This window comes from Grus americana, chromosome 2, assembly GCF_028858705.1.
Source record: "Grus americana isolate bGruAme1 chromosome 2, bGruAme1.mat, whole genome shotgun sequence".
NCBI classification, from domain to species: domain Eukaryota; kingdom Metazoa; phylum Chordata; class Aves; order Gruiformes; family Gruidae; genus Grus; species Grus americana.
Window position 1 is genome coordinate 25,885,501 of NC_072853.1, and position 71,543 is coordinate 25,957,043.

The 71,543-nt window shown below is 43.7% G+C and overlaps 2 protein-coding genes and 1 non-coding gene across 6 annotated transcripts in view; 2 read left to right on the forward strand and 1 right to left on the reverse strand.

The window, feature by feature from the left end:
• Positions 1 to 20,911: 20,911 nt before the first annotated feature.
• TRNAS-AGA (transfer RNA serine (anticodon AGA)) lies at positions 20,912 to 20,993 on the forward strand. The gene has a single exon. It is a non-coding gene; the product is annotated as a tRNA-Ser (tRNA).
• Positions 20,994 to 21,097: 104 nt separating this feature from the next.
• Positions 21,098 to 39,799, forward strand: CFAP418 (cilia and flagella associated protein 418). 3 transcript variants are annotated; one of them, XM_054817749.1, is made up of 7 exons: positions 21,098 to 21,346; positions 22,817 to 22,916; positions 25,258 to 25,328; positions 25,839 to 25,904; positions 26,706 to 26,801; positions 28,761 to 28,892; positions 39,603 to 39,799. In XM_054817749.1, the coding sequence occupies exons 1-7, from the start codon at positions 21,219 to 21,221 to the stop codon at positions 39,655 to 39,657; spliced, it is 648 nt and encodes a 215-aa protein (XP_054673724.1). In that variant the 5' UTR covers positions 21,098 to 21,218; the 3' UTR covers positions 39,658 to 39,799. The 3 variants fall into 3 exon arrangements, with proteins under 3 accessions (XP_054673724.1, XP_054673725.1, XP_054673726.1); XM_054817750.1 differs by lacking the exon at positions 39,603 to 39,799 and having other exon boundaries at positions 28,761 to 34,878; XM_054817751.1 differs by lacking the exons at positions 28,761 to 28,892; positions 39,603 to 39,799 and adding an exon at positions 27,034 to 28,753.
• A 22,590-nt stretch (positions 39,800 to 62,389) lies between these two features.
• PLEKHF2 (pleckstrin homology and FYVE domain containing 2) overlaps positions 62,390 to 71,543 on the reverse strand; it is a 22,767-nt gene continuing 13,613 nt past the window's right edge. For both annotated transcript variants that reach the window (XM_054817752.1, XM_054817753.1), the window contains exon 2: positions 62,390 to 65,877. In XM_054817752.1, the coding sequence (XP_054673727.1) occupies positions 65,114 to 65,863 (750 nt within the window). In that variant the 5' untranslated portion in view covers positions 65,864 to 65,877 and the 3' untranslated portion in view covers positions 62,390 to 65,113. The remainder of the gene's footprint in view (positions 65,878 to 71,543) is intronic.

Below are 71,543 nucleotides of genomic sequence, written 5' to 3' on the forward strand. Positions count from 1 at the left end.
GTACCATAAAGTATTACCATTCCCTTGAACATGCCTGCAACATGAATAAATGGAAGAGGCAGAAACACAAGATGCAAGCTGAAACAAAAAGGATTCTGATTTCTTGACTCCTAACATGTATTTACCCTCCCCTGCCCTCAGCTGTTCTCCAGAGGCAGAGTCAGTGGGCTTAGACAAGGCTTGTGAAAAGGCTGTTGAAAAAAGACCCCAAGGAAATCTGCAGTTGGAGGAACCCTAGGTCATATTACTTCAGCTAGACGTAGAAAATAGCTGCCTCAAGTTGTGTTGTTACCAGGTCTAAGTAAATGCGGACTTGTTGGTTCCATCCTGCCTTTCCCTTTGCCTTATTCACAGACCTCAACTGAATGAGCTATTTGTTTTATGGATAAGAAGCCATTTCTTTTGGTCATCTGTGATCTTCCTGCTCTTGACAAAAATGAACAATCAAGACCTTATTTCAGTGTAACTCCGGCAAGTTATGAAAAATTTGCAAGTCCTTTTTGCATCAACAGCATGCTGCCTCTAAAGGCTTCCACATGGATAAAACCTAAGCCAGCAGAACCCACTTGCCACCAGCCCAGCTGGGACAAGTTGCCCACACACTCAAATGCTGCTTACCCTGAAGTCATAAAAACCTTAGGGAAGCAGAAGCTGCAGCCCTAGTTCAGGAACAAGTATTTCCAACCAGCAGGACACAAAAATATGTAGGATCTAGAAACTCAGAAGAGTGTCTTGAAAATTCAAAACTGTCTCAGAGAGAAAGAATTGCATTCATTTTTTGAGATTTTTTTTCTCCTTTTTTGAAGCTAAATAGAGTGTGCTCCAACTTTGTGCATATGGACAGCATAAATTGAACATGTAACCTTAAAAACATGCAAAAGGTGGGATTTCCAGCTGTACTTAGGGCTCACTTTATTGTGTTCCCAGTGAAGTCACAGGAGTTATCTCATGCATTGCAACAGCCTGGATGTAACAGTAGTTACCGTAAGAGTTTTGGAAAATAACATAGAATGGTAGCTTGATTGCCTGGAAAGAAATTTCTCTTACCTGCTCAATAGGGATTCAATACCTGCCTTTTTTTTCCCTCCCAGCCCTCTCTTACTGCTATTACTCTGTCCCTCTTTTACCTTTCTACCCCTTTCCCAGTCATTTTCCTGTTGCACCTACCCACGGGAAAGTCCCAAATTCCCCCCATAATGCCTAGAGGAATTCAGATACCAGAACAAAACAAGGAAAGCATAACTTGCACAGAGATGCCAACAGCATTTTTCAACATATCAATAAGAATGTTGAAACTGTGTTTGGGAGGAGACTTGGTAATGTATTAACTCTACTGGCAGGCCACGCTTCAGGTTTTTAACCATACTTAAATCTTACATTTATTATTTTAATCACACTAAATTGTAAAGATTTAATCTTTTAGTTTCAAAGGACACCTTCAGCAATTCAAAAATATTGCTAATTTTTCATACACATAAATAGATAAGTATGGCCTAACACCACTTAGCTTCTTAATCGTCAAGAAACATACTTCACGTGTCGCCACTGATCCAGCACATGATGGTAGCTGTAGTGAAAAAATAACCAGAGGAAAGAAAGAGACGATAAAGTTTGGATGTTCTGCATATACGCTGGTGGACGGTAGACTTGAGAGTTGGCTAATTTCTTTTCGGATTCATTACATTCGGATCCAATCAGTTTGCAAGGTGCATAGCTTTTGCAAAGAGACAGAGTTCTGTAGAGCTGTTATAAAAATAAATAATTTATTTGCAAAGGGTTGAGGTAATATGTGGACCAGCACATGAAGCTTCACACTCATAGGAAAGACAGAGTAAAAACATGGGATTTCCAATCATAGATGCTATGATCATTCCCAGATGGAGTCAGACAATGTCTGTGCAGTGATACCAAACAAGGAACTGATCACTCTTCCATATATTGAAGAAAGAAATAATATGTGCTCAGAATTAGTATCAAATGAATCTCAAACTTCTCCATGTGTTTGTGCAGTCAGATACATGCCCTTTATGCACACATGGAAGTATATATTGGGAAAAGCTAGGCAGGAGGCGATTTCTTCCAATTATGAAGCTTCCCGTTAAAGAAATCACACCCAACCCTGTGAATATGTTAACAAACAAGTGGGCATGCTCCAGGGAAATGAAAATTTGAATTTACATTCCATGTGGTCTATTCCGGAAGGACCAAGAGAAGAAAAATACTTTTAAGTTACACTTCAAGTGTTTTTGTCAGGAAAACACCTTTGTGCCCCTCAGCCTTGCTGAGGTGAAGGTATCCTATAGCAAACCTGGTGTAACTCAATTTTTAGACAAACAATAAATGTATCAAACAACTGAACTTTGGAAAGAACATAAATTTATAAATGAGTTTTAGTCACATTTGGAAAAATAATTTTGGCTGGGATTAAAAAATGGAGAAATTCTTTTTTATGTTGAAACTTTTCATTTAGCAAAAGAAATATTTGGTTTGGGAAATGTTGAAACATCATTTTTTAATATTCCCAAACAGAAACTCTTCAGCTCTTGCTTTTAAGCTGGTGTTTCTCTTTTTAAGAATTAACTTGTAAGCCTATGTGGGTGACAAAAGGGAGTGGAGGTAAGACCACTTGACTCGCATCCACCAGGAAAAGAATCGTGGTGTGAAGCTATGGCTAGGGAGCCATAAATTGAGATCTGCCCCATAAAGGAGAAAATGTGCTCATTTTGGCCAGAGAGCTCTACAAAGCCTTTCTTTTGGTTTGCACACATGTCCCCAGCTCCAGCCTGGATTCCAAAGGCTCCTTAGATTTCGAATAGTCTCAAAAGTGTGTTAAAAGCTTAACAAAGATGACAAATGTTGCCTTTAAGGTTTTACAGGCCTTAATCACACAATCATTACACAGAAATGGGCCTTTCCATGCTTGTCAGAAGTAGTGCACATTTATGTAGTATTAAGTATAAAAGTGGCCTCAATAATTTCATACCTGTTGGTGAATGTGGGTGAAATTCTTTATCTCTAGGAATGAAGGAGTTCATATCAATTTATCATAATTGGCTTTTTGACATCTATGAATTTCTGATATTTTCCCAGCTACTCCATTTCTGAGTTACAGGTTTTTCACCAAATTGTTCTTCATACACTTTTTTATTATGTGTAGAAGCAGGTAAGAGTGGTCCCGGAGAATGCCACGAAGGCACTCAAAAGGATCACGTTAGTAGGTTAGGTCCCAATCCTGCCATCTCCTTGTAACCCCAGGAGAGCTCCATGTATTTCAGTGGCATTTCTCATGTCTGCCAACATCCTCCTGTGTTACTCAAACTACAGGATCAGGGCCTTGGTCAAAGAAGAGGGGCACAGGTTTTTAAGGGATCTGCACTAAAATTTTTGTCATACTTTTTATGTCTCCAATACAAGTGCAGTTAAATAACCCATGGACTACAGCCACTGAACATTTCACTTAGCTATCCAGGGGTGAATATTACCATTTATTTGGGGACTTGTCAAAGTATTATTTTCATTACACTAATAAATACTGTAAAAGTCAAAATAAAAAATGTTATAAGTTCTGGAACATGTCTTATCTAAATCTATATGATCTGGAAATATTTAGCAAGGGACTTCAGTAATACAAAACAGAAACAGAAGGGGTCCTGGGTAAAGCCTTAGGGAAATGCCAAACTATTAATTACACATTAAGTGGATGGTTTTTATTTTTCTGTTGAAACAGCAACTATTCAAAGTCTATGCTACAAAAATTATTCTCTGGTATAACTTAGCGTAGAAGTCCAAGCTATTTTGATCCCTGGAGTCAAAGTGCTTTAAAAGATGAAATAAAATTGTGTTGGGATTTTTTTAAATTAGGAAATAGGAGAGACAAATTCTGACCCATTAGCACAGAACTTGGCAAATACTAATGATAAATCAAAGCTATGCTCTGCAAATATTTTTGCAAGTTTAACTGTATAGTTGCAAATTCTTTTTCTCACCTAAATGATTTTCCTAACTTGAATTTAATATTGGTAAATATCACCAATCCTGCTGACTGATGAAGTCAAAAGGGCTGCCCTCATGTGTAAGACTGCCCATACACAAGAAGGTTTGCCCAATCAAGCCCAACAGCTGTTAGATGTTGTTGCTTGCACTGCTGGTCATCCCTTTCTATTAATTATAAATAACAAAGATTATCTTAAAAAGGAACACAAAATACTTCACGAGGCATGGACAGAAGCCTGTTCATACTCTGTACAAACAGGAATCTTGCTTTTGTGTGCAAAGCCCCCGCAATACCCAAGTCCTTCTGTATACGCTTGTGTGTGTGTTTACACAAAGGCGCAAGCTGCATCATCAAAATGCAGACACTTCCAGTATGGAGAAGAGCCTCTAATCAGAGTATGGTATGCTCCTTTGCTCTGGGGAAAAGGTTACTTTTTGGTCAGGACATGGGGGTAAATCCTCCCCTAGTATGTAACACACCACGGGATCTTTAATGTCTAGGCTGAGCAGACATGACCTCAGTTTTCTAAGGTCTTCTTAATTCCTCAACTCCCACCTGTGAAAGGTCACAGAGCAGTTCCAGCGTTATTGAATTTGTCCTTTGCTTTGGATTTCTGGGAGGACTGGTTTGGGTTTTAGGGCTGGTTTTTTTCATTTGACCAACCTGCTTCCTCCCCAGATTTGTCTGGTCCTCAGAACCATGAAGTCAGTTCATGTGAGTGCCTTGGATGCAGGGTGGGCGAGGACAGGTAATCTAGAATCTGAATCCAGACAGGACACATCATCCCATGAACGTGTGCTCATCTATGTCCTTTTCAGCTTTAAAAGGAAGCAGCCTGGAAGTTGCAAAGCTACAATAATATAAGCACAGATCAGTTTGGACATTTGGGGAAATGGAGAAGTCAATGCTCACGTTACCCACAAAATCAAGTGAAAATGAAGATACAAAACTCTCTTAGAGCAAAAAGACTTCTTCCACTAACTATACTCCTTCAGGTATCCCGCTGTGAATGAAACCCTGTGTGTTGAACTCAGCCCTGAAGGGAACTCGGGAGCCTCTAAATGACCAAGAAAGTGGATGAGAACTGGGGAGAAATTTATAAAAGAAATCTTCAAAGATTCTTGTTTAGTGGAGACCCTTCTTGTTCTTTCCCACCCAAGAAAGAGGTACCTGTCTCTTTGTTCTGCCAGCTGTTGCAAGTGAGCAACTGCCTTCCTCTAGGTGTGATGCGTAAACTACCTAAGCATCTGGGTCTCTTAGCACTGTCCAAAACTGCTCCACAGAAGATGTATCTAAGATTTGCAAAGGTGTATGAAGTTTATATGACTACAAATTAATAAAGCTTTCATTTCAAAGGACTGCAATTTTCAGGAAAAACCTATGATCCCTTCCCAGTTATATCCTGAAATCCATAAAACTCCTGTGTGTGAAAGAACTGAAAAGCATGAAGTCCTGCTCAGCAGAGAATGCACTGTAATTCATTGACTTGGACTTGGATGCAAGCTAAAGTGACTCTAATGCCCTGCAAGTCTTCCATCAGAAAGTAACACGCTGGTGATGAACACTCCTTCCAAATGCACATTCTTTCTTCTTTGCGGTCTCCCAGGAAACCTGAGAGACGATTTTTACTATCTACCCTCACAAAGTCCTCCCTCCCCACCAGGATATTATCCACTTGACTCACTAGTTAAGGTTAACATAACCTTGAGGAAGTTATCACAGTAAAGCCACGTGCATTTGTCTACAGCAGAAGTAATAGCCCAACACTCAGAAGTAATAGCCCAACACTCAGTAGAAGCAGGCGTTTGCTTTGAGGACCTGAATCAGGTGAGGTCTCATAAAGTGCCAGGGCCAATTTAAACCCACGGCTGATCTGTGTCCACTGACACAGAAGGCTACAAAGGGAAAACAGAGTGGAGGTCATTGCATAATGGTGGAAGGGAGGGACTGTCCATACTAGTTCACCATTCCAGTTTAAAAAGTTGAAATAAGCTTGCCAAAAGATGTTTTAACTTTTTGCACTCTGTCTTATGCTGACTTTCCTCTGTCTGCCTCCTCCTCCTCGTTCCACTGGTTACATCCTTTTCTTATTACACTAAAGTCATAAAATTGCAAAAAAACCTTCGTTTCACCTATTGACCACTCTTAGATCTCATAGTTCATAGCTCCTTTAATGAAGTCCTCAGGCAGTATTTCCCTGTGTCCTTATCTGAGTTTGGTAATAAAGCATATCTTAAGCCGACCTCCTTTTACAATATATGAACTAGAGCTGGGCAAGCTTTTCATAGCAAATGTTTTATTTAGTGGATTAAGCCTTTTGTTCTCTTTGTGAATTATTACAGACAAACTTTGACTTTAATTCATCTGGTTGTTATTCACAATTGTTCAAATAACTGTGTCAGTGAACATATTTCAGCTGTTTAGATTGTTCTCAAGTGATTCACTTCAGTTCTTTCTTTTGCTATTTGTTATATGCTATTTACTATTCAAGGGCTGTATTTGGTTTTACCCACCCCACCTGGTGACAATATTACTTGATCCTTACATCACTGTAAGGTCTATGTAAAAAAGCAAAATCAAAGAGATTTCTTAATGCCCTCTTTCCCTACTGTTCTCTGTTCACAATACACATTTCTTACAAAATTTTGTACAAATATATAATAAGTATCTGTGGTAAGGCCTATTTTCCACGAATAGCCCTTCAGTAAAAGTAATTAGGTATCCCCATGTTAATGGAAACCATCAAAAGGTCTGAGAATACCATCTAGTTGGACTGACTGCTTCAGTCCAATATCTCAGATTCCACCTAGAAGTAACAAAGCAATGAGATACCAGACTTCATTAGTGCTAAACCTCACCGATCTCCTTCTTTTGTTGAAATGAGCATTTCTAAATATTTTTGTACAATATTCACCTGGCTTAAATGTGAACTAAGTAGCATACATATCTTCAGATTATCCAGTATAACCGCAGAAATACATAGTATGTTCCTGCAAGTATAAATCCAGAGACAGAATACATCTCACTAAATCTATTTCAAATTATTTTGATTTTTATACTTCATATAATAATCTATCATGCATATAATAATAGATTATGCATCTCTTTTTTGCATTTAAAGAGATTCCCAGAAACTGTAAAACTTTTATCTAAACCTAGATTTGATGTGTAGCAAAACTAGAGTGTACCAGTTTAGGATTTAGTTCTGGTCCATATAATCTGCATTATGTGCCTCATGGCTCTGACAATACAGTTTCTGCAATGGTTTTCTCCACACATGACCAAACAAACAAAAGCAATACAACTTTGTCAACAAGAAAATAGCCTAAAAGAACTACAATGGGCCATATTCTATCCTGAAGTCAGCACTGGAGCTGCAGGCACTTTTTTGTAGGGATACTTTAGCCTCTCAGTTTTCACATCTCAACAGAATATTTGGTAAACTTTTTCTAGGATTCAAAGCTTTTGTTTTGAATACTAATGAACTGTGATTCAGTGAACCCAGTAGAAATACTTCACCAAAATCTCTTCAGGTGCTGCAAATATTTGAACCTGTCTCCTCTATCAGAAGCTTTCCCTTACTGACTGTGTTATGTGTTCATGTTGTTTTCTTTCAATCCGTTAAAGTTATCAGCCATGAGAATAAGTTCTTCAGATTTCTGATGGAAAAAAAAAAAAAGCTTTAGCTTTTACTGCTTTTTTGCAATTTATCACTCTTTCTACCCTAGTATAGCATGAGCTCCTCAATTTGCTTAAATAAATATTGGCCTCAAATCAAAGAAAGTGCTGTAAGTCCATGGAACACAATTTTAAACTAACTATGGAAAGCATGCCAGGGACAGCCGTGATGTTAAATGTGTTAGGCTCACTAATTTTCCTATGTGGTATATTCTTCCCTGACTATATGCGCACAAAGGGGAAAACACAACCTATGAAATGTTATATTGTCCAGTCCCTACAATGTCTTCAGAAATACTCCATTTTCTTTCAAGGGTCACTACAGCACTATTTAGACAGAGCTGGTAACCTGACTAATGACATTTGTTAATCTTAGTATCACATTTCTGTAATATTTTCTTTAGTTACATTTTTCTCCTCGGTCTGTATTTTCTAGACTTGTACTATAGCTTTGTATTATGCTGCTTCGGTTACCAGGAACTCCAGAAGGGCACCAGAAAAATAGTACTATAAAAGACAATTGGGATCCTGCCTGTGAACTTGTCTGGACTTGCATACATCCACCAAAGGATATTTCCACCAAAGGGTGGCTTGCAACGTGCTAGGCACGAGCTGTGTTTAATTCAGCAGCAGTATGGTCAGGACCCTATTAAGCTCCCTGTGGAGTTACTCTGGATTTATACCACTGTGATTGTGATGAAGACTTAACTCAGACTGTGAGATCTAGCTGTAAAAATTTCTCTCCCTCCAGTTTCCAGTGTCTGTAGAGTTCAGTCTTCTCAAACACTTATCTTCTTTTCCATAAATTGCATGTAAACTACGTGCAGGTATTCCAGAGCATATGAATATGTTTAATGCTCAAGACTCTAGTGTTGTCCTAAAGGAATTGTAATAAATAATGGAAACCCCATGACTTAACAAAAAAAACCCAAACCAAAACAAAAAAAACCCAAACAAACAAACCCAAACCTGTAATAATCCATGATTCACATTTTCCATCAGAACTGTACAAAAATACAGCCTTGCTGCAGGTGCAGTTTTGCAGATATTGTCATTTCTTGCCTGGAAAACAATCACAATTCATCATAACAATTATAAAATGCATGATTAAATAAAACTCCTTTTTACATTCATAGGACAACTTTGCTTTTGCAGCTCAGCTTTCATTGGCTAGTATAGCATGGACATTTGTAAAAACAAGTAATAGAAGCAAATTTAAAATGATACTAAGACTAATAACCTGCCTTCAGAATCATACAGGTGGTTGGTGCTTGGGTGGTAGGCATAGACGACTGCTCACACGTTGGTCTCCAACAAAGAGCAAATCATCCCAGTTTTTCTCATGAAGGAAACTTTCCCCCCTCCCCTTGGTTTATGGATAAATGTAGCCTGTGATAAAGTCAGCAAGCACCAGCAAAAGCCCCCGTCTTCTGCTTCATTGTGAAAGTGTTCCCCTCATTAAGATGTCTGCCTATCTCTGCCACCATCATTCCTCTCCCTTTCCTGCCTGCAAGCACAGCAGCTTCTCCCCCCTCTTCTCTGCCCCTTAACCTCCACTATGTCTTATCTCTAGGAACAAATCTTTCTCCATCTTTCTGCCATAAGAACCCCAAAATACACACCAACGATATGAGGTGGACATCAGTTGGTGCCCTGAGTGGGTGGCAGGGTAGGTGAAGATGATGACCGATGAATAGCCAGTGTGTGCGGGAAGGGGACGGGAGCTCAGCGGTGCCGAGGACCTGCGGGTAAGGCTGTACAGAGCCTTCAGCAGTGGAGTCCTGCAGCCAAAAGGTACAAGGTGAGGACAGGGCAGGCAAGGGCCAGGCCCTGAATTCAGGCCACTGTTGGGCTGGTGGGGTTGCAGGGGACACAAAAAGAAGGAGCAATTCAGTACCTATGGCCAGGAAGGTGCTTAGGAAAAGGGAGAAAAGAAGAAATTGGTGGGGAAGAAAAAAGACAAGTCAGTCAAAATCAAGACCACAGATACACATATCCTAGGAGTATTTTAGCTGCCTGGAAACCACTTGCAAACAAAGGACACAGCTTTTAAACCTGGTCGATGCCCAACTCAGAATGTTTTACCTTTATGAAATTAGTATCTCTTGAGGCAAGTTATTTTCTTCCCTAGACAGCTGTTCAGCTTGTGCTTCAGTGGCTCTGCCCAGCATTTGCCAAAGCGCTGAGTGAAAGATCATTGTTCACCATGTGATCCACACATAGGAGCTGTAGATAAAAACACTTTATTAAACTAATGATCCAATGCCATTCTTTTCCTCAGAATTGGACTACATTGCAGTTATTTATCCCTTTGTTCCTACCATACACTGTGCCAGGGCCAACTGGAAAGGCCTCACAGAAGCCAGGGTGAAGAAGACGGATGCCTGTTTCAGGGTGGACTTCAGCAGTACCCACAGAATGAGTAGATGGTTATACCTGGCAGGTAACCAATAATTACAACCTGGATTGTCTACAAATAAAAATACTATGGAGCTGGATCTTCTCTATGATGTATTCCCCAGATAAATGGTAGAAAGAAAAGAGATTCATTAATCCCAGTGCATAGAGATAGACATGAACAGCTGCATATCTGAATTCTAGTCTTAGACAAGCAAGATTCACTAAGTCAGGCAACTTTGTGGTTCTGACAATACAAGAAGCAAGGACTGAATGCCAAAGGCCACAGTGCCTGAACTGTAGATGCTGAAATAGCAACCAACCCCTCCACAGCTAGGCTTCCTATGTGTGCAGTTCAAGTCAGAAATCCCAGGAAGGGATCCCAACACCCCCAGCACCCAGGGGACATATACCTAGAGCTAGCTAACATGAAACATGGGCAGTAATAGGGTGTCATCAGCCTCCTTTCACCCACAGCTGAAGCTCCTTTCTTTGTGCTGCAGAGTACCCTTCTCCTTGAGATCAAGAGCTCCAGAGTTGCTCCTGAAGCCCTTCTTTCAGAAACTAGCTACAGATCATTATGGTCTTCATAAAGCCAGTGTACAGAGATCCTACCACCAATGTTTTCATACAGTAGCCTACTGTATAGAGCACTTCAGGTCTTTCCTCTGCCTGAAAAGGTTCAAGCTTCCTGCCCTAGCGACAAGACATCTCTCCAGGCTCTCAGGTGAAAATCATGCACGCATGGCTGCACCTCACCTGGAAAAAGTGGGACTCTGTGCTCCAAGAACTACAGAGATGTTTTTGTATCCTTTAATTACTCAATGTGAAAGAAAAAAATATCACTCTAAACACTCTTAGAGAAGTATGTCCCTAAAAATACCTCAAAGATAATTCCATTAAACTAATGAGCATTAAATGGTAGCCTTAGAGTCTTGGTTTCTTTTTTGCACCACACGAGGAACTGAGAACACCTCTTCAAACAAGAGAGACTAAATCCTTTTCCCAAAATGGATGGGGAAAATAGTTCTGGATTTTTCTGAGCAGAGCATGGAACTGAACCTGTATTTTCCGCATCCTCAGTAAGGGTATTAATCTCTAGGCTTTGGGGGCGGGAGGCTGTAAAAGAAGATATAGCAACAACCTGTGAAAGAAAGGAGGCTCTGTTGCATCCTTTTCAGGATTTATTGATGTTGTCCCTGAGAGCTGGGCTCTGAGAACATCTAGAAGATCTTTCCCATTTGAAGACCTCGTTCTACATCCCCGGCTGGTTTTGATGCTAGGACTCAGATGGCTATGATCCTGCCTAGCAGCAGAACTGCAGGCAAGTGAGGAAATATGAGATTAAAAAAAGAATTAGGCACCATTTGCAAATTCCCCAAAACTCCAGCTCTGATGCTGCTGCCTTCCTGAGGTGCTTAAAACCCATCTAAATTTTAGGTACCTAAATCTAACCAGAGTGTGACCTTCAGCTGCAGATGTCCTGATTGTTTATGTTATTAGGAAACAACATTTAGTTGAGTGAAGGCAATGAGCTCTGCCATACTCACAGTAAGATAATTCATGTCAGTGCTCACAGGCGGCTATTATGTAAAGACTGGGTGGGTGACTTTACGCAACAACAGGAAAATACATACTACCTCATCCTAGCTACCAGCAAGTGTTTGGGAGACCTGTCTAGTTTCCATGTTTCATAGAATTATCATTGGGATTGCTCCTACAGATAGATTTATTATGTTTGCAATTCCCTTTAATCAGAAGAGAGAAAATGAGATTAGTTCCATCAGTTCCATTATTTCTCTTCATGCTGCTTTTCTGGGTCATGTTTTAGATGAAATTTCAATAAATTTGTGTTCTTTTTGTCCTGTAGACTTTTTCAGACTACTGGTAAACCCACAGAAGTCAAGAAGAAAAAAGAAAGCCCATAAAAATATATACTCTAGAGAAAATAGAACTATCATCAATAAACAACCAAACAGGAGAAAAATATGAATTCATTTGGAATCAGAATATTCATTTAAAGAGTTTCAAAACAACAGCTTGCTCTCTCCCAGACACAAGCAATTTCCAAAATGTAAAACAGGTTTGGAAGGTGTCATTCACTTTTGGTGGCATTAGACACAGAGAGCAAGGCACAGTGGGGTAAAATCAAAATTGACATAGATCAGGAGCACTTAGAACTTGCTATCTATAGAAATGTGTGCTTTCTTTCCACCACAGATTAATGAAACACCTCGCAAATGTTGTGCATTTGTGGACAGCACGCAGGTCTGTAGGCAGCATACATATTACATAGTGCGCACTACTCCTGTGCATTGCTTTTGAGCATCATCACCAGAGGCTTTTTAAGACTCTGCAGCCATGGAATTAGCTGTGGTATTGCCAGCCAGCTGTGTATCCTCTATGGACTTTAGAACAAGCTATAAAAGTAAAAAGAAAAACATACTTTGCCAGCTCCTCACAAAACAGAGCCAGCACTTTAAAACCAAGTGGGTCCTTTTCCGCCCGGCAAATCTTGAGGTCGGCCTCACAGGTCACCATTCGGGATTACGTCAGGGACCAACCGGTTGGGTTCAGGCAGGCTCGGGTTGGTCTGGCAGGCTGCGTGAAGTGAACAAAAGCCAGACCAAGACAAAAAGTTGAGGGAGTGGTATAGGAGGAAATGAAGAAGACTGTTCCAAAGGCTTTTAAATTACGACGGCCATGTTGTTGCAATACTATTGGAAAATTAAATTAATTGCTCCCCTCCTTACCCCCTCCTGCTGTGGCTATATTTCTTCTAAGGGCCTGAGTCAGTAAAGATGCATCCAACTTCCATGCTCTCCAAACACTTGTAATCACTGCAGAAGCCAGATAGAGATTTCAGTAAACTAAGATTTCATGATAAACAAGGCTGTTCATTAGGTGGCTCTTGGCCTTCAAAGTTTGCAAGACAACAGAACTACTGGGAGAAGGTCACATATCTACCCTAGAAATGGCTGATTTCCACAAAATTCTGCTCACCTATTTTCTTAAAAGCAGAGGACTTTCTTTAAAGAGTTTCTGTTCAGGAACTGAAAAGCTGAGGCACCTTGACTCTACAGTCAATACTGAAAAAAAGTAGACTATCTTTATTATGTTGTAGTTCACAGTTACATTACTGGAAAGCCAAAGGTTTTCTAGGCACTGTAAAACCACATAATAAAAGCAGTGCACATTCTCTGTAGAAGCCAGGGGCTCTGTAACTTCACAATCCATAATACCATTTGCAAGGATGCAGCTACACAGAAACCAACTTTTTTAGTACACCACAGTAAAAATCATCTAAATTTTGCACAACATTTGAGCTTCACCTGGCATAGGTTGCCAGAATCTCATTGGTAGAGTTCCAAGAAAACACTACTCGTTACATAGAAGATCTATCACCCTTTCTTGGGTTGTTCTGTAGCCATTAAACACCCCATGAGTGCAATGACAGCCATGTAACCCAGCAAAGAACTATATTAATAGAAATTGAAATTGCAGAGCATGAGAAGTTGTGAAATTCATGGTGGATTCCCCTTCCCTTTGTTTGCCCTTCTTCTCCCCCTAAACACCCAATGTGTCTGTTTAAAGAGTGAGGGTTGTCTTCTGGTTTGCGTTTTGTTTCCTCTTACTCATGTAATTCATTGCAGACTTCAGGACAGTAACCCCTGTAGAATTTGCTAGTGGCCCACAGAGCTAGCATAAAATAAAAAGTTACAAGTCCACATAACCTTAATTTTATGGTTATAAGCTATATTTATTGCTATATCATAAGTTTGAAAAGACTGCTAAGTGTTCAGTGTGGGAATGCAGGGAATTTCTCTTAAGTTAGTTTTATGAAGAAATGTGTTGTTAAACTGTAGGAAAGGTTACGGTTCTTTCAAGTCCTCCAGAGCAGAATGCCTATTAGGTGTTTTTAGGGTATTTATAAAATACGCAACCACTCCCTCAGTATCATTCATTGAAATTCAAATTCAGGACCTTTGCTCTGTTCAAGTCCCTTTTGTTTTAACACTGTAAACTAACCTGAGTGAGAATGCTATCAAAAATCAAGGTGGGAGAATTTGCTTTTTAACTCTTGCCCACCTGCACTTCTTTAACTTTGCAAGTGTTTCTCACTGCAACACATAAATATGGTACAGCCCAGTGAGTGTACAACCTACTAAGCTGAGACTTCAGCAGCAGAAGAGATGGGAGTGCTCTTCGTACTTCTGTCCTGATTTTACCTAATGAGCCCGGGCAGGATACAACCTCCCATGTACCTCAGTTTCCCCACCTGTAAAACTACAATTATAGTACTGACTTCTGAACATGCTGAATCCCCTTGTGACCTGCCAAAGAACAAATGGGAAAGTAGCGTTGCTCCACACACCTCTTAGCCTCTCCTTCTCCCCTCAGCCCCTCACTCCCCTTTTCCAAGGCGTGTGCCAACTCACTTTGCTAGGTGGCCACACAATAAGCTGGACTAAACACTGCCTTGCAGAGACCTAATGGGATGCTGGTGTTGTGGAGTCAACCTGATCGCACACAGTAATCCACTGTCTCCAGAAAGTGGATTGGCACTGCTGTTATGGGACAGGATTGACCAGGTTGTGGGGACAGGGTCAGAGGACACTTCAACTGCCCTGCATGGCAGCTACAACCCTGTCTGTCCCCTGGATGTGTTCCTGATGCTTAACGTGGGGGGCTGCAGGGCTTGGGGCAGAGATGGCAGGAAAGATAGAAACCTGGCACTGAAGGCTACACACTGCCCATGGGTACCTGGGTACCCTGTAGCCTCTTGGTTTAATACACAGCTCACCCCTGTGTGCAGGTTTTGCCTGGGCGAGAGTGAATTTTCTTCACAGTAGCTGGTATGGGGCTGTGTGTTGCATTTGTGCTGAAAACAGTGTCGATAACATAGAGATTATTTCATTATTGCTGAGCAATGCTTGCACAGAGCCAAGGCCTTTTCTGCTTCTCACTCCACCCCACCAGCAAGAAGGCTGGGGGTGCACAAGGAGTTGGGAGGGGACACAGCTGGGACAGCTGACCCCAACTGACCAAAGGGATATTCCATACCATATGACATCATGCTCAGCGCATAAAGCTGGGGGGAGAAGAAGGAAGAGAGGCACGTTCAGAGTGATGGTGTTTGTCTTCCCAAGTAACCATTACACGTGATGAAGCCCTGCTTTCCTGGAGATGGCTGAACACCTGCCTGCCCATGGGAAGTGGTGAATCAATTCCTTGTTTTGCTTTGCTTGTGTGTGGCTTTTCTTTACCTATTAAACTGTCTTTATCTCAACCCATGAGTTTTCTCGTTTTTACCCTTCTGATTCTCTCCCCTATCCCACTGCAAGGGGAGTAAGCAGCTGCGTGATGCTTAGCTGCCAGCTGGGGTTAAACCACGACACCTTGTCTTTTCAAAAATCTCCTTAAAGCCAATTTTTGAAATTATGTTTGTCATTTGCATCTACTGCAAATGATAAAGTTTCTGTCTTCTCCTCGTTGCTCATATCATTTTTACTTTAATTCTGCATTTCATTTTTATAGGGAACAGTTTATTATTTTTTACAGAATATCAGGAGGATTTCAGCCTGAAACAAGCCTTTGCAATTCAGCCTACTGTGTCATCTAAAACAGGAAAATAAATTGTGTGATAGAGACACTAAAGAACAAATGCTTTCTGGCATTAGTTTTCTCTTTTAGGCATTAGGGTTTTTTAGAGTGCAAGGAAAAATTCCTTTTATCTTACGACCACAGAGTTCGCTAGCAGCATCTTTTGGTTTTAAATGACTGATAATCTACTCTCCCAGTGGAGGTCATTAAAATAAATTTTAGACCGGCCAAACAACCCCTTGAAGTTCAGTTTACATTCTGCCAGCTTGTCCTAAAAAGCAGTAATGTCACCCTACAATGCCCTCTGCTGGGAGACATGACTTGGAGCTCGAAGGAGAGCTACCAGTTGGCGTCCTCAAGCAAGGAACAGGTATTTGCAATGAGATGGTCAGGATTTTCACCTCCTATGTGAAATCCCAACCCCGCTGAAATCAGTGAGGTTCTAGCTTTTAATTTTCTCTTTGCCCTTAATAATTCCTCCTTTCGAAAACTGCACCGTTATTAACTACACGGCGAAAAATAAAAAAACCTGTTTATTTCACAAAGTGCAAATGAAAACCTCATTATTGACTTACAGACATGAAGATCTCCTTTTAGCATTTATTGAGGTTCTAGAGAGAGGTTTTATAAGGAAGCTTTCAGCTGCAAAAGACATTGTTCCTCCTGACATTCTTCTAAGTCACTTTAACTGTAGTCTACACAAAATCACACATGCAAATAGCATTCATGTTAGGTGTGATTCTGCCTAATGTATATTTTCACTGAATGGGATTCTTGTACTGAGAAAAGGAAACCAGGCAAACGCTATGTGATACAACAAAGGACTGTATCTGGAACCTGATGTGTGAGAACACCAACCCTGTCAACTGCCACCTCCCACTCCCTCTGAGGTGCAGCATCCTGGGGCCCGAGGAAGAAAAGCCTGAATTGGCCCTGCTGAGGAGTGGGATATGAGTGTGGAGTTCACACAGTCTTCCCCCTCACGTGCATACTCGCACCGCAACCCCATAACTAGTTACGGGCTAGTTATTCCCAGCTCGCAACTCATCTGGAGAATCATCCCTGAAAAATATTTTCCAGCCTTGGCAAGGGTGATGTAACACTATCACTGCTTTGGTTTCAGCTCCTGTCCCTCAGCTAGGATGATCTTGCGTGTTGTTTGCCTCTCACCGCAGCTGTGCAACGGGCAGCAAGCAGGAAGGATTTTTCCACAATAGCCCCTGGTCCTCTCTGCTGGACGCTTGCTCCTTACTACTCATGTTCCACAGCTTAGGTCCTTCCTGGCAGGCCAATTATTTTATATTTACTACTAATTATTATTTCTATCTTTTAGATGGAAACATTTTTTCCCTGTGATGAGATGTTTCCTCTGCATTAACCTGCTTTATCACCCCGTGCCTCCCTCTGCCCTACTTTACAGGGACAGACACCCTTGGTGCCAGAGAATGCAGGTGCAGCAAAGCCACACAGTGCCTGGCAACACCATTTTTATTTGAAGTTACACATAATTATCATTGATTTGAAAGTGTGACCTCCTTCATACATAGCCTTACAAGCTAACAGGTTTTTTCCAGAAACAACTTTACAATGTTTGTTATGCCCTCACGGAGATCGAAATGTCATGGTTATAAGCAGTTTTCAGGACTCGCCAGATTTGTTAAAAGGCCCCCAGACAAGTATTTTTTACTTCTGCATCCCTTGGTAAGTGCCACGCTGTCACACTCATTTGAAAATGGGCGCATGTGGTTACAAACATCCAAATCTATGTTTACCCCCCGACAGTAAGGGCTCAGATTGTTGCTCTGGACACTTACCTGCTCTTCTCAGGAATATCTTCCTTTGCAAGAGAACCGGGTAGCCCAAGGACCAGGTGGTGGGTGCTCACATACCCTAACCCTGAAATGATTAATTTGAGGGAAGGGTGAAAGTAACTGAAAGTTGTTCCAGTCCTGATGCCAGTCTGGCCCCTCATGGGTGAGGAAGCTGTGCCAGAAAACCGAACTGAAAATCCACCCTCTGAGCTGGCACTTTTGATGGAAGGATTGGCAGTGAAGGCCAAGACTGAATTGGCCTCCAGCTGAAACTGTCCTCTGATCCAAGGCTGTCTCTCAACATCACAAACGAATACCATTCTATGGGGAATCTTGCACACACTGCTATTTTTGCTGCCAAGTGGTCTTTCAAGAAGTTGTCTCCCAATCTGGTATCTTTACACAGAATAATTTCATCCACAGAAATGCTTGCTAGTGGTTAAAATATGGCCAAGAATCTACATTTGGCCTGAATTTGCTCATGTTGATGCATTGTACCACTACTGGAAAATAAGTGTGGTGTCAATCAAAATGGTACTACACTGGAGTGTGACCAGGAACGGCATTAGAGCAATATCCTGTGACTGGGAGCAAGAAGTTGAACTGGTTCTACATTTGCTGGAGGCAGCAGAAGACCTTGGTGAGAGGCAGTCACTGTGCAACCTCCATCCCAGCTTCTGCAGCAAGAGATGGGAAGACAGAAAGGGCTGAAACATGCCGTCACCACATCAAAATGAAGAGTGCCTCCCTGCATTCATTTCCCTCCTGGCTGGCAATGGGTAGCACTAGGAAATGATGGCTTTGGTATTCCCTGGCTCTGCTGACCTCTATCATCACCCAAGCCCTGGAGAGTTCATCATTCAGAGAAGAGGGCTGGGGAAAGCTCTGCTCGACCTCAATTTTCCCAGAGAAAACAGAGGAGGCAAATTAGCATCCTGCCCTAAGAAATTTTTTTTTGTCCTCATCACTGTGGCAGCAAAATCCATTTTTATCAACACTGCTGAGAAGGCTTGCAGTGGCTTGAGGATTAGAGAACATGATGGTTTCCACCCAGGACAGCCTTCCAGCTTTCTGTCCTCTCTTCCTAAGGATACACTGAGAGAGAATTAAAAAAAAGAAAAAAAAAAAAAAGGGAAAAAAAAAAAGCATCATCATCAGACGAAGTGGTCATTCTGTACTTTTCCAGCCCTCAGCAGTCAGTAACCTTCCTGTTTGCACCAATATAAGTCCCAAGCAGTCAGCAGAAGACATGATTTGCACAAGCAAATTCACTCATTTCCTAAGAGAGGGCAAAATTCAGGGCGTGACCTCAACTCCTTTCTCCTGGCCACAGCTCAGCTGAAGGCCCAGTATGTCAGATTCACCTCAGTGTGATTCCAAGGACTGGTCTGGAATCAATTTGACCCAGTAAGTCTCTTTGATTGCATCAGGCCTTTCAGAAGTTTTGAACAACAAGGATCTAAACAGCAGGCAGCAATATGCATGAAAACAATCTTTGCAGTTCAAGGAATTTTTAAAGGTCTGTGCCTTTTTTCTTTTTTTCTTTTTCTTTTTGGTTTCAAATGCTTTCCAACTGAGAAAATGCTGCAGCGGGTTCATGGGAGAAGGCCTTGAGGCATCCCTGACTTTGGCACCGTTATCCCATAGACACTCCATACATTTTTGGCACCTTGCAGCAGACACATTGACAGCCACAGGATTGATGGAAAGGGAAAGAAGCTGTTTTGCAGTCAAAAGAGAATGTACTCGGATTTCTAAGGCCATTTGAAAGAATGCCAGAATGATACCGGATTTTGGCATTCTTAAGCTCCTTTAAGATGATGCAGCAAGTGGTCTTTTCCACATGTGATGATGTATTTCAGGACAAGAGTTTCTTCAAGATTTTCCAAGCCTGTGGGCTCCTGATCCTTTTTCAAATTACAGAGATGATAGCATACCAGGGAGAATTGTGATTAGTTTAAACTCTCCACAGCTGTGAGAGATGAATGTAAAAATTCCACCAAAAAATCCGCGTCTTCTGGATTGAATTTACCTACACGACACCAAGTCCTGACCAAGGGACCACTTAAAAGAACTGGAGCAGCATCAACACTATTTAGTTTCTTCCATCACATCAACCCAGGGAAGGCTCACAACTGTTCTACCCAACACATCTCCCCCAGCAGCGCTGCCATGACACGGGCTGGGGCATTAACGAAGCCCTGATATGCGTGGGGAGGAAAATGGAATGATGAAATAAAAGCTTAAGTACGAGGGAATTCAAACAGGGCTTGCAACTCATTACTTGGAATACCAGGAGGATTGTAAAACACCTTGTAACTGAGAGGCTTTGCTTGGAGCTGTTAAGGACTGCAGCCCCCACTTCATCACGCGCTGACAAATTCTGAACGGTCTTGGCAACAGGGCAGGGGGGGCAAGCACTGAGCTTTGTGTCTCAGCTGACCTGAGGAGACGGCAATGCTTTGTTTTGCTTAACGGGACCTCTCTCTCTAAATTGCTTCCTGAGGTTTCTAATCAAATATAGTAATACACAACATCCAGCTCCATCATTTGTCTCAAAGTGTCGGCATTGACAACACTGGCGGTGTGCCCACCTTGAGACAACTGACCTTCCACCTGTCTTTGAAGACAGAGGAGGCCAGAGCATGTGTTGGAAGATCAGTGACTGACACCTCCCATGTTTGCCTGGATTTATTAACATGGCAATAGACGAGACCCTGTTTTATGGACTTTTCTCAAAAATGCTAAATGAAGCACACACACAAAAAAAAATCCTGCTTGCATAAGTTACCTCTTTGTCAAAGCAAGGGCAGCCTGCAGTACTCTAGCACAAAGCCCTAGAACCCCTATGGCCAGGTGGGAGGTGCTGTGAGGCTGCAGCCGCTTCCCTCAGCGCCCCGGCTGAAACCAGCCGGAACTGGCACCAGCCACCCCCAGCCAGGCCACACCAGAGCCCGCACCAAGTTCCCCTCATGCTGTCAGAGGCCTCTACTTGGGATCGTACCTGGTTTTAAGGGGGTCAGAGCTGTTCTGTGAACACATTTTTCTAATCTATGCAGAAAACAGGCTTCTCCCTTGGGGACTTTGGAAAGTTGGACCCTTTTCTCAGAATCAGAGCAACACATGAAAATCTGATTTTTCTCTAAATGGACTGATATACAACATACTGAACTATATTACAAATACATTAAGCATAAACTCCATTTTATGTCTTTCACTCCACCCTGTGAGGTGGCCCTAAATACCAAACTATAATCTTCACAGTTGTTATCAGGTAACGTTTCCGTGAAACATTCCTGGCGGCGGCCTGGCCGTGCCCGTGCGGCTCGTTCCGAGATGGCTGGACCGGCCCAGCCCAGCTCGGTTCGGCGCGGCGGCAGCCAGAGCCGCTAGACCTAGTGAGGCAGGGAAGAACCACTCAACATGCGTAGTCGTGGCCGAGTGGTTAAGGCGATGGACTAGAAATCCATTGGGGTCTCCCCGCGCAGGTTCGAATCCTGCCGACTACGGCCGCAGCCTTAACGACCGCGGTATTTTTCATTTTCTTTTTTTCCCCTTTCACTCCCGTCTCCTGGGCTGGTAGGGCTGCAGGCAAGGTGGACCGGAGACCCGGCCACGGCTGAACTCCACAGGCGCCCCCCCAGGCACTCCATACACCCCGCCGGCGCGGAGACTCCGCCCCTGCCGGCGCCGGGCGGTGCGGGGCCGCCTTGGCAACAGCTGGCGGCGGCAAGATGGCGGACGACTTGGACCGGTTACTGGATGAAGTGGAGAAGCGGCTTTACCGCCTGCCGGGGCCGAAGGCGGCGGGCCGCCACCGGCACGGCGACAGCGAGGAGGAGGGGGCGGCGGCGGCGGGCAGGTGAGCGGTCCTGCGGCGGTCCCGTCGCCCTCACGCACCTCCCGGTCGAGCGGGCGGCCGCTGGAGTTGCGCGCAGCGCGCCCTGTGGCGCGAGAGGGGGTCGGCGTCCGGCGAGACCCCTCAGGAACCGAAAATACTGAGGTTCCGGAACTGAAATGGCCGGCGGTCAACGAATATTCCTATCGTCCTTATTCTGAAACACTCAAGTCGTGTGCCAGCGAGCTGAGTTACTTCACATAGTCTTTGTCTCTTGGGAGTATCCCAACCTCGGATTAAATATGGCGTTAAAAGCTGCACTAATTTGCTTGTGAGTTGGGATCAGTGGTTACTTAGCTCTATAACTGACCTCGTGATATATAGAAAATATCTATAAATCTTGTGATTTAGAGCAAGAAGAACTTTAGCAATAATATTATCAAACATTTTATTCTGTTGACACTTAAGTCATTTATGTATTCTGTTCATACTTTGTCTATTAATCATATCTTCTACAGTAAGCGCATAACTTACACTCTACGCTTACATATATCCACTTCAAATTTCACAATTTTCAAAATGGTGGTTCTGACTACCAACAATTTCAGTCATGACAGGGTCACTGCTGACAGTACTGCCAAGCAGCCTGCCCTCAGGTTTCCATCCCACCCTCACAGGTATCTTTGCCTGCCCTCAGGTTTCCATCCGACCCTCACAGGTGTCTCATACTCTGTCTGGAAAGTCTGTGGACCAGAGGGGCTTGGCCAGATGTCTCCATAGGTGGGCTGCTGAGCGCTTACCCCACAGACATTTCAGAGTCCCAGGCAAGGATTCTGAAGAGCCAAAGGACTAATGCAAGAACAACAAGCCCACTACCTTTGGCCACATTACTGGACTTCCCTGTTGTTTGCATAATGGTTAGATGAGCACTTCAATTTAGTTGAGCTAATTATGTTTTAAAAAATCATACAGTTTTCTTCTTTCTTAGGAGTAGTTCTTGACTGGTTGATGCAGCAGCACTACAGGCCTCCCTTTCTTTGGCAAAAAGCTAACAAACAGCAGACTTGAGTGACAAGACTCCTCACTTGAGTGAAAGCAAAGTGCAGGTGATCTCTCTAAATGCATATAGTTTGGCAGGAATTCCATCTGAACCCCTGCAGTTATATAGCATGAGGAGAGAATTCCCTCTGACCTTTTTATATTCCTGCTGCTGAAGATTAATGTGAAAAATAGGGCTGTCCAATTTGTTGCTCTGTAAGTGCAGCATGGGTAAGAAGCAAGCAAAAATAAGAACTGTGATAGGACAGTTCAACAGGGACTGAAAGGCGTCATCCTGCAGTTTGCATCTGTCCAGTCATGATTTGGGTGGCCTACCTTAGATATTGCAGAAATATTACAGGAAAAAGGCTGTAACTAATTTTATATTTTAACTTACACTTCTTACAACTGCTCTGGTCATGCTACAAAATGAAGGCTGATTTGTTTGGTTTTTAGATCAGCTAAACTGTTCATGAGTGCTGGCAGCAGTGAAGAAGATATAGATGACATTATTGATGAAATCTGTAATGACAGCAGCTTTGCCAAAACACCTCTGGTGAGTAGGAGTCTTGAGAAATGCAGAATGGATAAGGTTCTGTGATGGGAAGAAAAGCATCATAAACCAAAACTGTCTTAAAGCAAAAAAATGAACTAAAACAAGCTGTAGGATAAACTTGGAATATAAAACAGAAAGGAAAATGTGACAATCTTATAGTGAGGAATAGGAGAGATATAAAGAGATGATCTTACCCAGGCAATATCAGGCAATTGAAGGAAATGCTAGTTCAAGATAGAGCATAGTGTCAAATATCATAGAATCACAGAATGGTTGAGGTTGGAAGAGCGACCTCTGGAAGTCATCTGGTCCAACCACCTGCTCAAGCAGGGCTACCTAGAGCTGGTTGCTCAGGACTATGTACAGATGGGTTTTGAATATCCATGAACATCCAAGGATGGAGACTCTACAGCCTCTTTAAGTAACCTATTCCAGTGTTTGGCTACCCTCACAAGAAATAAAGAAGTTTTTTCATATGTTTAACTGGAATTTCTTGTATTTCAATTTGTGCCCCTTGCCTCTCCTCTTGTCAGTGGGCCCCACTGAGAAGACTCTGGCTATGTCTTCTTTATTCTTTCCCATAATATATTTTTATACATTGATAAGATTCTCCTGACCTTTGCCTTCTCCAGACTAAACAATTCCAGCTCTCTCAGCCTCTACCTGTATGTCAGATGGGCTAAGTTCTTAATCACCATTAGGTCCATGTCTCTTTTATACTGGGCACAGCACTCCAGACATTTCTGTGAGGCCGTATCTGGAGTACTGTGTCCACTCTGGGCTCCCCAGTACAAGAGAAAGATGGAGCTACTGGAGAGACTCCAGCAAAGGGCCGTGGAGATGATTAAAAGACTGGAGTATCTTTCATATGAGGAAAGGCTGAGAGAGCTGGGTCTGTTCAGCCTGGAGAAGAGAAGGCTGAGAGGGGATCTTACCAATGTGTGAAACACCTGATGAGAGGAGTAAAGGGGCCAGACTGTCTTCTGTAGTGCCTAGTGACAGGACAAGAGGCAATGGGCACAAACTGAAACATGAAATTCCATCCGTACACAAGAAAATACTTTTTTACTGTGAGGGTGGTCAAACACTGGGACAGGCTTCCCAGAGAGGTTGTAGAGTGTCTGTGGAGATTTTCAAAACCCAGCTGGGCACAGTCCTGGGCAAGCTGCTGAAGCTGACCGTGCTTTGAGCAGGGGGAGTGGCCTAGATGATCTCAAGAGGTCCCTTCCAACCGAAATGATTCTGTGAATGATTCAGCAGGCACACTGCTGGCTCATGGTCAACTTATCATCAACCAAATTTCCCATGGCCTTCTCTGCAAAGCTGCTTTCCAGCTGGTCAGTCTTCAGTGTGTTCTGGTGCATGAGGGATATTCCTCCCCAGGGGCAGGAGTTTGCATTTTGCCTCAGTTTAACTTCAGGAGATTCCTCTCAGCCCATTTCTGCAGTCTGTTGAGGTCCCTCTGAATGGCAGCGCAGTCATCTGGCATAGCAGCAGCTGCTCCTTGTTTCGTATCATCTGCAAATGACAACTGTCATTGGACAGCAGGAGATGGAGACAAAGCCGCAAATTTACATTGTTAAGACAGTCAGAGTGATAGAAGACATTGAAAATAGATATTCTTTTAGGTATCATCAGTAGAAAATTGTGTTATTTATATTTCATAACCCCCTGTGCCGATTCTCTTATTTTCATGAGTGACGTTGGGTTTGCTTTGTTTGTCTTTGATTTCTTGCAGAGTGGCTAAATTTAAACCAACAAAAAACACTTGTATATGTATGTCTGAGTGAGAGAGAATTATGTCAGCAAATTTGTATAATTTTATCATTTTATATCCCTTGGAGTTCCCATTTAGGATCTAGAATTCTAGTACTCTAGAATTCAAATAACCCATTTTATATACAGCAAATAACAAACTTTCCAAAGACACTTTATCTTTTTGAATAATACAAGTCCTTGTGTTTTCAGTAAAACAAAACCTCAAAAACACTGAGGGAAAAAGTTCCTAAATTAAAACTGTTTTTAAAAGCATAATTACTAAAAAGAGGGCATGAAATACTAAGTCATGATTGTAAAGTCAAAGGGATCATGTGGTGTTGAATTCCTTCAGGCAGAGCTGGGAATTCAGTACAGGAAGAGAAGTCTTGTTCCTCATTTAACTGTTACTTCAGCAGCTTTTGTCTCAAAGAGCCTCACAGAAACCTAAGCAAGAAAATTCCCAAATTCTTAGTCCCCTTCTTCTGTGATTGAGATTTTCTGGCTCTTGCCTATTAAGTAAAACAGAATGTTGTTACCTTGCTGTAATGCTGCCTTTTATTCATTGATTTTTTTTTTTAAATAGAAATTGAAGTCCAACTCTGTAAGTCTCACACCTGAAAGTAATAGTGCTGTTGTACAGGCTCATAGGAAAAGGTAAGTGAAAAATGTTTTGGCTAGTTGAACATAGCTTGATTATAGCTTGTTGTCAGTCTAATAATATTGCTACTGTTTAATCTGTGTTGTCATTAACTAAGAAAGAAACTGAGTATTTAGAGAAGCAGTCTTGTTAAAGAAAAGCAAAGATAAACATAATTTTGAAGAATTACTAATGTGCTTTCATGTGGTCAAAATTCTTTATTATAAATTAATTAATTAAGTTATTGAACACCACCTTCTTTTGCCTTATGGACTTATACATTTATCAAATGCTGCAATATATAGTCCCATATATATTTGGTATAGAAAGTGGTTGTCCTAGAGTTTTTATTTGAACACCTTGGTAATGGAAATTTTCAAATTCTGTAGTTTGTAAGCATTTGGATGCTTTGCTTATATTTAATAAATATTATTTTAGAAATATGATGCTCTTAAACTAGAAGCATTGTACTACTTTCTCCAAAATATTTTTTTATAATTTAATATTTTTTAATGAAATCCATATAGATGCTGTCCAGTGTACCTGGGTGGAAGCTCTTCACCATATGGCATAGGAACAAATATTTCAAAAAGGTAGGAAACATGCAAAAAAAAAAAAAAGTCTACTTGCTTTATCATTACTTTATTCACAACTGTGTTTCTGCAGTGGTACAGACTTCTGTGTTTGAACTGAACAGGACAGCCTTATATTCATCTAAACATGTGGCTGCCTGTAACTGCAGTTGAAGTCGGCCCATCCCTTCCAGTCCTCTGTTGTTGACCACTAGATCTTTTGTTCATTTGAAGAGTTGAAAGATGTGTGCAAATGAGACACGAGTCCAAAACTCAATAACATGTAGTTAAGGAAATTACTGCTGTAGAATACTAGTTTTTTCCCTGCCTCTCTTCGCTTTCTATGTGATGCTGAGTATGTCACTTCAATCAGTGGGCTGCTTTAAATCACCCCCGAGCCTGAACTGAAAACAGCCAGAGTGCTTTGCAACTGCAGCTGAATTTAGTAGGAGAGGTACTCCCGACATCCTGCAGAAGATTATTGCATTTCCATGTGGGATTTTTTTGTAGTAAGTGATTATGCACTTGATGCATATTTGGATGCTGGTCAGGTGATGCCATACCAGTGAGGAGGACCAAAGAGAATAGATCGAGAGGGTATCAGCTTATGTGTTCAGTGAGGTTAAGAACCTGTAAAAATACATAATCATATATTTAAAACACATACCATAATGAATGTACCAGAGATGTAAAAAAATTAAGATTACAGTGTAACCTTGCTTCAGTATTTCTGAGTGAGTGCTGTACTTTAAAACAGTTATGATCCATGTAGCTTCTCTGATTGTAATAACATCTTGGAGTTTTCTGTTCTTTTTTGACCAGAACATGTGATCAACTACGTTGTACTGCTTGCGACTTCCGTGTGTCACTTTTCAATGACTACATCTGGGATCAGTCCTGTGATTATCTTTTTTTCAGGTATGTCTGAGGTGGGTTTGGTATTAGTATTGTGTTACTATGCTTTGGGTCTTGATAGGAATGGGAAAGATGAAAAGTCCTGAGCACTCCTATTACCTAAAAAGGAGAATGTGTGCAACCTGTTTGGTGATCAGGTGGGAAAGTCTGCAGGGAGAGGGGTGCAACATCTCCCATAATCTGTTTTCATGCCTTTCCATTTCTTCTCCCCATCACTCTCCCTCTCTGCTTTTAGAAAGAATTCAAGCTTCATGGATCGAGAAGCAACTTTACTGCTGAATTAAGCAGATAATCCATGTGATGGGTTGGCCTCTGGTGTGCCATTGCAGGATGCCTACAAAATGAATGCAGACTGTTCAGCATGTACTTCTCACCATACCTTCAGTCATACAGACTGTAACTGTTTCAAGTCAGATTTTCTTTTTTCCAGTATCAAGTACTATGCTGTCATTTTCAGTGAAAATCAAATAGTTTGATTTCTTAACAGACTTATTTTTGAAGTGAGGTTTAATTAAATGGAGGGGTGGTACTTTTGTTTTCTTGTTACATTGTGATGTCTTTGACTTTATTATATAAATTTTTTCAAGGACTTAAAATTAAGGAGTTCTTATTTCCAATTTTTCTAAAAGTATATATAATGCCAAGACTTAGTGAAGGGTAGTGTAATAAGCATGCTTCTGATACAGACATCAAATTTGCATTCCTCTTATTTTAGTAAAGTCTTTGTATGTGCCCGTTAACTGATGGAGGTAGTGGATGTGTTCAGAGTGTGTGCTTGGCCACCAGAGGGTGTGACAGCTGGAGCAGAACAGTAATGGATACATATCTCCTTTTCCATTACTTAACATGTTAGGTTTTTCCTGTATTTTCTTTCCAGTTTTGAAATCTGTATTTCTCTTTGGATGCAAGCAAGGAGAATTTTAAAGCAGCTTTAAAAATACAGTACTGCACTAGTCTCCTGAGATGAGTTCGGTAGCTGGAAAGGTTAAATAAAAATATGATCCTTTTATTTACTCAAAGTCTAAATTATTCTGCTTCTGAGATTTCTGCTTCTGAGGTCTTGAATTTTATAAAATAAAAAAAACCCCGAACCATGAAAGGCATTAATATCAGATAGTTGTAACATTGATTAAAATCTGTAATCTTTAGCAAGATATTTAGCTAATTATTTTGGCTAACCTGAATTTTAAAAAGCAAACTTGAAAATTAAATATTTGCCTTCCATGAATAGATGTCTGACCTCTTTTCTTAAAAATTTGTCCTTTGATGTTTGTTTTCAGTTTTCTTTATTTAGCTGGGCTTGTTGATGTTGTTTTTGAGCAATTCAGTGGCCGGTAATTGATGGCTGGGAGGAGGTCATAAGAGCAGGGGTAGTTAAAATGCTAAATTTTCACTCGGTTTTTGAAACAACTTGTTTTTGTAATAGCCATGCTGATTTTTCATTTGTTGTGATTGATGCTTGCACAGGAATTATTTGTGGTTTGATGTACATTCTTCCCTCTTATGGCCATTTCATTTCAGTCGCTTTACCATCCTGAGTAACAGTTCCTGATGAGAAGTTTAACTCTGTCATTCTACCCATTCTGTATAGGGATTTTCACAGCAAGTTTGATAAGATAAATACATTTTTGGCTAATTTCTTAAGATGAGCATTAACTTTATCTGGTTTTCTTCCCGAGTCTTTCTCTGGAGGCTGACACAGTCTCTAAACCTGACAGAGAACATTGCTTATAAAAAACATTAGTCTCCAGTTGATCTGAGAATACAGCAACTACGCACCGAGACAGCTCTCAGGAAAGTATTGTGTTCAAAACAGAATGTAAACATAAGCCTAAATTCATTCATGACAGTGGTACTCAGAAATGTTCTTAAAAGCTTTCAAATTTAAATGGACTCATGAATCTTTTTTCTTAAAAAAACCAAAAAAAGCATGATCCTAAACTGTATTCACTTGATTGACAGGAATAATATGCCTGAGATCAGTAAACTAAGAGTGAAGATGATAAAGAAGAAAGGAGCACGAGCATATGCTTGTCAGTGCAGCTGGAGATCCATTGATGAATTAACTGACCTCCAAACAGACCAGCAGCTTCGGTGGGTTTGTGGTAAACATGCAGAATGAAGTCCTCTTGTGTGTGGTACCTACCTGTGTGGAAACAGGTCATAAACTCAATTTGTTTCCCATGCAGTTTTCTGAAAACAGATGGAAACCTGAATACTTATATCTAGAAATAGATTACAACACCCAGACTTTGACCTGAAAACTTTTTTTTCAATTTAACTGTCTTGCAAACAATATGAGGAGTTGAATTATTAGAAGAAACAATGACTTTGGAGGCTTTCTGGAAGCTAAATGAGGTTAAAGCTCATACTCAGTAGTGTTAAAGAAAGGAAGAGGAAATTGACAGATTTAGGCATGGGGCAAAGCACCTTGAAACTGTTCCTCATATGTAGCAGAGAGCATTCTTTCTGCAAAGTCTTGGACTCAAAATGATGGGTTGGGATGCAGCCATGACACACAAGTGTATCAATTTCTGCACGGAAATTAATACTGCTGCTCTGCTTTGTTCATAGCTGTTAATGAGCAAGTGGTTGTAGATCTCTTAAAAAATTACTGTGAGATCAGCTCTCACCTGGAATGTTTCAGCATACCCCAAAACTTTCTTTTACCCACCAGTAGCCAAAAACTGCAGGTGCTGGAAATTTCCTTCCAGTTCCTACTGCTTTCTTCAAAGCACTTTCTGCTGACTAAAGACTTCTACCACAGTGAATTTCTTGGACTTCCCCTCAGCCTTCACTGCAAGAGGTGAACAAGTTACTGTGCAATTATTAAATATTGTGAAATTTTGAAGAGATTCTGAAGAATTTATGACTCTTCTATCAATATTTTCAGGGGGAAAAAGGCTCAGACTTTTAAGAGTGAGAAAATATATATCCCAACGGACATTCAAATTCGGATTTTTTTCAGTTTCACTTAGCTTTCACTTCAGCTTTACTTCAGTATTTTTACTACATATTCAGAAAGTGTAACTGTCCTGTTTCAACACCCTCCTTTCCCCCAGTAACATCGTAAAACTACTTCCAGTATCATGTTACTTGGTGAATTGTCTTGATTACACTTAATGTCATTACAGTTTATGACCTCTTTCTTTTCATTATGTATGAATAACACAGGAGATGGATTTGGGGCTTGGGCGGGCAGAGAGGAAGGAAAGGATTACCAGTCCTGGCAATTGCTACATTGAAAAGTGTCTCAAAATGGGAAGTCTGTCAGTATTTTTGCTATGCAGTATGTGATACTGTACAGATAAGTTCAAAATTACTTACTTTGTGCAATTCTATACAGAGCCATTTCTTTTTTTGTGAAGTTTTACTCATGGCCCTACTCTGTACACTGTCAATCTGTTCTTTTTCTGAGCTTTTCCAAAACAATTGCATGGTCTTTCTTACAGAAGTCATCTCTCTGATCTGTCACTTTGTCTGTACCCCTCTGAAAGAGCCGATCATAGTAGTGGCCAGAGGCATAAGGTACTCTGCATCCTTCTCACCTTCCCCCTCTGTGAGTGTGTTTTTAGAACCTGCAGAGGACCAGCAGTGTGCCTGGGAGGCCTGGCAGTGCTTACGTACGCAGTGCTTCGGTGCTCTAGACTGTGTGTTCCAGTGCCACGTGTGGCCTTCCTAGAAGGTTCAGAGGTGAATTGGCTTTGGCGAGGTACTACTTGGCGTAATGGTATAGACATATTTAGGGTCATGTATTGTTTTCAATGCAATTGGTGTTTCAGGCTGTAGTTTCAACTGCTGGTGTCTGCAGGTTCAGGAGACAGAGGGAGCCAGAGACAAATTTATTAATGCTCAATCAGCTGCTGGAAGTGGTCTGCTTGCTTTTCTGTCCTTTGTGAAGAGATAACTGCCCTGTGGACTGTAAGCAGTGAGTGTTCCTGGGTTTTCTTCAGGTGGGCCTGAGGAATTTCCATTCCCAGAGAACATCAGTGCTAATAGTAAGAGAAGAACCCAGCAGTAGTGTGTAATTTATTAACAAGCTCTAGAGAGGAAAAAAACCTACTTTCCATTATTCTTCTTCTTGAAGAAGAACGCATTTCAAAAAGTGCTGCATTGCCTTGGCTTGCCTGTTCCAAGGCCATTTCAAGCTGGTGACCAAGTAGACCCACAGGATGCTCTTTTGGCCTGGATTTGCACTGGAATTTGTGCCACAATGTAGGGAACAAGTTGGGCTTGCAACTTGTGAGCAGGAAGCAGGGAAAATCCTAACACCCTTCTCAGTTCGTGAAACCACGTCTTATGTGACTTGGAAAAGGAGCATGTCTCCTGTACCCTGTTTTAAACAAACAAACAGAAATAGTCACCCTCTCTAGAACAGTTTGCACTACCAAGTGTGGGGAGCAGTCATGCAGAAACAAAAATTCAAGACATCCATTCTAGTTATTTTTATGACAAGAAGACCGCCTGCAACACTTGAAAAGGGTAGGAAGGAATTGAGACAAAAGGACTAAGAGTGTAGGGGAAGTAAAAAGGATTAACACTTCTGGGAGGAATACAAAGAAATTGTCTGAGCAGCCAGGGATCAGGTTGGCAAAGCTAAATCCCTGATAGAATTAAATCTGGCCAGGCATGTTAAGGACAACAAGAAAAGCTTCTATAGGTATGTCAGTCATAAAAGGAAGACTAGGGGAAATGTGGACCCTCTCTGGAAGGAAATGGGAGACCTGGTTACCCAGGATATGGAGGAGGCTGAGGTACTCAACAACTTTTTTGCCTCAGTCTTCACCGACAAGGGCTGTAGCCACACCACCCAAGTCGCAGAAGGCAAAGGCAGGGACTGGGAGAATGAAGAACTGCCCATCGTAGGAGAAGATCAGGTTTCAAACCATCTAAGGAACCTGAAGGTGCACAAGTCTGTGGGACCTGATGAGATGCATCCACGAGTCCTGAAGGAACTGGTGGATGAAGTTGCTAAGCCACTATCCATCATATTTGAGAAGTCGTGGCAGTCCGGTGAAGTTCCCACTGGCTAGAAAAGGGGAAACATAACCCCCCGTTTTTAAAAAGGGAAAAAAGGAAGACCTGGGGACTTACAGACTGGTCAGTCTCACCTCTGTGCCTGGCAAGATTACGGAGCAGATCCTCCTCAAACTATGCTCAGGCACATGGAAAGTAAGGAGGTGATTGGTGACAGCCAACATGGCTTCACTAAGGGCAAATCATGCCTGACAAATTTAGGGGCCTTCTGTGATGGGGTTACAGCGTTGGTGGATAAGGGAAGAGCAACTGACAGCATCTACCTGGACTTGTGCATTTGACACTGTCCCACACGACATCCTTGTCTCTAAATTGGAGAGGCATGGATTCGATGGATGGACCACTCAGTGGATAAGGAATTGGCTGGATGGTTGCACTCAGAGAGTTGTGGTCAATGGCTCGACGTCCCGGGGAGACCAGTGACAAGTGGCATTCCTCAGGGGTCAGTATTGGGAGCGGCACTGTTTAATATCTGTTGGCGACATGGACAGTGAGATCGAGTGCACCCTCAGCAAGTTTGCCAACACCACCAAGCTGTGTGGTGTGGTCGACACACTGGAGGGAAGGGATGCCATCCAGAGGGACCTTGACAGGCTGGAGAGGTGGGCCCATGTGAACTGCATGAAGCTCAACAAGGCCAAGTGCAAGGTCCTGCACATGGGTCGGGGCAATCCCAAGCACAACTACAAGCTGGGTGAAAAATGAATTGAGAGCATCCCTGAGGAGAAGGACTTGGGGATGTTGGTGGATGAGAAGCTCAACATGAGCTAGCAGTGTGCACTTGCAGCCCAGGAAGCCAACCGTGTCCCGAGCTGCATCAAAACCAGCGTGACCAGCAGGTCAAGGGAGGTGATTCTGCCCCTCTGCTCCGCTCTTGTGAGACCCCACCTGCAGTACTGCATCCAGCTCTGGGGTCCCCAACACAAAAAGGACATGGACCTGTTGGAGCAAGTCCAGAGGAGGGTCACGAAGATGCTCAGAGGGCTGGAGCACCTCTCCTGTGAGGACAGGCTGAGAGAGTTGGGATTGTTCAGCCTTGAGAAGAGAAGGCTGTGGGGAGACCTTACAGCAGCCTTCCAGTACCTGAAGGGGCCTACAGGAAAGCTGGAGAGGGGCTGTTTACAAGGGCATGGAGTGATAGGACAAGGGGTAATGGCTTTAAGCTGAAGGAGGGGAGATTTAGATTAGATATTAGGAATAAATTCTTCACTGTGAGGCACTGGCACAGGTTGCCCAGAGAGGTTGTGGATGCCCCCTCTCTGGAAGTGTTCAAGGCCAGGTTGGATGGGGCTTTGGGCAACCTGGTCTAGTGGAGGGTGTCCTTGCCCATGGCAGGGGGGTTGGAGCTAGATGCTCTTTGAGGTCCCTTCCAACCCAAACCATTCTATGATTCTATAATATCTGTTGACAACATTAGTCAGCATTTCTGCTAGGTCACTTCATCCCTCGGTCTTCTGTTAGCCTGGAGAGTTGTAGAAATAGAGTTCTCTTTCTGGGTAGAGATTATTGTCAGGTGATTGTATCACTAATGCCATTAAGACTGTACTCCAAGCACTGAAAATGTTAGCAGATAATCTTCATTGGTAAATTTATGTGGAAACGTGAGCATTCCCCTGAAATCATCATGTTTATTCAAGTGTAGTTACTTGTTTCTGGCCTTGATCAGAATGGTGGGATAAGACAGCTCTTTGTCCCGGTGAACTTTTAAACAGGTGCAGAAATAGTGCTTCTTGTATTGGTTTTCATTACAGAATTTAGCATCTTTCTAGATCTGAGAATACTTTCTATGTCATTAAATATAACTATTTTGTTGGAAAGAGAAGTGGTAGGAACTGTTTGACTTCCCTTCCTTTGCTTTCTTCAGTTACATGTTACAAACCACTCCAAAGTTCTCAAATGAAAAGATTGTAAATAAAGGTAAAATTAGAGCTTGAATGTTCATTTGATGAAGATACAGCACAAGATTTTCAAGATGTAGCCCAGCCCCTAAGTGATACTTCCGTGTCAGTTATCTGAGATAGCAGGGATTATGTAAAGAATTTTGTTTAAGAATGCCACTCAGCTGTTGCCAAACGGAAGTACTGGAGAGCAGTTTTGCCAAGTATAAATGTGACCATTGTTTTCCTCCAGTGTTTTGCTTTGGAAGTAATAATACCATTTCTGTTTGTGAAATGGGCAAGGTGAAAACTTGAGACTGTCATTTTGCTTAGGTGATATGCTTGGAAATTTTCTAGCCTGCGGCATTAGTCTGCAGCAGGTCCCTCAACAGAACAAAAGCAATGAAGCATGATTAAATGAGAATCCACGCCAAAGCATTCACTTAGAACTGTAGTCAGTGATTTAATGTCATACCAGCTTTTCTAAATCTGTGTTCCTGCAGCACTTCTAGATAGGAATCCAATTCAGAGGTATGTAGTACATTTTAATAGCTTTTCTTAATCAAATTTTAATGTGCTGTTCTGACTATATCTCCCTTGTTTTCCCTGCAAACTATAGAGGGTGTCCAACCCAGATGCTGAATATAGCTTAGAAGAGGAATTATTAAGGATCTTGCCCTGCCATAAAATTTAACTTACAGAAGCATAATAGCATTACATATTGCAAGCTATGTGCTGTATAAAGTTGAATAAAGATTTTTTTTTTTTTCTGAGCACCCATTTCAGCTTTGTACTGGAGGTATTCTGCAAATGCTAGGCACTGCAAGCTCCCACTTGTTGCAAGACTGCTCGCTTCTCTTGTTTCCTGACATGTGAGTCTTTGGGTCATGTAACCAGCACACGTGGTAGTCACACAATAGGAGAGGGACTGTGTTGGGAGCTGCGTAGGCAAATTTTTTCTTCCTGCCTGGTTCTTTTTGCCCAGGACCTGACCAGTTTTGTCTGTTTTGTGACACCAGATAACGGCAGGCCAACCTGTGGGGGATGGAGTAAAGCAGTGCAGGTGCTGCCTGTTTGTGAGGGCCCATGTGCTGCCTGGCATTTGGCATGTGTGCTTCCAGGAAAGTGCTTTTCAAATGTTGACTCTTCAATAAAATGAAAAGTTGAAACAAATCTGAATTGTGTGTTATGTAAATTCTATTTTGTTGTTCCTATCCAAGAGAAGCCTTGTAAAAATGATGTAGGACCATGTTTTCTCTGTCAGAAGGGTTATGAAATGCCCTTAGTACAAAAACGTCGTGCAGCTCATAAGAAACAGTAAGTACTGGTGTGTTTTCTCACCTCAATGGGGATGCAGCAAATACCTGAGAATTAAATGAGCTTTAACATTCCTTACTAGATAACATGAGGAGAGCACATTAAATTACAGAGAGTTCATAAAGGTGGATGCATTTACCACATTTCTTGGATGTTTACCTAGGATAAAAGGTGGAGCCAGCTGCTGTGGAAGGTGACATACAGATAAATTTCTTGCCGAGTGGGATGCTGGTACCTTTGTGTATCAGTCAAGGCGGGTTATCACTAGCATCATACAGGTCGGTGAAAAGGGGGAGATAATCAAGGAATCACAGTATTTGCTGTGCCCTGGATCTTGCTGTTGAAAACCGTTCTTAGTACCAGGAAGAAGTTGCTCTTCATATGGGAGTTGGAACAAATCTTGTTTCTCTGTGATGAAGAAATGCTGCATGGCATATGTTAGAGTAACAGACATAAATATTTCCTATACTCCATTCTGAATTTGGACTCCAGATGTTGGTGCTATTCAGGCAATAATTACGTCCCAGACTTAGCGGGCAGTGTGGACTCAGAACACAGAAAACACCCACTGCCTCAGGAGTACTCCTGACTTATTTACAACTTGCAGTGTCACAGCGCACTGTTAGACAATAGTGCCCATGCGTGTTTAGTTCACATTGACAACTTTTATTCTGTCGTGTTAGATGTGCTTTAAAAGCATGTAATTTGGGGGTAAAACGTGATTATACAATCTAGTCTGCAGAGGGCAGAGCAGCACCGCTGAGTGTTACAACGCAGGCTTCTGCTTCACTAATACAAGCTCGCTTTTTTTTTTCTGGAATAATGAAGGTTTACATTCAACCGACTGAGGCTTCTTGCATGTGTCTCCCACTAGTGTGATTATAAGTGGGGGAGCCAGATCTGTGGCAACCACTTGATTTTTGTGTGACTTCATCCAAATCATCCTCAAGTGGTCCTTGACCAATACTGAAGCAGATTAACTTTTTTAGCTATCAGCTAAAGAAGTGTAAAAACTGCATCTCTGTGTGTATGTACATATATGTATGTATGTTTATCCTCTAATAACGTCAGTGAAAAAAATAAATTGCCTCAGGATTTACCTTTCACCCTGCCCAAATTAATTTTCCCTGAAAATGTTGTTAAGTAATTGTGGCAAGTAGAGGTTGTGTATGTTAGGATCTTCTAATATCCCAGAAAAAATTTATATAGCACATCACACAAGATGTGAAAAGATGGCAGATTTTAAAAGGGAAATAGTAAAAGGCCAAGATTTAGAAATACCAAAAAATTGTTTCTGCCTATGTGGGAAAGCAACACAGACCAGAGATGCTGCAGAGCAGTCTGAGAAATGGCAGCGAGTATCGTCCGAAGACCTGCATCCTGCAGTTCATCGGCCATTAGCCATGGCTGAGGTTTTGGTAAACTCTCACTCTCTGAACTCTTTTCTGGTTCTTTGGGAATCCAGTAAGTGTGAATGTACAAAGCAGATTTATAGTGGATGGAAGTAAATGTCACCTCTGATAACCGGTGAAGTCTGTCTATTTCTGCAGAAGCAATGAGGTGCTTTTAACTAGAAGCACAAACATAGCTAAACCATGAAACTAGAGTTTGCTTATTTTACTGGTAAAATAGGGAGTATCATCTGAATTTAGCTGAGTTACACCATAGGTGAGTGATCTCTGTAACACTTCATTTTTTTACTTCCTTCCTCCCAATAGGAGAAATAGTTAAACAAAAAGTTAGTAGAGAAAGTAGGAACAAGCAAGGCTGAGTCACACCATGTGAGAGATCGCATATAGAAAAGTTTTGTGGAAACATTTTTTCAGGCAAGAAGTAAGCCATTGTTTTTTGTTTGCATCTAAACTAAAGGAGACACACCTAAGTGAAAGAAACAAAAATAGCATGTTGCAGGGAGAAGTTCAAATGCCCACAATTTGCCAAAAGCAACGACAAAACTTCACATGGGAGGTGTCGTTTCTAGGAGTCTTTTTAGGATCTGCAATTCCAGGGACTGGCCCAGAAGACAAGGGGTGAATCCACCCCCCCCATCCGCTGCCCTTCGGTCACTTCCATCCCGGGAACCTGAGCTGCACAGGGAAGCAAAGTGCAGGAGGGACTTCATCCTCAGAGGGTACCTGCTTGCTTCTACATGAGGATGCTGTGGAACACATGAACTGAGTATGGTTTGTTTGGGTTTGGGGGATTTCCCTCTAAAATCTGTGAGAAGGGTTTCCTGTAGTATTTTGAAACCTGTTTCCTGGTGATAGGTTTTAGATACAAGAGCTAAGATAGTCAGATATTATATTTAGATATAACAGCTAAGATATTCAGGGCTGCTAAAATCCTCTTATCCAGTGGTTTATAACTGTTATTCAAATATAAGCAAATGATCTTGAAGTTTTTCATGTGAGTTTTGTGAAACTGAAACCCTTACAGCCTCAGAGCTTATACTGAAACACTGGGAGGCAGAGAGGAGGAAGACATTTTCATACTAGTCAAACAAATGCATAATATTCTAGCTCCAAGTACCTTAAATATAGCTATTTGAAAATGTGATTGTCTACAGAAGGAAAAAAATGTTAACTAGCTCTTGAAAGGTGGTAGGATATTTATAAAGTATCCATAGAATTTTTCAGTCTCTTTAAAGGGAAGTAATATGGCCTTACTCTAAGACAATGCCATATATGTGATAGTAATTACACACAGTGAGCATACATCTTCCAGCTAACGCAAAGAAGCTTTGGAATACTCAGCAATCTGGCTGTGCTCGGAAGCCCGTGTCCTGACCGTCCTGATGGGAAGCAGCTACCAGAGACAGGAAGGTTGAATTTAGCATCAAACTCCTTATCTAGGCAGAGCGGGCTGCTCAGGATGCTGGTAAGAAAACTTGTACAAATTGCTCCAGCAGACTGTGATAGCTGCCTGGCCCTTCCTGGGAAGACCATTCACATCGATGTCATCAGGGTACAATCTTGTGCGTGCAGATGCGTTTAGGAAGAGATTATATCCTGGGGCCAGTTATCCAAAATAATGTTTACGGTCTCATTCAGTCTTGGTTACCGTCACTTGCAGGAAGAGATTGATCTACATGCTGAAGTAGGAGGGTGTGTGTCTTTTAAAAAGCTTTCTCTGCTTTATCGCAGTAAGAGTTGTTATTATTAGTCTTCCTAGCCCTAAAGAAATATAAGCCTTTCCTGAACCCTAATAGGCACTGCAATATCTGGTTTAATTTTTAGATTATAGGTTTTATATGAGAGCTGACACAGCTCTGGTTCCAACACCTTAGAGAAAAAAGCTGTTGCAGCGTTGTTTTTATGTGCTTCAAATCAGTAAGGCATCTTGTTTGCAAGTGGAAGATAAGTGGCTTCGAAACATTCTCTGCAGTGTAATTGGTTGTTCATTAACATATGACGCCCAGGTTACTTTTGATTCCTGTGTATATCTTGGGAGACCCATCTGCTCTGAGCCTACAGCGCAGCAAGGCACCATTCAATAAATATGTGCTCCTCAGTGGCTGAAATGAAGAGTTAACACAAAATTGTAGCATCCTCTGCATTGATTTTCCTGTGAATGATGACTCTTATTTCCCCCATCTTCCCCAAAGTATACTGCAAAATTATTTCAGGTTTTCTCAAAACTTTATTCAAGCTAAGATTGAGACCTGGAAACACTTTAAAGCAGGCTTTTAGTTGCATCTTCCCACATATGTCTGAAACACCTTTTTTCAATTTTTTTTTTCCATGCTAGATATATATTTAGTTCAATTCCAGTAAGAAAGGCTGGAAACAATTAAACTGTGAAAAAGGAGAGTGGTATAAAAGAGTCTACCCATGTCCTGAACAGCAATAAAATATATCTGCCCCGGGTAATTGCACAGAGAACATTCTGGATTTGAATTGTTAAAACAAGTTAAGCCAAGAAGATACTGGGGTCTGTCTGTTCTGCTAGCTGAAGGTGGGTACCGCACATCACCAATCTCCTGAGCGCAGGAAGATACGGTGACACAGCTGTCAGCAGTCTTAGCACCCGGAGTACCCAGCCAGGTGCTTCACGCCAGGGTTGCTAGTGTAAGCTAAAATCCTTAATCACTCTGTTTTTGCAAAAGATTTTTTTTCCCCTGTGGTATATTGGAAATCCCTCCTAAAACCTGGAGAGCATTACTTCTTTATAAAGAATATGTTTGTAAAGTGGATAATTTCCAGATGTCAAATGGTTTCTCAGACCTTGCAATAACACTTCACTACTTGGGGTTCTCGGCCAGCGCTGGGCATGTGGTTACCTTGGGTATTTTCAGGATCCATCGTAAGGCAAATGACACCTTTAAAGAGGGGAAAAACAAACAGCCTAATAGGCACCTCACGGCAGAGAGCACCTCATCAGGTTTGTCCCAACACATTCTCACGTCATTGTTAGATAAGGTAACAGGCCATAAAAGAAGGAAGCAGCTACTTTCCTTTTCTGTCAGATGTTGCAAGTTACTCACATTTCCTGTTCTGCTATTTAAAGGACTAAGGGCTGAAAATGGGAGTTCATTAACTTGTCTGAAATGAAATATTTTCCTGTCTTTCTACAGCCATGTTCAAATGAATGACATAAACACAGGCCTGGAAGGCATCTCCAAGGAGTAGGTAGTGCCTTCTGCCCTGAGACAGGACTGGAAGCTTGGGCTGAACCCTGGCTGCCACCAGAAATCTCCCTCCAGTCTGCAGGGGAGCTGGATATAGCACGCGTCAAAGAAAGAGAGACCAGGAGTTTCCATGCCGGCTGTGCGGAGGGTGCCAGGAGGGGCAGGAGGAACACCCCTCTCCCTGCTGCCTGATTTTAGCCAAGAGCAGAAGTAGGTGGGAGAACACAGGAGAATTTCAATAAGCTAACACCAGTGGTATTTAGGCACTGAATCCGTCTCTGTATTTTTGACAGTCTCCCCTTAACTGAGCACATTCACACTTCAACCATTTAAAAATAAAGCATTGCTTCCCACACTTTTTTCCTGTCGGCTGTTGTTTTCTTTACAGACTTGAGACTATGCTTATTCATCCTTCAGAAAAAAAATCTTATCTTGGTCTGAACAGCCTGAGAAAAGCTCAGGGCACGCTTGCAATGCAAACTTTGAGGAAGTAAATTTAGTTTCTCAATGAGTCTAACCAATTCAACTGTTGTGTTTGACAACCAGCCTTCTAAACTTGACGGAGGAAGAGCTTGCTGCTCTGGGACTTGCTGCGGGCCCTAATGTAGCTTTGTGCCCCAGGAGGTCACAGGCCACATCTGAGAGGCCCAAGAAGGGTGACTAAGAAAAGCAAGTCTGTTGTCAGCAGCCTTAAATTTGCTGTGCTGGAGTCTGTACTGCTGGGGGAAAAAAAATGTAAGGGTTTGCAGATTGAAAGAAAGGTCTGAGAGCACGGGCGGCAGCAGCTGTTGTGTTTTTCAAGATACGAAGGCAAAGTCTTCCTGAAATGCAAAGACGTTTGCAGGAAAATCTTTTCACTCCAATATATTCTGGTTCAGCACCAGTATGTCAACTATAGACCGTGAACATACTTGTGCACAAACGTCCTCACGTGAGTTCCTGCCATCTGGGTAGGCGTGGGTGAGCACTGAGGAGCCCGCTTACTGGAAAAGCACACCCAAGGAGCTCCCCTCGCTCTGCTAATTATACTCTAGGAAGCCTTGGTGTACAGCACCAACCCATCCTGCCAACTACCGGGCTTCGGTTTTTTCTTCATGCACCTTAAATTCAAATAAAGTGTCTCCCCGCAGGAGCTCCTCGGAGGTTGCTGCCAAAAGAGTAGCAATGGGTTTGAAAGGGGAAGGAGATGGAGGATGCGGGCTGGGAGATGAAAGCCAGCAGAGATCCTCCCACACCTCTGCCTCCCCTGAATCCCACACAGGTAGCAGGGATTTGGGGGTCTACCTTGTAAGAAGAAGGAGCCTGTCAAGCCATGAGTGCGATGAGCCTGGGGAAGGCAGACAACAGCAGCCGGAGAGTGGGGGAAGAGGAGAGGGAGAAGGCAGGCTGCACTTTTGTAAAAGTTTAGGGAGTTCAGACAATGAGTAGTCACCTGCATTACCTACCTTTTAAAATCTGTCCATAAATTAATAGCCATTTAAAAAAAAAGTAATTAAAGATCACACCTCTTAGTGAGGAAAGCAAAAAAAGAAAAAGAATGTGAGAATTAGAATAAGCTACAGCCACAGCCTTAGATCAGTGTAAATAAAATGTGGTCCTGACACAGAGATTTTTACATCTTATAGCATTGAGAAATTATTTTCATTTGATTCATAAAACAAATCAACATGATGCAAACAGCGTCAGCAACTTAATACCTCTGAGAGGAGCTGATGCTAAAATAAGTTACGTGGGCACTGAAACGCCGCCCGGCAGGACGCCCTGACGTGTGGTTGTGTAATGGGGATAAGTACAGTATTTCTTTGGCGCATTAACCTGAATTAAAGGATGAAAGGGGCTGGGTGGCTGGACAGGGATCAAGCGACACTCCTGGTCACGGCTGAGGCCTCGATAAGCATTAGAGAAACTGCAAGGCTGTCATTTAAATACGGAAACTTTCACTGAGGAGCGCAGCAGTTTTCTTGCAAGGGATTTCTTCTCCCAGATCGGCTGTCAGGGCTGCCGCAGCTGGGGAGGAGGGGGTTCACGGAGGGGTTCAGCAACCCCACCCCACCACGTCTGCACCCAGCGCTTGGAGGGCACGGCTCTGGTCTGGCCCTGCTTACCCCGTGGGCTGCGGTGGCTCTCCACAGAGCTGAGCCGTGCTTTCCAGGGACGGCAGCCGGACAAAGCAATCGGGACCAATGCAAAAGCAGTTTATTGTGTCTATTATGCAGCTGTGTCGGGAGTTACATACTTAAATCTCTGTGCATCACAGCGGGGGAACGCTCCCCACGCAATGCTGCTTGTTGTCAGTAATCCTCTCAACTCGCTGCTCAAAATACAGCATGCGGCAGTCGCTGCCGCACCATGGAAAAAAACGTGGTATGCACCAAAGTCACGTAGAGCCTGATCTACATCTGGGGTCAGGCCCTGTAAACCAGGGCGATGCCCGCCGCAGCCGGTCCATCCCGCTGGAGGCATTCCTTCCTATGAGAGCAGAGGCAAGGCCACACACCGACGGGAAGCATCGTTTTAAATCCTGAGCCCTTCAACGGGATTATTCCAGATTTTCCATGGGGAGCTAAAATCTGAATTTAGCCAATAGCACATACACGAATGCCATTTGTTTGAGTTAAACCCACCAGCTTTGCTTTAGTTTGAGGAATATCTCCAAGGAACAAACCTCTTCACGTGCTTTGCAACTTGAAAATGGATTTTAAGATCCTACTGCCCGCGTAGGGCCCGTAACAAACTGTGCCCTTGCAGAACTGCCTTGTGTCTGGCAAACAACGCTGCTGTCATCAGCACAAAGTTAACCCCGTCATCTCCATAATAACATGCTAGATAGGCTCACTGCAAAGGCTGCCCACTGGGGTAGTGTTAGCCTTCAGTAAAGGGAAGACTGGTCCCTGTGTAAGCGTATTTTTAAAGCACATTTTCAATATATAGAAAAAACTACAGTGAAAGGTGTTGCCCGCTAGATGAGGATTTTGAGGGTCCCAAGCATTGGCTCACCCTGTTTCCTCACTGCACCAGCAGCCCCTGATCTGCCAGGTTTCCTCTGCTGCTGACATTAGCGCAAGCTCCACGGTTTTGTTGCGGTGACTTTCATGTTTATAACTTCTTGCTGGGATGAGCAGGGCCGGCACACACATATCCCCTCAACCATCACACTGCTGGCTTCTGGGGGGCTTCTGCTCTCAAAACCAGCTCCCAGAATTGCAACAGAGTAAGGGTCGAGTCAAATGGTGTTAACATGTCATTGCACACTGAAAAAATCTTCCTCTGCCACTGATTGATTAAAGGCAACATGAAGACATTTGGCTGATGTGTTCCCCTAAACTGATCGTGTGTCTGAGCACTAAAACATCCTATAACTAGGCAAGGCAAGCTGGCTCTAGGACAGCTTCCCGCTAGGACTGGTTTAACGTGTGCTGGGGAACAAGTGACGGTCCCTTCGTTTGGGTTAGAGGGTGCTGGTTACTTCACACCAGCTGGGATGACTGTGCATCATCCCTTTCAGCTCTGTCTAGAGTTGGGAAGGCAGAAATAAGAACAGTCATCCAGACTTTGATACTCTCCTAAGAAAACTAGTTTAAGAGTCATACCTCAGGAGCTTATCTAAATGTAGAATTTCATTAATTCAACGGAAACAATTAAACTAATTGAAGCTTTTGCAAACTGCTGTGCACGTACTCCCGCTTGCATTTTAACCAGGTGTCTTTCATACCTGCCTCCACCATTGCTTGCTCCAGTGATTTTTAGTGTGTGCTTCCTCCACCTTCAGACAGGTCACAAAAAATAACTGAGAAAAGCAATTTGGCAACAGGTTTGAATTCCTCTGGGGTAAGCACTGGAGAGTATCTGGGTGAACAACAAATTTTAAAAGAACAAAAAACCTCACGCCTCTTTAGTTAGTTAAATGTACATGTAGCTAAAGCCTGGGGATGAAACCCACTGCTGCCTCGGACGATGACGCCTCAGGAGCCATCTGGCCAGGCGCACTGCAGCACGGAGCAGAGCTGCTGCAGCAGGGCACTTGGTGGAGACCAAATAGCTGCAAAGTGGGATCCCACCTCATCGCTTATTTTCCCCATACTGGGTGCTTTGAAAATAAAAAAATCACAGCCGCTCACTGCCTCACCTCTGCTAAGCCCAGTGCTGCTCAGGTCCACTCTGATTTCCAGAGCATCGCTGGCCAGCTGCAAACCTGGTCCTTGCTCTTGGGCAACCAACGCCCAGCGTACAGAAGGCACTATGTGGCACTGCCCTTCCTGCTGTCCCCTGCCATTAGACGTGCTCCTACACAGAGCTGCAGACATGTCCCTGCACAGCTGCCTTTTGGTGTCACAGGGAACCCTCAGCCCTTCGAGCGGGTGGCAAGTTGAACCGAGCTGGCTCTTCGGGGGAGATGTTGCGTGCGTGATTTCTTGTTCAGTACTTCCCACAGCTAAAATTGAGACTGAAAGGTTTAGACTGTGTCCATGCTGAAATGCACTGATTATTTTATAGAATTATTACTGTATGAAAGCATAAACTTCAGATCCCCTCTAAGGCAAATTCTGGGGTAGGGACACATGGCGGGAAGGAGAAAGGCTCATTGGGGTTTCATGCCTTTTCATTCTTTAAACCACATTTTCAAATTATAGAAATCACATCACACCTCTGATTGGATCCCAGACTGGCAGAACCATTCCCGACAGAGCTGTTCTCCTTAAAAGTGTTTAACCTTGTCCTGGTTTCAGCTGGGATAGAGTTAATTTTCTTCCTAGTAGCTGGTATAGTGCTGTGTTTTGGGTTTAGGATGAGAATAATGTTGGTAACACACTGATGTTTTAGTTGTTGCTAAGTAGTGCTTACACTAAGTCAGGGACTTTTCAACTTCTCATGCCCTGCCAGTGAGAAGGCTGGAGATGCACAAGAAGCTGGGAGGGGGCACAAAAGCTGAACCCAAACTAGCCAAAGGAATATTCCATACCACATGATGTCATGCTGAGCACATAAACTGGGGGGGAGCTGGCCAGGTGGGGGATCACTGCTCGGAGCATCGTTTGGTGGGTGGTGAGCAATTGTTTTTCATTTGCATCACTTGTTTTTCTTGGGGTTTATTTCTTACTCTTTTTGGTATTTTCCTTTTCATTACAATTTTTAATTATTTTTATTTTATTAAACTGTCTTTATCTCAACCCACGAGTTTTCTCACTTTTATCCTTCCAGTTCTCTCCCTCATCCCACCAGGGTGCTAAGTACTGCGTGGTGATAAGTTGCTGGCTGGGTTAAACCACAACAGTCCTTTAGAAATAGAGATACATTATAGATATTTTCTGTCCACTGTCTGTTCACTTACCATACACTCACCACTTTTTCAATTTGTCAGAGGTTTTTTAGGAACTGTTTTTGCAGAGGTAAGAAAGTAGCATAAATAATCAAGCAGACTTTCATTGTCCTTACCTGCTTGTACATTATTGGTGTTTAACTACATGTTTAACAACCATTGCTCCTAAATACATCACTTACAGCTGAATCAATTGATGTGCTTAAGTGTAGCTAGGGAATATGGGAAAAATAGAGGGAAAAGTCTATCAAGAAAGAGAAACTTTGAGATGTTTGTGTGTGTACATGTCCTTTTACCAAACCGGTGTTTAGATATCTCATAAAGGAGAGAGTCTGGAGCAAGGAGTTCACCTATTCCCGCAGTTCTTTAAAATTCATTTAAAGCATTGTGCATTTACAAGGCAAAAGGATCACCTCTACAATGGCAAATATCAACCTGCAGATGTTTCCTCTGGTCAGTGAAAGTGCCTGAAACTCACAATCTTTTCTCTTGCCATCAGAGCAGATGGGCATTAAGACGGGTGAGAGACTGCTGGTTTGACACAGAAATAATCAGTGGCTGTGCTGTCACTGCTACCCCCATTTCACCCGCAGGCACTTGGCAAGGGGAAACGAGATGCTGCAATGAGGAAAGGTGACTTTGAGGAGCACAGAGCATGACTAGTAGCCAAGTAGTAGACAGGAGACTGAATATAACCGATGAAGAAGCTTGAGGAGGTAGCACATAGCAGAGAAGAGCTGAAATGTGCATGGGAAGTGCAGGACCAATCTGCCATTCTAGAGAAACATGGAGGGATGGGGGCAGATATTTGTGCAAAGGAAACCACAAGGGACAGTGATGGACACAGCACAGCAAAAGGTGACATAAATGCCCTCGGAGAGGACCACCAGGCCAGGAGCACTGGCCAGAAGAGGAGCTGCTTCATGTCCATGGTGGCAGCTCAGGAGGAGAGGGTGGAATGCTGAAGCGGTTATCCCTTGGGTGAAGGCTGGCTGCTGCGTGGTAGCTCCACACCATGCTAAGGTCTCCCGGCCCTTGGCCAGCATGTGCCTTCTCTTGTCCTGGGCAGGGCTCTGCATTTATAAGGTTGGGCTTTGACTGTCTTACTACCCTTCCTCTCATTTTTGAACTACCACAATAGAGGGCATCAGCAGTAAGACCTGGAGGACTATCCTGCCTTCACTCTGGAGGGTGAAGAGGAGCCATGAGGACGTGTTTGTATACCGTGCGCTGTTTCATCCTGCATTAGATGGATATTTCTATTTCAGTGGCTATGAGAAAACTGGGAAGGGGTGTTAGCAACTGATAGCGTAGCTGCTCTCCTCCAGCTCCCTGAAAGAACAGGTACAGGAAGGGAAACTAAGGAAAATTAGGCACCAATTTCCAAAGTCCCCCTCGGAGCTCCCTCCCCTCACTCCAGCAGCTGGAGACACACTGTGACCAACGAGCATTACCCCAACACATGTAGGGTTATGCTTTACCAGGGCATTGCACAAATCCGGAGCTGCTTCCCTCCCACGTCCCAGCCACTGGGAGATCTGAGCTACCTCCAGTTGTTGCTTGTGGAGCTGCAGAAAGGCAATGCACCAGCTCTTTCCATCCTGCCAAACATTTCAAGGAAAACATTTCTTTTCCTTGAAAAAACAGTAGGGAGGATGCATTTTTGCTTCCTATAATCTGTGTCAGCTAAGTGCCCTCCTTGTCCTCTTCTCCCTGGGGCCACAAAAGTGATGCTCTTCCTCTTATCTCTTGTGTGCACCTCTCCTGTTCTCAGTCATTGGCTCAACGGTTGTCTCCAAATGGTGACTTCTCCATGAGTCTTATAGCCACATGGCCTGCACAGAGGGGTCCTCACTAAACCTGACCACAAGCAATGGGGCACTCGGAGCGGAAAGTCCCTCTAGGACACAGTGGGATGCATGGCCCGTAAGATGATCTGCCCACCACTGCTTACTTAGATGTTGACACTGCGGCAACTTTGGAAACGGCAACTTTAGGAACAAGCTGGATGAATAATATACAGGTTTAAGCTATTTCTGATTCCCACTGGGAATATTCAGTGTGAAGAAGGAAGGCTCAGGTATTGCAGGAATGCAAAAAGCCAAAACTCCCAAGCAGCTATGGATTTTTGTTCATGACTTTCACATTCTGTGCTGCATGGAGATCCCATCCCTGCTACAAGCAAAAATGGGATGATCAAAAATGTGAGGTGAGTATCCCACTAAAAGAGAAAATAAAAGCCAGAGCCTGGACCTTTAAACCCCACGTGTGCCTCTGCCAGGAATGCCACGGCACTGCCAAACACTGGGAGCAGCAGGTAATACTCTTGTCCGTATAACACTTTCCATTGCTTTTTTTTTTTTTTTTAATATAATCAAAACCTAAGCTCTGTTCTGAAACATCAGACTGCTGAAATACACCCTCTCCTCCCACATGGCATTAACCAGGCAGGTGGGTGTAAAATAGCAGCTGGCACTGTGGGGCCTGAAGTGCCCTTCTCCGGTAGGTGCTGCCCGCCTGCCAGACCGAAACCAGCCCCGGACGAGGTGCCACGGAACTGGGGAAACCTCCTGCTGGGCTGGATCAGGCCCCGCTTCTGGCCGGGGATGCTCATCAATGCGTCTTTCAGAGCAGCAAATTGAGCACGAGACACGTGAGCAAACATCCCCGCATTTCCAGGCTATTTGCATGTCCTGGGATTTCCCGATGTTGCTCCCTTGCTTCCATGGGTGCCCCCAGTTTGGCAGCAGCCCCCTTCACACACCACAGAAATGAGACCCACATCTGTGCCCAAACCCATGTGGTTTTGAAGCAAGTTTAGCCTCATGGGTACTGATTGTGCCAGTCCTTGATGCTTTGGCTGCTCTGTTCTGTTGGTGACACGAGTGCTGCTTGTTTTCATCAGGGAAATGGTTGTAGCAAAAGAAAAATGATCATTCCTTTGGTTTTCTTCCCCTCTCAAGAAGACTTTAAAAAAGCAGAGTTTCTGTGGCTTCAGCACCAAACCCTTCTGAGGCACCTTTCAACCACAGCTTCTGCAATGGCTTGTGTGTGCCATGGGCGTCTGGGAGGGTGGTGGTCACTGGCAGATGACGGGGAATTTGAGGCGCGGCATTTGGATTTCCCTTTTCTGGGTAAGTAAAGACATGGTGAATGAGAGACCTTCCTCTGAGCTTTGTCTCCACCAGTGAGCCCCTCACCCTGTACCCTGAAGCTTTTATAAAGCTCGTGCCTTTGCCAGTTGGGACATCGCTAGTGTAAGTATTAAAAGAGCCGTCTTGGCCCGCTCAGAAGCTCTGTGAAGCATCCCTACAGCAGAGCTCCCATGGCTGGGTTGCTTGGAATTGATTTTTCTTGTGCTGATATGACTTGGAGGGGGTAACGCTGGGGAGGAAATCTACGTGTTTGGAGACGAGTGTAAAATCAGATGTGTCTTTGACACGTGTCCAAAGTGAGGTTGGTCCAGAGAGGCCCAAGCATCCATATGGGCCAAAATGGGGGATCTTATTTCTCCCGCTGGAAAAGTTCATTTGGGAAGGGGCAGGAGGCTGCAGCCAGCCACTGCTCCCCATGCCATCGGTTTAATAACCCAGTTTTCTGTAAGCGCCGTGAAAGACCAAAGACTGAAGATACATGCTTGCCACGCAGTCGCACGGGCATTGCAAGCTCAGAGGGACCAAACTGCATCCTAGCCCGGCTCTCCTGCCCATGGCTCACAGCAGTGCCACCAGCACCATCCCTGTGCCCTGGGGGGGGGGATGGGGGCTGGGAGCTGGCACCAGCGCCGTGCAGCTCCTCACCCCAGCATGCCTGGAGGAGGGTGGCGTGGGCTGGCCCCATGGCACCATGCAACCACCCCGGCTCTCAGCCGGCCCCAGTGTCGCACGTGCCCAGCTCGTGCCACCGCCTTCATGCTGAGACCACAGGATCTTCCCCAACAACCAGCAGTGTCTCCTGCGTTTGTAGGTCTGGCTGAATGCGAGCTCCATGAAGCACGCGCCGTGCCAATTAGTCTAATCACTGTTTACTCCCTGCATCCCTTCCTGTCTGCCCACTTGCAGCAAGTTAAAATAAATGAATAATATTTAAATGAACAGTGCACTTGTGATTCCTAGTAATTTTCCTTGAAGTAGTTATGACGAGCACATTAACTGGTACTAATTCATCATGCTGCTTGTAATTTGGCCAGGATTCAGACAGGAGAACCTGTTTTCATAGCAGCTAATAAACGGTGGTTTATTGCTGCCCTACAAGGTGTCCCGTAGCTGCAGACTCCTTCCCAGCACAGAAGCCATGAACATCTACTTCTCTTGGCACGTGCTTTTGGTTGGAGAGATGATATTTTACAAATAGGCTAGGCTGGTTATGATTCAGCCTTAACCACTATAAACAGTCTTTCTGTTTCATCAAGGAAAAACCAGGTGGAGCAAATATCTACCCATCGGTTCCACCTAATGCCATACAGCTCAGGCACATTAAATAGCACCTGGAGCTCAGGGATGTGTTCATAAGCCTTGCCCTAAAACTCAGTGCAGGCTTAGGAAACCACATTATACCATCACCTTGCTTATGCACCACGCTTGCAGATGTTTCAGGTTATGCTGCTCCTGGGGTTCCCACTGAGACCAGACCTGCGGTGGGGACTGGTCCAGCAGCACTGTGGGCTCTGACCCAGCCCCAGGAGCCGATGGCAAAAGGGGGAGCTGAGGAAGAAGGGCTGCAAGGGGTTGGCAGGATCCCCAGGTCCACACAGGCAGTTGGGCTCTGCACTTACCCTGCCTCAGCAAGGCAGGAATTAAATAAAAACCTGGCTTATGAAGGCTGCGTGGGCTCTGCTGTCTCATGCTGGGGTGGCGGATGAGGGGACTCGCCTTGTTAGCCAGAGAAATGGCAAGGTTGGGAGAGGAACCCGGGCCTGATGTTTCCATCCCGCTCTTGCCAGCACACTCAAATGCTGGAAGGGAACATGCTCGCCTGTGACTGAGCAGGAACCGCTTACAGGGACAGCGGGGGAATTTGCTCATCACTGAGTAAATTGAAAGGGTTTGTCCTGGTGCGGGTGAGGACAGCGGGCATGCACCCCTGGTGGATGTGGGAGAGCTTGCCAAGTCCCTCCTTATGGCTATGCTAAGCTTCTGCTAAAACCATCAGTTAATAATAGCTAATAGCTAACAGGAAAAGAAAAGAAAGAGAATTGGATTTGGTGGTCCCAGCTGAGGCCATATGAAGACCGGATCAGTGGCAGCCCCCGAGCCAGCGATACCCTGGGGTTGCTAGTGGTGTCATGGAAAGCTGCAGTGGGTTTGCTTCGGGTCTGATCATGTCACTGCGCAGCAGCACCTTCCCTGCCCCGCGAGGCACTGGAGCACCCCTATCCTACCCTTCCACTCACAGCGGCCAACTGCACTTCATGCCTCGGTATCGAGCTGCCAGCTGAGGGGAAAGAAGTTCAGACGGGAGCAGCAGGCATCACAAGGTCCTTGGGTTAGGTCTGGCTCTCCTTCCCTGCAGGAACAGTCTCATCGATGTCAAGTGCTTCTGGCTCTCATAAGAAAAAAGCAAGCCCTGGTCCATCTGCTTTTGTTCACTGCTGATGATGCACCACCCATGCCGTGATGGCGAATCTTGTGGGTATCCAGCCACGAGGCTCAAAATTGAAAAAAACTCATGGCTGCATGGACACAGAGGTGAGCCCGACCCTCCCCGTGTGCAGTCGGATGATGAGCCACCACCGCCAGCGGGCAGCACGTGGGGACTGTCCCAGAGGAGACGCTGTTTGCAGCAGCGCCGGTTCCTCGCTCTCCAGCATTTCAGAAGATGCTGTGTGAAAGAAGGTGTAACTTTTTGGATCCAGGCTGGTTTTACTCAGTCAATATGCCTCGTGACTTCAGGAAGATTGCAACCAGGCAGAGGATTGCTGGGGCATTACAACACATGTGTAGGTTTGCCTCATAAAAGGACGGCCGCTCCATAGCCTCAAGCAGTTATTTTGCTTGATATCTCCCTACTTGAAACCTGGGCAAGGAGCTGTGCAAAACAGGCTGCGGACACTCAGAGGGGTGCTGTGAGTTTACGTGGTATTTAGCCAGGCACCAGCTTGCGCTTCATCAGTGATCAGTCACCTTACAACGAGGCTAAGTCAGGACTAGATGTTAGAAACAGGATTTTGATGCCCTACGTGCTTCGCCACACCATCAAACCCCATGTCTTTATTTTTTTAAAAAATGGAAAAGCAAACCACGAACACGACCAGTATGTTTTAAAGTGGTGGAGGTGGTTTATCACACACTAATGTGGACTCAGATTCTTTCTCCAAGATGCAGCTAATTTCACATTAATTATACTTGGGCATTTCCCCCCTTTCCCAGACACAGGCCTCATCTAAAGTCCAATTTTCCCTGTTAGCAACACAGAACAAGGCTAGGGCCGGCCCTATGCTGAGAGGTGAGAAGGGGCATTTTATAGTCTGAAAGGCTACAGAAGCCAAAAGCTTTCTGCATTTTCTATCACATTATCCTGATTTTCTGCTGTAAACTCTGGAGACACCTCACCCCTGCAACCTCCTCTGTAAGCCAACTTTTTGCAGCAGATAGCTCGCTTGGCCAAATGACTAATCGGCATTTTATCCCTGCAGGTAATGGCACGAAGGCAATTCTGTGCCTCTCCAAAGGGTGGGCTGCGTTTGCTTGCCTTTCCAGCACTCTCCATCCCCTGGGCTTGTGCTGTGCCCATCAGTAATTCTGTGCCCACAGCAGCCATGTGTTCTGTAATCTATCTTCCCTTCCTCTTTCTTATCTCACTTCCAGGCCTTTCTCTCCCTTTTTTTCCCTTTGCAGCCCCTTCCCTGGCTGTCCTCCCCTCCTCTTTTACAGCATTGCAGGGAAAACCATCGTCCCCAAACGTGGCTTCTGGTACTTGGCAGCGCAGATGATGGCCTCATGTGTGTCCCCCCCGTAATTCTTACCTTGCAGGCTCAGCAACTGTATTTCAGGCTCACAGCTCTTCCCTGTCTGCATATGAACAGGCAGCAGTTGAAGAAACTTCCTGGACCTTGGCAGGAGCCCACCGACGCCTCCAGCAGCGATCACATCGCCGGTGGCCACCCAAAAGGGAGATGCTGGGTTTGCCCAGGCCAGCCCCAGCCCTCCGCTGCCAGAGCTTCAGCAATGAAAGATGCTCTGAAACTATTAAGCAAGAAGAAGGGCCTGTCTTCCTTAAAGGGTTTGTACTTTTAGGCCATTACGCCATTTGCCACAGAGGCCAAGGGCAGACATTGTCCCTGGGAAGAGAACCAGAAGTGAGGAGAATGGAGATGGGACCAAGGCAGCGGGATCAGACTTTGGAAAGGGCTTCAAAGCCATTAGCTACACTGTGGCTTCACCAGGAAGGATATCAAAGCCACCAAATAAGAGAGAAGATAAAAAGCAGGAGTGGGGTAGCACCTTGCAGGGAGTTGCATCTCAAGAATTCAAAAAGATCACAAGTCAATGCTTAAAAAGCAAGAATTTACATATAATACAGTCGGGCTCATTATTTTGCCTTCAGATTGGGAGCCTTTAGGGTTCTGTTTCAGTTTTCCTCCCAAACCACTTAGTGCATAATGAAACCTGACATTTTGAAACCTTCATGTTACTCCGGGGAGGTGGAGCTTTAGAAAATCACCACATATATCAAGAGCCGGCAGCACCGCTTTCATTGCCCTCTGCAGCCGGCTGCGATGCTAATAGCCAGCACGAGGGTTCCTCTGCTGCGGGCTGCCGGAGCAAATTAACCGTCCTGACTTCTCTGCTGAAGGGAAAAGCAGTGCAATGCTACCAACCCAAAAGAAATGACAAGGAAAACACGAGAAGGGCAGAATCTGGTCAGGAAGGAAATTAATGATCAGCCGTGTCATTTGCTCCCCAGCACTCTGTGGGAAGCGTGGCCGAAGCAGTGCGCCGCCCTCGCACCCCATAACATTACAGCATCATCCTGCCCGCCTGCAGACAGGTGCCCAGCCTTGCTTTGTGTTAGGAAAACACAGCGCCGTATCACTACCCAAAAATGAATGTGTAGCACCGCCGGCAGTCTCTGTACATGTGGCCTCCAGCTTGTCTTCTCCGAGGGCTCTTCTCATTCTTGGTTTCTGATCCAGTTTGTGTTTTGACACTCAGAGGTACAGTTTTAGCCAGGTCTTCTGAGGAAAGCAAGCCTTCTCTCTTACACTACACACACACGTGCCTAAACAGCATTTGAACCTGCTTACCATATTTTAACATAATTTGATAAGGGAAAGAAAAAGTAGATGCCTTGAAGGCTGCAGAAGTCTTGTGAAGACAGAGACAGTGAATAAACATCTTGCGATCACCCTCATGGCAGGACAGGCTGATAAATGAAGCTGGCTTGCAGCAGGCATCAGGGAATCCCATGGCAGAGTGTGCCCCCCAAAACCCACCTCTCCTGGCTCACACAGCTGCCTGTTTACAGCACTTCTGTAAAACTCTTGCTATGGACAGTTAGAGTGTTTCAGAAACACATGCAGCATCTCTCTCATCCTGCATGGCAACAGCTCCGTGTTACAAATGGCGGCTCTGGCACTACGTGTCAGCTACACGGGTACCAAGGGGCTGGAGGGTTCCACAGAGAAAGGCCCCAGAGGATACATTGACTCTGCATGATGATCAGCAGATGCCCTTTGGTCATGGCAATGAGCAGGTTTCTCTGCGTGCAGCACGGTCTCCCTGTGATGTTCTCCGCATCTAGGTGCCTACTCGGTTTGAATCATGAGCCTCCTGTCTGATTTCCTTCCACGATAAGGCTTTTAATAACTAACTGCGTATACAACAAAGTGAATATTCGACCAGCTCAGAGCTAGATTACAGATCAAATATCTTCAAATCTTTCTTCTTTCCCTTTTAAAAGCAAAAACCCACACATGCAGCCTGCAGGGGAAAAGATTGCTCGCTTAGCACTTCCCTCAGCTCATCAGATAAATAAGCAACTACCAGTTTTGTACTTTACAAAAAACAGGCGAGGCAGCTGCTCCGCAGCATACTGTGGTAATGTGATGGTGAAGAGCAGGATGCCTGCCAAAGTCTCACTCCTCTCCTGCGTTTGCTCTTTAGCTCTGTCCTCCAACCCATCGCTCTGGCATGCTGTCACGGGCTGCCCAAGCTGTCTCTGGCCAGGGGAGATGGGTGCCATCTCGTGTGTCCTTCCTCACCGAGTGGTAGGGCTACATTCACACAGACTCTAGACAGACCGTACCTACAAAGCCTGGGTTCAAAACAGAGGGAGGAAAGAGGGAATAGGAGAATGGTTGTGGATCCTGCAGAAGCAGGTGCCAGCCTCAGTGCAGGATGTCCTGCAGAGGACCAGCCAGAAGCCAATGTCCACCCGTTTCGGCAAACCACCGGGGCTCACCAGGAGCACCTTCTGCAGGGCAAGGCAGTGGCTCTAAATGGGGGTAAACTCTCCTTCCCCTATTCCTGGGGTCATTTCACCTAAGGAGGGACACAGTCCCTCGTGTAAAACGCCCACATGGGAAACAGCGGAGAGGGGTTGTGTCCGGCCTCAGCCTGACATTCAACAAGTCACAACTTCATCGGTGTCCCCATCCCGAGCAAAGTGATACCCAACACACTCTGCAAAGCACTTTGGGACCACTGGAAAGTTACTTTATAGGCCCTGTCACCCAAGTGAGGAAACTTTTATCTGTAAGAGTGAGCAAACTGGACCTGTGAATGGCACATGTTTGGGGCTGAGCAGCGGCGCTTGAATTGGAGCCGTGCTTTGTTATGCAAGCAGCAAATCCAAAATGGGAACAAAGTCTTAAAGCTTCTCATCTCTGAAGAGTCGAAACTTGAGAGACAAAGGAAAAACCAAGCCAAAGCAGCTTTGGCTGCCCACTGAGCGTCAGCAACCACTGTGACTGTTCCTCCACCTCTTACTCTGGTGGACTAACATGGCTGTTCAACATCTGCTCTGGCAGCACCAGGTACTGGACAATTTCCCCACGCAACAGGTAACAACTGACAGTCACATACCCCCAAGCATTTTATCAGGGTGGGAGCTCACATTCACATGTTTCAAAGAAATTGTGCATCTGTGTTCAGATTAGTTGTACTGCCGCGCTTGGGCCCACAAGGATAAGGATTCCCTTAAAGGGTTTTGACTGTTACTTCTGTTAAGAATTGTGTTCCAAAAGCAACTGGCAGCATGTAAAAACTAAAGTTTTCCTCCTTGCCCTCAGCTTACAGACAAACAGCAGAAACTGGGTGCCTTTCCCTTCCCCTCCGTACCTTTCCTGCTTTCCACTGCAGCACGCTAGGGAGAGAGCAGCCAATTTTCTTTCACAGGTGCTCCCCTATGAGCCCCTTGGCCTCCACTTCCACATCAGATGCAAGCATTCCCTCATCTGTGGTTGTTCCCCGGGTTGAAAGAGCTGCCCTCCCTGGCAGCTGCAAGAAGTTTCATGCCTTCGCCTCAGTGGAACATATCAAGCATTGCGCAGCCCCCACCTCGGCACAAGGAGAGGACAGAAAATGGCCGTACCCCAGCCACCGGGGAGCTCCCAGCTTCACAGTCGCCAACCGCAGCGGCTGCTGCAGCCCTCAGTACCCCACCTCATTCTTAAAACAAGCTGCAATGGAAATCTATTAAGCACGGCTCAAGTTATTGATGGTGCCAAGCTAAGGCACAAGGGACTGCAGCGAGTGCAAGAGGGAAGGGAGGATCAATGGCATCTTTGATAGGATGAATGAATCTGGGAGACTGGGGGACTTAAAGATTTGGGGGAGGGTTTCCAAAGGCATCAAAGAGTTTGGCTGAAGGATGCATCGCACACCGCACTGTGAACTAGGCTCTACTCGAACCCAGCCACGACCCTGGGAACGGCTTGTGCTGGGCCCGGGGGCACGGCTGCTGCCGAGCGGGTGGCTGAACCAGGCAGATGTCGTCTGGGGGCAGGCGGGCTCTGACGCAGCAGGGATTTAGACCATTTAGAGCTTTGCAGAACATAAGCTGCACCTTAGATCCACCTGCTAAAAAAGCCCTGACAGCCGCTAGCAGCCAGCACAGCAAGGGCAGGCACAGTCTGGGAAACCCTCTCCTTCCCCCCATGGCCTCTGCAACTCCCAGCACAAGCAGTTACACAAATTTTAAGAGGAAAATTCCCGTCTGTAGCATTACTTCATTACTTAACCTGGGTTCAGCTACCCCTATGCCATTACATGCAAAACACACATGTAATTCTGCTTTGACTTCTCCACGCATAGACAGCCGCAGTTTCTTGGCCACTAACACTTGCTTCAAACTGTATGCACACTGCCTTCTCCCCACACCCCAATACCCACGAATCACAGCTCTTAACATCCAGATAGCACCACTGTATGGGTCACGCACCCTGTACAGGGGAGGACTAACACAAAGAGCAGCCTGGTGCAACTTTCATGGAGCCACAGCAGTGTTGAGGGAGCTCTGGGTGCACGAGCATGGTATGGAGGGGGATGGATTTGCAGTCGGATCCCTGACACTGCCCTCCTTCCCCCTGAGACAGCCAAGGGTGCTGCTTCAGCGAGAAATAGGTTGGGCCTGGTCACCAGATCTCTGATCAACAAGAGGAGGAAGCTGCACACAGCAGAGAAAGGGAGCCAGGAGGAAAGGAGCACACCAATGCCTCCAAACCCTGCTCTGAGCTTCTCTCACATTGCCCTGAACCAGTTGTTTCTCTGTGACTCATCTCTCTGTCTCCTTTATCTGCCCTTTTTTCTTCCAAACTTATTAGAGAAGGCAAGTCGAGGCATTTACATGAAGTGAAGCAACAAAGGAGCCCTTATCTCAGCAGGGATGCAGGGCTGTTTCTATAACAGCCGGGGTGTTGCCTCCTTGCAGAAGCACCGCTCCCTGCTCCCCCGGCTGCACATCGGCTGTGTGACGCCTGTGCCGGGATACGCCGCTTCTGTGCTCAGAGTGCTCAGCACCAAGGCAAATGCCCATCCTGGCTTCCTTCGTGGTTCCTTGCTCCAAATGTCATATCCTCCCCCCAGCCTCCGGATGGTCTTAAGCACAGCAGCGTTGCAAGCCATGCCAGGAGGGTTACAGCTACCGCAGCGGGCAGAATATTCCTCCAACTGTGTTAAACTGCTTTGGGCATTAAGAACAAACATGGTCAGGTGAAGAAAGTCCTCCTCCCACTACCATAAGCTGTCATGGTACTAGCACCCACAAATATGCTATTTTAATCATAGGTGGACCCAGAGGTGGGGCACGATGCGCTGGGGGCCATGTGTCATCTGGGACACAACCACCCCAAACGCAGCAAGCTATGCCAAGATGTTTGTTCAGTGCATGAACTCCAGGCTGGAGCAAATCAAGTCATCACACTATGCCAGCAAGGCCAAATCAAAGTGATGCCAGCACTTCTGCTAGAAAACAAGAAAGTATTTAAGAGGTTGGATAATAGTTCTCCCACCTAGAAAGGCAGTATGGGTGAGAATGCATGGCAGAGCAAAGGCATGGCCATGGGGGGAGGGAAACATCCTTGTGTGAAAAATGTGGGTACACATAAAGAAAGTATCAGCAACTTTTAGAATCTTTTCCACAACCATAAACATTTAGGCTCAAGGGGGACCCCATCAATGCGTACAAATACCCAAAGGGAGGATGTACAAGATAGAGTCAGGCTCTTCTCAGTGGTGCCCAGTGACAGGGCCAGAGGCAATGGGCACATGCTGAAACACAAGAGACTCCGTCTGAGCATCAGAAAACACTTTTTTGCTGTGAGGGTGACCGAGCACTGGCACAGGTTGCCCAGGGAGGTTGTGGAGCCACCATCCTTGGAGATATTCAAAAAGCTGCCTGAACTCTTTCTGGGCAACCAGCTCCAGGTGGCCCTGCTTGAGCGGGGGTTGGACGAGATGACCTCCAGAGGTCCTGCCAGCCTCAGCCATCCCGTGACTTCACATGGGAGACAGACAGGCCATCTTCCTTCCCCTCCCAGTTTAAACAAGTACAGCGAGACCGAGAGAACAGCTCACAAATTTTTCTACAGCCAAGGAGTCAGGTCAGTCCTGGCCTCGCGTCACTGGACCAACAGCCCACTGGACAGAGGAGCAGAAGGGACCTTGAGTGGCACTGTTGGTCCCCTGCTACTGCAGGCAACTGCGTTACATACATTCTGCAGACCACAAGCTCCCTTATAACCCTGCTTCAGTTGTCACCATGTGCTATAATGAATAGCATCAGCCACCAAACTGGCAGGGGCAGAAGCTGGCCTCGGGCATGAGTCACCTGTACACCAAGCACTGACGCTTGCACAAGTGGGAGGACAGCTACATGCACTCTGACACTCCTCTGACACAACCGAAAGGGCCTCTTAACAGAAGTACTGCCAAAGAGCACTGGATCCAAGACAGAAACTGCAGATAAAGCTCCTCAGGCAGCAGCTTCGGTGCCAGGTATTCATTGCCGAGCCCCACCTACCCGACCAAAGCCAGGTGACACGCACAAGACATGCTGACACTTGCTGCTATGAGCAGATTGCAACCTCTGTACTCCCTCTACTAACCAACTGCAAGCTTCACCCAAACCCATCTGTACCCTGGGGTGATCCTGCCTGCACCCCCTCACCAGCTCCAAGCTGGTCAGGTTTGCAGAGGTACAGCCAGGCAGCAGAAGAGCTCCCAGTATTTTTGAAGAGCTGCTGTAGAGCAGCCAACAGCACTGGGCACCCCGTTGCTGGGCACCCCTTTCCAGGGCAGACAGGCACAGGGCATTTCAGACAAGGCACGGTTCCTCCCCCATGTGTGGTTTTGGGACGGTGTGGCAGGAAGTTACCGGTCTCCAAAACTACACCAAAGGAGCCTCCAGTGTTTGCAAACGCTAAGGATCACACATTGCACTTTTCAGCATTAATTTGTACATGCCAACCAGCAACAGCAGTAATTGTTTTTCCTTCCCAAATTGTTCCTGTGCCTTGGAACAAAGGGTGACAGGGACCGTATTAGGACTGTTAATCATCCACTGCTCAAGACCTGCTGCCATCACCTGTCAAGCCTGAAGCCACTGGCTTCCACTACACAGCACATGGGCACTGCTTTAAGGCCTGAGCAGAACTGCACTGCGCTTGTTCAAATCGTGTTAAACATTTCCTGCAACAAGTAAAATGGGCTTATTCACAAGAAGAGTTTTTCTTGGACTTCCCACATTTAGTGTCTATTAAGGCAGGTAACAAACCCTTTTCATTACATGCACTACAAACACTAGGAAGCAAGTACCCCAACAGAGGGTAACCTTCCTCTGTTTCTAGAAATCTCATATGGGAGGAGCTGTATCCATCACTAAAAGCCAAAAGAGAATTGTCTTCAAAATGGGTTTTTTCATGTGTTCCTCCTCTCGTTTGCTACTCTTTCAGTGCTGTTAAAAACATTACACAAACCTCATGTTTAAAAGCCAGGTTGGTCTTTCCAACCTTTAAGACTCGTCTACTCAAAATGCAAAGTTATATATAATAAAGGTCAGGTCAGATGCACACAATGAGTAATACTATTACAGACCTATTATTGACTTTTTCTTTCTTTAAGTAGTAACTTTAGCTTCCAAAGAAAAGCCTCAGAGAAGACTACAGGCTTGTTCTCATTGAAGCCAGTTGCCCTTCCTTCTAGATCTGGCAGTAAGATCCACAACACTTTGCATGCTCACGATAGATTGAAAGGTCAGGTCTTCCCTTCCAGATGTTAATTTACGAGCTCGTTCATTTTCTCAGCATAGCATTTAGCTCTGTTGTTTTCCTTATTCCCGGCACACATGTACACATCCCACAACCCATCTTAACACTGCAATAGCATTCACATCATCCTTGTCAGACAGGAGAGGCAGGCTCAACCCTCAGTTATTCATCTTATCGTCCAGGGTAATACCCCAATAAGGCAAGTATGAAGCAAGCCAGGTGGGGAAGGAAGAAAGGAACTGGCTCTACCTATACATTTATATATAGCAGGTGTCCCAGCTCATTTTGGAGCAGTCATTCTGGAGAGACAGCACAGACCTGGACTGGGGCAAACGGGTACCAGAAAGAACCAACTGCTATTTCAAGCAGACCAAGCAGGTGCCCTTCCTTCACTGCAAGGCAGCTTTCTCAGGCTGCTGCTGTTATGCAAACCCGTTACAAGCTCACAGGTTAGAAGAGCTCAACAGCAGCACCGGGGTCTATAAAAAGCAGCCAGCAAAGCCCTAACTCTTACTACAGTGCAGACTACGATTAAATTTGCATACAGGCAACAACTTTTGGGGAGAAAAAAATCTAAACAGTAAGTCTATCCAGAAGCAAAAATGAATTGCTAGCAAGCCACTCACACCTGTAACAGAGCTGCCCACATTACCATCTACTTTTCATCAGCAAAACAGACTACCTAAGCAAGGTTAACAGATGCTCTTGAAGATCTGACTGTTGAAAGATTTAAGCCCTTGAACTCACTACTGTTATGCTTCACAACATCTGCAGAAAATGAGCTCTTGCTTTCTCCCTGAACACTACTTCAGCTGAGGGTATCATCTTGTGTAAAAGGGTTTCTAAAAAAGGTTTCTTTTAGATGTGTTCTTGCCATTTAACCCAGTTACCCTCTGTATAACTGAGAATGACCCAGAACCAGGGGGGTGGAATCCGGTCTCTCTGCATCACCTTTGGTTTTGCTGCTGTTTTTTATGCTTGCAGAAATTAATCTGAGACAGAGTTTCTTAAAATACTAGATACAAGTAAATGCAAGTTTTATAAATTTAAAACTTCATCCCAATATTCCACTTAAGCAGGCTAAACAACCGATAGATGCACTAAGTGACCCTGACATGCCTCCTGCTCCTTCGCAGATAACTTCCCTGTCAATCAATTTACATTGTTAGTTTTTATCTTAAATGTGTCCAAGTGTAGTTGAAGTGTTTTGATTTTTACTTGGGCCACAGGTAGTATTCCACAGACAATTAGAAAATAACTTAGAAAGCCATGAATCGGTTCAGATTTCTTATTCCTGATTGAGTTTAAGAATATTTTCAGATATCTGCCATACAGTAGAGCTGTCACTGTACAGCAGACCCATCATCACTGTGCTGTGCTCCCTGGCAGCTCCAAACTCCATCGCAGCAAGGGAACAGAGCGGAGATTCTTTGCAGTGAAGAGCGCCGGCTACCCGATGAGTCACGGGAGCCAGTGCTGGCAAGAGACCGGCTGCAGGCACAAACAAGTAGCTCAGATTTCATCAAATGAAAAGCAGGGAACAGCCAAGAGACTTTCTAATATTTACTACAATAATTTGCTCCGGGGGGGGGGGGGAATCAGTACTCTGACTCTTTTCCAGCTGTATCTGCTAAAACCAGGCATTCTTCTATCTGTTCAGGGAAATTACAGGAAAAGACAAATAACCCATAATCTGCTTCCACTTACACATTAACCAACAACTATGATAACCACCGTTTCATTTGCATTAACAGATTAGCTAAAGCGTATCCTCCGAGGAGGAAGTCCCACAGAAACACAAGGTTTCTGCATGTCATTTTCATGATCTGCCTGTTAGAGAAGAGACCGTAAAAGCCCTGCTGCAGACTCAACACTCGTTAATCCATTTTGTTAAATTTTATTTTAAACTGAGTAACAGTGCTTGACCCTCACAAATTACTCAATAGGTATAGGAAGTTCAGCCGCATCAAACCTGAAAGGAAAACCAGTCTCATTTACCTGAAGATAACAGTGGCAGTTCAGGTGCAGAGGCTGAAATTAGTAGGTTTTTATTAAAACCTTCAGTAAATACTTTTCCTTTAATATTTCCAGCAAATGAACTATGAAATACTGGTAGAGAGTGGGCAAAATGTGAACTCAGCTAAAGCAAATGAGTACTTCTATATTCTTCAATATAGCATTTGGTACAAAGCAGAAGCCGACTGCAGAGCCTTGCATAAGAGATACTGCAAGCCCTGCTGCTGCTTTCCTTCCACTGGATTTGGAAAGCTTATCAAAACCAAGAGGGTTAAGTCTACCACAAACAAAAAAAAGTACAGAAAATATACAGAGACGGACTGTATTTATTCACTATTTTAAGATCTTAAGAGTGTAGAAGCTCCAGGAAATGTACTAAAGTTCCTCTCCAGTTTGGTACCAAGAGAAGCCTCATACCCAGCAGGGGTTCAGCAAAAACCAGCTCAGCTTTGCAACACACTTGGTCATCCTCGTTTTAAACAGTTACTCAAATGTGTAAGTTGCTTCTAAATCCATAACTACATTTGTTTCCAATTTAGTCTTAAATCTCCTCCTGTACGCTTATACTCCCAGTTTATTAGTCCCTCCTGACAGTGAACAAACTTGCTGCTAAAATACTTGTCAAGAAAAAAACAGGCGCCCTATTTTCTGTCACACTTGAAGGCCCAGTTAAAGAAAAGTAAACACATAGACTTGAAGCTACACCATATATTTGTAAATAAAATAATTTGACAGAACAAGATTACAAAATACAAAATGAGCCCTTTCAGGAATTTGTAAGTACAAGAGAAGTCGATGTTAAGTCCATTTTGTAAAATTTTAAACAAATACCACTGAGGGACAGGAGTATTACCATAAGCCTTTTTTTTTTCCCTTAATGCTTTCTCAAAAAGCTTGGACCATATACATCAATTTCAGATGAAAAGTCTCACACACACACATTGGTTTGGTTACAGTTTCAGGGATCAGTGCAGCACAGCGTAAGTTTCATTCACAGATAAGAAGATATTTAAAGTAGGTACAAGAACATTCTGCAAAATATAGGATGTCATCTAACTCTCAGCAACCTTTTTCCCACCCCCTGGAAAGTGCTGTAAAGTAAGCACAACATACAGAAAAACAAGGAAAGCACACGAGGAGATAGGCTCTTTAACAAGACAAGTTAATATTTGACAGCTTAAGAAAGAGGAAACAATTGCATCAGGAAGAAAACGACTGTTTGTCATTGAAGGTATGTACAAGGGAGGTTTGTACTTTGATTCTGTAGAAAAACTGAAGCTGAGAAGTCTCCATTCCTGAAATATAAATATTGAGTAAGAGAGGTACAAAAAGTAAGCACTATTAACTCTAAGGGCCTTCTCAGAAGAGCCTGTTTTCCCCTGCTGCAGGTCACCATTCCCTCATCTTTCAAGGACTAAGTCTATGTAATTACTTAGCTAGTCTTTGAGTACGTACAATTGTATACACTCGTCTGGCAATTTTACAGAGCCTTCCTGGTCCCTTGTCTCCATCAGAAAGCATTTTCCCCTTTTTATGTTTATTTCAAAGTAGATCAAATACTCTTCAGTGCTTTTTTAAAAAACCCTTATTTTTAGAAATTGCCCAAGCTAAAAATATTAACACAATTTTCACCTGAAGCAATGTATTGTAAACTATTAGAGTGCCTCCCTAAAGACGCTAAGTGCATCTTTAGCTACCAGAAATCTCATGGAGAGCTACGGCTTTGAAGTGCTCTAATTTTTATTTAAAAAAAAAAAAAACAAAAACAACAAAAACAACCACCAAAAAAACCTAAAACCAAAACACACCAACCACAACAACCCACAAACTGACATTTACAATATACAGAAAGGAAGACTAGTGCAATATGCAGCATTGATTGTTTATTCAATAAATATTTAACCCAATTATTGCCAACTGAGGCAAACAGTGCAGAAATTGTCACTTAAAGAGATACAAAAGTTTAACATTTTTTCTATAAAGTCAGTTGCTACTATATTCATACAACTATTTCAAAGAGGTTTTTCTGCTTCAAAATTGATGCTACCATTATAAAAATATAGAAACATAGCATTTGGGGATTTAACATGTCTTTGCAAGTCTAACTTTTACTTTATATAGGAACATGACATTTCAGTATTCAAGAACTTATTAAAAGTAAAAATGAATACTACGGTAGAGACATTTTCTGCACTGACAATTTCATTACAGTTCTTCAATACATCTTTCTTGGTCCTGGGTATACATTTAGAATGAAAGAACTTGCATCTCACATTTATCCTGAGGTCAGCTGTGTAAAAAAAAAAAAGCCAATTTTATAAGGATAGTTGCAGGCTTTTTGTTCAAAATACAAGGTTATTTTTAAACAAGCCAATAAAACTCCTGAAAAAAGAAAGAAAACCAACCCTCTCACCAATGTTTTAAGAAACAATTTAGTGTCATTTTGGAGAACGATTTTCAAAAACATATAGGCTATCACATCCAAACGTTATGTCACCCAACTAAAACTTCAGTATGCATTTGCCAAATTTGAAACATAGAAACTGTTCTGAAAAGAAAACGTATAAATCCCCGTGAAGAGTCACCCTAAGCTTCTCATCTCAAGATCCCGACCCATAATGCAACTGCTGCAAGGAGAACCCTGCTGAAGCCTGGGGGAATCTGCAGAGTCTTCGGGTCTGCCTGCACAGGTGAGGACGTGTGATTCGGGACTCCGTCACCCACCATGGGGTACAGTTATGACCTTGTCAAAGCTCCACTTTGAACACAGCAGTTATTTTCAATAGCACCAACAATCTCTCAGATACCAGCATCAGGCAAATACAGACAACACAGAATAGGTTTGTTGCTTCCTGAATTCAGCACAATTGGTACAAGGCACTGCTTGGCATAGAAAGTCATAAATAAGAGCAAAACAAGATTTCCAAGTTTTGTGACATTTAAGTTTGTAAGTTATGTCACATTTCAACTTATGATATACCATGGTTAGAAAAAACAAGATGGTCTAAGAGATTAACCAAAACATCACTGTTCCATGCATGCTTACAGTTTTCCTCCCCACATCCAAAAAAACCCCACGTAACATATCAATATGAAACATTAGGAAGTATGGGTTGTTAAATTAAGAAAGTATGGTTTATTCTCCAATCTTCCACAGAAGTTTAACCTAGACACAACTCAAGTATAAGAAGTTCGAAAATATTCTGGTAACATTTGCAACAGTCTATCCCTGCAGAGGAGTGAAAAACCTATTGTCTAGAGAATTCATAGATTGAGGCACATTGCAATTGAAGATATTCAGGCATATTTTATGGCTAAAACAGGATTTTTCTGAGGAACCTCACTGTAGACTTCCCCAAAAGCAGCTCCATATGGTTCAAAACACAAATTGCAACACACGGAAAAAATGTTTGGTCCTTAATCACTACTGTCTTCATCATCATCATCATCAGATACATCATTTAAAGATGATTTAGGTGACTGGCTGTAGGAGTCTGATCTAGTGGACTGACAAGCAGTCATCTCCCCAGTAGAAAGAAGATCATAGCAGAAGTCGCAAATTCGCACAGGCTTGGAAGACTGGCTCGGGAGAAGAAACCTCTTTTCAGAGCAAGGCCCACACACAACAAAGCCACACTTGCGACAGTGGTGACGACGGTTGACGGGCGTAAATTTTGCTTTCTGACAGCGCATGCATACGGTGGCTTCCGAGTCTGGTACCCAGACAGCTGCATGTTCATTGCTAGGAGTCTTCCCGCTTTTGGAAAGTAAATCAGAAACACACTTATTTATGTGGTTCATCCACTCTGACTTCTCTGTGGCGGTGGCAGCGTAAACCGCAAAAGACTTTGTTGGTGTCTTGATAAGCCACCCATTCCGTAACTCTCCCTCGTCCTGGATGGAATCAATAGTGACATTTTCCAGTGGGATTATGTGCTGTTTATTGTATTTCTTCTTCTGGATGACAATGTTACCGTAAACAAGAATGTCATTGAATAGGAAGAACTGCCTCGCTTTGGGCTTCTTCCTACACAGCTTTGTTAGTACTCCCTCTCCGATCAGAACACGACCAGGAATAGTCAGAGGTTGACCAGCTGCTCCAAAGCAGTTTTCCACTATACTTATTCTTCTGGTATTTGCCTCACTGTTTGCCAAGCGATCCACCATCTTTCACAAGTAACCTAAAATTAAAAAAAAAAAAAAAAAAAAAAAAAAGTTTGTTGTTAGGACAGAACTGATTCAACAGCAGCCCTCCCCAAGGAAGGTACCAACCCTGCATTTCTTAAAATATCTAACAGAACCCGCTGGCTCAGAGACACTGACTTGGACTAGATTTAAATAAGTATTAATGCCTAAGAATTTTTAGCAACCGATTAGTCTCTTTTTCAAAAGCAAAGATGTTCCATCCAGCTGACAGCTATCTTTATCACACAGCACCTACAGCACTGCTCTTGAGAGCCTCTGGCAACAGACTAGGAGGCTTCCCCTCTAGTAAAGTTACCACATCCTGATTTAATGCTCATATTTCTCTGCATATCCTTCTGTACCTACTCACTGGATGGCAAAAGAAAGCATCATCCATCATTCCAAATTCTAATACTGACAGAAACATCAACTTAACTGAGCAGCTCAGAGACCCATGTTAGTGTTAACGTGACAAACAAAAATTAGATAATTGATGTTCGCATAGGAAACCACCATACCCAAGCTCAGTATCGCTCTTTTTCCAGTAGATAAACCTTAAATCATGAGCCAAAATCATGAATATACCTACTAGAAACATTTAGTACAGGCCAGAGCTTGCACCCCCCACCACCCGCAAACTCGAGCCAGGAGCAGGGAGTGAGTCATGGTTGGTGGCCCATCGCCTGCCTGCTGCTGCCTTCTTTCTGCAGGGGCCCCACAGTCATTCCCTCCTTGCCTACTCAAACCACATCTGCATCCATCATGATCAGGTGATGTATGCAGGCAGACCAGCACAGAGGACAAGTTACACAGCTTGCAACTGCTCCTGAGAAAGACTAAGTGACCTGCACAAGCTAGAAGTTTAGGCAAGAAGGCTTCGTATTTCAGGATGCTGATAAACTACAGAGTACATATGTTCCAATTACAGATTAAAACCAGCTCTTGCCCTTTCCCAAGTAGCAAATAAGATTTTTTTTTCTCTTGTAACGGCAAGATTCCTAAGGTATCCAACAGGGAACTGAAAATAAGAAGTTACTATTAGTGATTCACACCTTGGCAAACCACTCTTTAGCCCGACTTCTACCCTAGAGCTTCCTGCGCACAAGTCAGGCAAAGGAAACTCCTTACAGTCTGATCCAGATCTGCTCCCCACAAGCTCCTCCTGAGCAGAGCCATGAACCTGAACTGTGTGCTGACAGAACAGCAAGACAGCTAGCAAATACTACAGACAGACCTGTCTCTTGGCACGCAGAGGACAGTTCTTCTGTGCCTTCCTTTCCAGCTACTGCAGGGCTGATGCTCAGAACACCCTCTGGTAGAAACCACTGCTTTGAACAGGCCTGAAGGAGAGCAGAGTAGCAAATACTCTGGTGCCTGTTACCTGTGCTTCCCAACACGATCCCAGTTTGGGAAGTCCTCTATGTTCACCTACCTTTTCTTTTAGATCTACACTGCCTGCCATCAATACAGCATCAGCTGATAACAGAGATGAAAATGGGCTGAAACAAGGCTTAAACTTGATGCTGCTCAGGCTCTCTCGTTCTGCCATAACCTGATCCAGCCAGTTGTCTTCCTATAAATCAAAGCTCAGATACTTCCTTACAAAATAGGGATGAAACTTCTTGATAGAAATTTGGTGGCACAGAAGTCTCTTATCAGGCCTCATCTAAATAAGTATGTTACCCGTGATTAGACAAATCCACAAGCCTAACATTAGGTGTGATTAAAAAATAACTTATTGCTTTGAGGTTTAATTAGTTCCACACAAAAATAGTTTGACAAATGGGCTTACTCAGATACAACCTTTTTTAAGCTCTGCATACAACATTATCTTGTATCAAAGTCCAACACTGAAGACAGAAGAATCCATTACAGATATTACTCAGCAATTCTTTTGAATTTTCAGTATGTGCCTTTACAGCATTAGTTACAATATGTGAATATAGTGTTAACCGGTTTTATAGTTACGGTAAATGGTTTATTATGGTAAGTGAAATTACAAAGCCACCAAATCTGAAATTATCTTGATCTGCAGAAGGTCAAGACAAAACATAAACTGACTTATAAAAAGGGTTCGAGAGATTTATTTCCACTGCATCAAAGCACACAAGGAAGTACACCTATGCTATTTCGACCAGGTATCAGTCAAACCTTTGAAAACAAAAGCTGGCCTCCTCCACTATCCTGTCCAGTGGCTCCACACTTGATCACTTTGAAAGTATTTTCTTAACAGTAAGCTTAGGTCACCTTTGCTGCAAAACAAACATTTCTTTTTGTTCTTCAATCAGAATAACCATCACTACCTTCTTTATTAAGCTTTCTGAGGACTGAAGTGCTTGTCACTTATCTCTAGAGAGAAGTGGAAGGAGAAAAAAAAACCACCACAAAACAAAAAACCCACTGTTATTTCCACCTCCTTCAGCAGCCCTACTTTTCTGAATCATTACCCAGTCAAGGTTCTCAAAGCTTTGTCCATCATTCCCTTTAAGAGATGTCCACAAGTGGACACTGTACTAAATCCCTAAATCCTTCTGCAACACCAAACATAGCTGATACCATTCTGCTTTCTTTCCTTCTGTGGTGATACCAATTCACGCTATCTGCCTCCCTCCCTGCTCCCTTGTGCCGCTACGAAAACTACACAGTGAATTAGATCAGAGGGCTGACGAAGTTGAAAACAAACCAGAGTTTTAGGGCTTGGGTTGGCAGGATAGCTGAAGCAGAGGGAGACAATGGAGGGATGGGAAGGAAGGTGCTTAGACAGTGCCCTGCATAGAAAGTACATCGGCTTAAACTGATCAGTAAACAGAAGTATTACAGGTTTGGGGTTTTTTTCCTTCCAGAGAACAGCAGATGACTCAAATTACATCAGTATGATTTTTTTTTTTTAATGCTATGACTATACAGGCATAACCAAAATATACCTTTCAACAGACACCTTATTTCTTTGAAGCATTCCCAGCACCAATACTAGCTTATACACACAGGGACACAACACCCACCTTTATATGTTTTATTCAGCACTAAGATCTAGCCACTTTTTTCCTTTTTTTTTTTTTTTAATATACATCTTCCAACTACCTACTACCACATGGCAAGGAGGCACAACACTGGCACTTGGGAGTGAGTTTTTCGGGTAAGTGATCAGCTTTACTCCTACTACAGCCTTGTCTAATTTAATGGTGCCACTCCGCAGAAATGCTGTTGGCTTGTCCTGTCTATTATCTCTATATACCAAAGAGAAAGTACTAAGGAGGGAACGTAAAAAATAAACTAGAAACTTTTTGATGTGTATTTGCTGTAGTTCTAGGCTCAAAAAAAAAAATCAAATTCAGGTGCCCGACTGCCAAAGCCCAGGATTTGGAATGAGGGCTAGCTGCCATTAACTGCCAAATAACCATTCCCATCTAACAACACGCTAGCAATAAACAGCCTTTTCAAGTGCCAAAGCTGAACCAACAGTCACTTTGGACTTAGAAAGCAAGGAGTCAGACACAGGGTCAGTCTAAAGTTATTTAGTAATCCCATGTTCCCCGTGAAGTGGGGAAGGAATCAGTCAGCAGAGTGCAAAGGGGACAGACCAGAAGAATACACCTTTCTGCAGGTACAAATCAATATGCGTTACTTCTAAGCTTACACTTTTATAAGAATTATCTGCAAATTACAGCAAGTTAAATGCTTTTGCTATTCCACAAGGGAGAACTGACCCCCCAAAAAACCCCTCCAAAAAACTAGAATCATACTGATGAGTTTCAGCAAAGCAAGCTTTTGGTGTGAAGTTACCTGTAGGAAGCACCCACTGCTCCCTAACTCCAACTCAGCCCTCTCTGCACTCTCTGCCAATAAATAGCAAACTTGGTCCAAGGTCACCACAAAAGCTTTCAAAATACAAGGCACAGGGAGAAGAAAAACGGGGGAGAAAAGGCTAAAGGTTTTAATTAACTGTTTTCTAGGATGACCTAAGAGAAAACAACTCTAACCAGGACCATTTAATAATCATCATGTCTTGAAACCAAGACACATGACTCCGGAACTTGTGCTGAAGACTGTACTTTCAGCTTGTGAAAATAATCACTTACTGGACTTAAAGCAAGAATCCAGGGCAAGCTAAGGACTATTAGGAAAGACAAGATAATCACATCTCTTCTAGATTGAAATTTTTGTCTATAACATTCAACCAATTCTCACCTACCAGCCTCAATTAAGGCAGTAAGAGACAGAGACTGCTATGGATTAATCCACCTTTCCAGGGCATGAATTGTATTTTCCCCACACTAATAGATAAGACTTTAATAAGCAGACATTTTTCCTCGTAAGTTTTTAGAGAGCTAAAGATTAAAAATCCATCTGAAATCTTACACACACTAGTGCTCATTCACCTTCACTAGCCCCTTCTGAGAAAGGAAGTAAGTTCAGAAATGGATAATGAGAAACTACCTGGAAAAAGATACACCAGAAATACAAAAGAAGCCATCCCCAAGTCACAAGAGCTACAGTTCGGGGTAGAGGTGCACCTCTTCTCAGGAGCACAGAGACCAAGGAGATGTTAAATTAAAATAATGTCTGAACACACAAAGGAAATTTAACCCCAAGATGTCACAGTACAAAAGCTACGCAAGGTTATTAACTACTAGTCTTAAAATTACAACAATCTTTTCTTAAGGCATATTCAGATGTGTTGTAAAAGATAACAGATCATTTCCTAGAACTGGGTGGCAATATCCTCCTCTCTGCCAGCTAAAACTTTCTTCTGAAGTTTCTACTATTGGCCACTATAAGAAGCAGATACTGGATTACTGTCCTCAAGATGCAAGATCTCAAGACCTGATCAAACAAAGCAATTCCCAAGTGATGGCAAATTGCTGAAAACATGACCCAAATCAAGTGAGGAATAAACCAGAACCATAGGCTTCAAGATGACAGGCTAGACAGCTCCACTTAAGGGGAGAGTGGGAACGTGTTATGCATAGTCTCCGTTTATGGACGCTCTGAAGTCAAAAATCTCAAAACTATTGTTCAAACTTTTATCACGTTTGACTCCAGATTTACACTTTTTGCATACAAACTCCCAAAGGTACCCAGGCCCTTATGCAAGAATGACTCTGTCTATAAGGATCATCAGTCCATCACATCAGCTTCATTTTCTGTGTCCAGACTGCAGTGTAGTACTAGCTGCCAATCAAAACACTGCAAAAATAAATAGATCACCTTGTAAAAAAAGTTAGCTGTGTAGAGCTGCCCCATGAGCAGGGTTTAGGACTCTTTCCAAGTAGGTAAATCTCTGCTTCCAAAATGCTGCAATAGCTGCAGTTTGTCCTCTTTCTCACACACATGCTCTCAGTAAGCCTGTCGCACAATGAAGATGCTGGGCAAAGGCCTTCATCTCTGTAGCGTATTATGCTATTTAAAGGTGACAAAATACTTATTTCATGACACAGAAAGCCCCAACTCCTCCACCATATGCAGCACTGTCTTTGACACTAAGTTATTTCTACTTTTACTCACAAGAAGCTTCTACAGAAATAACAATTCTGTTATCAAGATACCAAGATCTTCTTGCTCCCCTAGTTCACTCCAGTTTTACATTTGTATCCTGTTGGTGAGAACAGTCACCTTCAAAGTGAGCAAACATAGATGTTACCGAAACCTTTGAAGAACTAAC

Excerpts from the sequence above, each read along its gene's own strand:
- CFAP418 (XM_054817749.1), top strand. The coding sequence starts at position 21,219 with ATGGCGGACGACTTGGACCGGTTACTGGATGAAGTGGAGAAGCGGCTT. Across the intron at positions 21,347-22,816 it reads GGGGCGGCGGCGGCGGGCAG|ATCAGCTAAACTGTTCATGA; the intron begins GTGAGCGGTCCT and ends TTTGGTTTTTAG. Across the intron at positions 22,917-25,257 it reads GCTTTGCCAAAACACCTCTG|AAATTGAAGTCCAACTCTGT; the intron begins GTGAGTAGGAGT and ends TTTTTTAAATAG.